This window comes from Ctenocephalides felis, unplaced genomic scaffold (assembly GCF_003426905.1).
Source record: "Ctenocephalides felis isolate EL2017-DRISC unplaced genomic scaffold, ASM342690v1 CF-g0.4_SCAFFOLD_00845, whole genome shotgun sequence".
NCBI lineage: Eukaryota > Metazoa > Arthropoda > Insecta > Siphonaptera > Pulicidae > Ctenocephalides > Ctenocephalides felis.
The window spans coordinates 83,657,459-83,729,547 of record NW_020536999.1 but is presented as its reverse complement, the minus strand read 5'-3'; the positions used below and the strand labels follow the sequence as shown (position 1 = coordinate 83,729,547).

The window sequence follows — 72,089 nt, the reverse complement described above, 5'->3', positions numbered from 1 at the left end:
AGAGAAAGTTGGTCAATCTTTGACAAATCTTGAGTTGTATCTAAAATTATTGTTAAAAATGGGGCCTTTTTAATTTCTGAAATAATATTGTTCCTAACTGCGGTTCCTAACAAACTTATGATTTCATTTTGGATCAAAGGGCTTAAATAATTTATTGCTTCCTTTGGTTTTAAAAGAAGTTCTTTCAAAACAGCATCATAATTCGATAGCAAACGCAAAATTGACATAAAATTTCCAGAATCGGAATCATGGCCTCTTAAAGGCAAATTGCAAGATGCTAATGTTATTATAACATTAATTATACGATGCAATACATCTTTCCAAAATGTGATTTTGCTATTAATTTCACTTAACAATTGAGTATCGATAGTATTTCCTTGCAACCGATTATTATGAGAAAGAAAGGGACGCATTAATATGCTGCTGTGACTTTTCATGTTCAAGTAAAGTTTGTGTAAAATTGCTTCTAATAGAAACACCGTTAAACCATGCAGAGGAGTATGATTTACTTCGACGATCCGCTAATAACCAACAAAAGTGACAGTATGGTTTGTTTAAAATATTAGAATAACATAACCATGGTCATGAAATCTTTATGCCTGCTTTATTAGTATATGAATAATGATAAACGGAAAAAGAACGGTTACTTTCGAGATCTTTGGGAAATGGCCCTTGTGGTTTAAATGAACCTAGTTTATAAATTGTTTTACGTTTAAATTCCGTTAGATTATCACCAAAATTTCCTCTATCTGAAGAAAATATAATACTATCTTCATACATCTCAGAATCATCGATCTGGTTTTCTTCTATTTTCGGTACGAATGATGAACAAGTTTCCGAAATATCTAAAAATATGATAATAATAAGTATCTAAAAATATGATAATAATAAGTATCTAAAAATATGATAAAAAAATAAGAACGAATTTTTGATAAATTCTTGTGGTAAAGAATTTTTTCATAGATTTATATTGGCTCGTAATTTGACTTCCAAATACGTTAAGCAAATTGATTGCAATAATTTATTCGCAGAACATGTCAGTAAAATTCATAATAATGCCACTTGAATAATAAATAATACTTATTATTATGAATTACTTTAATTTATTCATATAAGCCATCTAAGTCCAAAATTTTTCATAATCATGGCAAAAATACACATTTCATTGCATAAATAGATTGAACGCAAAACGTACGAAACAGACACCAAAATTTTTCTGTATGTGCTTCGATATCATTTCCGAATAAAAAATGAATGTTCAGATAAAATTAAAACAATCAAAAATTCGTAACTCACTTACTAATTAAAAATTCGATAAATGTATTTAGTAGTACTTACCATTGGAAATTATATCAATAGCAGAAATTTGAAAAAATAAATTTTTGGCACTTTTTTATGACTTCATCTTTTTTCTGTTTAATTTTTCGTTTCGGGCCGGCGGTGGCGATATCGGTTAGAGCGTGGGCTAGCACCAACTAGTTCCAGGTTTGCTGGATCGATTCCCGGTACCGCCATAGCCCGACATCGGGCAACTTTGATGTCAAATTTCCACTTGAGGTTATAGATCTCAAATATAGCCTCAAGTGAAATCGCCTTTCGTGGGTATAGTTGCATCTATAAATAGTAAACAAATACTTCGAGTATAGAGAATTAATCAAACCTGGACTGGACTACTGGGTTGCCATCCATTCATATAATAATAAAATGTCAAAACAATTACTCAATGTCCCAAGTGTGACAGATTGTAATTAAAAATATAGAAAAAAAAATAAAAAAAAATTCGTTTCATAGTTCCGCTGGCGTAATCTCTTTTCTTTTCACTCATTGTTTTCTTTAAATCACCACTAACACTTTTCCACAAATCACCACTAAACCAAAACACTAGTGGTTTGTAATGTAATACAAAATAATTCACAATCAACTGAAATATGTGAATAACCTTTTAATAAGTAAAATATTACTTATTAAAAGAAATCGATGTAGGTTGTCCTGACAATAAAAATAAATTGATTTTTTGACTTTGTCGTTTGTGAAATAAATAAAAAGTTTTTCTCAATTTCTGTTAACGCTCGTTGGGGGCCCCCTGGGCCCGGAGGCCCCGTATCATTGATACGGCTGATACGGCGGAAGTTACGCCCCTGCTTGTTCTCCATCCACCTCTTTGCTCAGTTATTTTGCTGTTGTTAGAATATTCTTATAATATATTTCGATAATCTTGCAAAAATATTTTTAAATTTTCGATAGATTCTAATGAAATATTGTGTAATATTTATATTTGTGTCTTGAAGAATTTTACTTACGGGATTCATTGTATTGAGCAAAGTCATAGAGCAGAGTCAAGCCAAATTATAAGAGAACAAAGAAATTTATAGTTCTTCATTTTTAAGCATAAAACTTATAAATTCAGAGCTTTGTGTCCATCTGGATGACGGACCTGATAACGTACTTAGTAAAATGCATTTCACTCACCAGTAAGAAACCAATTTCGTTTTAAGAAGAAAAACTACTAGATCTTTTATGCGCTGATTCAGCTATCATCTGCTAATTACGGTACGGAAAGTTCTAGTAATTTGCTTTAAGGCACAATGCAATGCACCACTAGTTTTTCGATAAATTCTAGTGCAGGCAAAAAGTAATTTACTTACTACAAGTGGGGACTACTATGATCGATGTGGAAATATAAAAATATCAAACGCTAAACAATATTTATAAGTTAAATCCGGTGCACACGACGCCAGATTTCTTGACTAGTGCATGCCAGACACTTTGATATCTAGCAACGACAATATATTGAACTGTAATAACAATTCGAATCATTATTTTGTTTAATAATTACAAAACGCGTTGCTAGTTATATGTAGGTTACGCGGACATCGGAAGTGCTTACTGTTGGATTTTGTAAATAGGTTGTAAACAATAAATTAGTATATAAGAGTTAGACAAAAGTTAGACAGTCAGTCAAAACTGGGAATTAGTCAGACATAGTATTCAGTAAAATGTAGTCTTTGCTGATATGATAACCAAAAGGTTATCAACAATTATTAATTGTAAAAATAGTGAATAATAAAAGTATCATTCAAAGGAAGAAGTGTGTTTGCAAATTACTATCAAATCGCTGTTCGTCCTAAAGGCCTTTCACACTACCATTGGACTCTGGAGAGTCCACATCACAAATATAATATTTCAACAACTATTCAACTGTTTACCGCTCGGGTCCAGCCTATCATTACAATTCCTGGTCGTACTGGTGATCCGGAACATACCTCCCAATATACCAACCACCAGCCAGGACAATTCATGGTGGCTTAGCGGTTTTTTCCCTCGTAGCGCTGAAGAATTTTCTGACGGAGACATCGAGTTCAAAGCTGCCACAACTCGACAAACCGAACGATCATTCGCAGCACAAACTAAGGGATGGTGGCGCCTACCGGAGAACTTTAGAACGAACGCGAGACTACGACTAACTTGGACATAACTATCTCATCGGATTCAAGTAAGCAAATCGAAATTTAATCATATCTCAAGATGGAACCCATTTTTGAAGAAGCTAGAAAAGGTAAAGAAAATAGTATAGAAATAAATAAATTTAGAATTCAATTAGCAATTAGCACTATACCCGAATTCAATGGCAATTCAGATGACCTTTATAGATTTTTAAGTACTGTAGACTCAATTTTAGATGATGTAGATTTTAAGACATACAAATTTATATCAAAAATTGTTATTTGTAAATTAAGTGGAACAGCTTTTGATTGCATTAGACGGGCTGATTATCAGTTATGGAATAATATCAAACCTATTCTAATTAAACGTTTTAAAGATAGAAGGTCCATCGCTGAGTTACATCACGAGCTAGCAACAACAACAAGAGAAAATGGGGAATCGATTGAGGAATTTGCAGAGAAACTTGAGAGTTTGCTTACGTTAATAAACAACGAATGCTATTTTACACATAATGAAGAAGCGTATCCATCATATTGTGATTTGGCTTTGGCAGTTTTTGTTAAAGGCCTACCATTGGACTTGAAAATTATAGTTAAAGCAGCCAAACCGGAAAATTTGAAAGATGATATGCACATTGCTGCAAAGGAAGAAAAATATTTAAACATCAGATCTGATAAAAAATACAATCCATTTGTCACTTGCAGATACTGCAAGAAAAGGGGACACCACATTAACCAATGTCGAAAACTTACAAATAGGAAAAGAGATGACAAACTTAGAATCTACAATGGTGGAAATGACGATAGAATGGACTACGAAAGTAATAAGGATCTGAAATATACAACAACATATGATGATACATACAAGGCATTCATAACAACTAAAGAAGAGTCCGAAGAGTCCGGAGAATCCGAAGAATCCGAAGAACAAGAAGAGTCCGAAGAGTCCGAAGAGTCCGAAAAATCCAAAGAACAAGGAGAATACAAAGCAGAAAGTTTGACTCACAACACCAAAATAGAAGAGTTGACGACAATCGCTGCAAATTCATACGAAGAAGAAAAGGATCTATATGTGGACCAAGATATGGAACAAACCATACGAACAAATTCATACGAAGAAGAAAAGGATCTATATGTGGCAAAAGATATGGAGCAAACCATACGAACAAATTCATACGAAGAAGAAAAGAACCTGAACATAGATGTGGCACATGATATGGAACAAACCCAAGATGAGGTATACGACATGAAAGAAATAAATAATGAACAAGAAGAAATAAGAATACTTAATGATGAAGGACCAGAATATATGAAAACTATTCCCATTAAAATAAAGAAGAAAAAGAAAAAGAAAAGAAATATTAAAAGAAGAAAAATTAATGATGAAATTATAGAAGAAAATAATCAAGAAATCAGGGAATATAATATTAATATGATAAGAAAAATACCTTCACAACGGAAATTATCTATAAATGAAAATATAGCCACTATGACAGATATGTTCAACTATAAGAATATGAATTTGAACACAAAGGAGAAATATGCACATTTACAAAGCCAAAGCAGCAGAAAATTGATATCGTCGCAAACACATGTAAAGAAGAAAAACATTCCCGATTTTATTATATTCAGAACAGCACCAAAATTGTTTAATTATAAATACCGGAAGAAACTAAAAACTCGCCAGGTGTAAACACAGTAATAACAACGCAAGTCATTCTGTTTGTTGACATAAGCGAATTCTCATATTTCAAAGCAGCATTTGTCCAATTTTGATTACCTAGCAAAATTCTAATGTATCAAGTATTAACAATACAACGTAAATTTAAATTTTCATTAATTACTATTTATGATTTAAATTATCAAATGCAAGATTCTTTACGCCATTAATATTTTTTTTGCAGATTTTAAAGACATTTTTCATATTATGATTTTTATGCTCTATTGAAGTTTTGAAAAAAAAAAAAAAAAAAAAATATTTTGCATCATTTATGGTAAGTTGTTCGAAGCATATTTTGTTTTACCGGAATAACATTTTAAATTTCAGTGATGCCTTTACATAATCAGCAACCATCTAATTTGCATTCAACTGCTGATTTTTTTTATATGTATGTTACTAAAGATTTATTCATGTAGAGATAAAAATAAAATTATTATTAGATTTTTTTTCAGAGCACATTATTTGTAAACATATTCTAACAGTAATGACACTTTTGAGGACAAAAGTTTTTAAGGGCCGAAGGAAGAAGAGATGGAACTCATTTTTTTTTAATTTTTTCTTAATTTTTATAGTTTTCCGAGGACGAAAAACTTTTGAAGAGGGAGGTTGAACTGTAATAACAATTCGAATCATTATTTTGTTTAATAATTACAAAACGCGTTGCTAGTTATATGTAGGTTACGCGGACATCGGAAGTGCTTACTGTTGGATTTTGTAAATAGGTTGTAAACAATAAATTAGTATATAAGAGTTAGACAAAAGTTAGACAGTCAGTCAAAACTGGGAATTAGTCAGACATAGTATTCAGTAAAATGTAGTCTTTGCTGATATGATAACCAAAAGGTTATCAACAATTATTAATTGTAAAAATAGTGAATAATAAAAGTATCATTCAAAGGAAGAAGTGTGTTTGCAAATTACTATCAAATCGCTGTTCGTCCTAAAGGCCTTTCACACTACCATTGGACTCTGGAGAGTCCACATCACAAATATAATATTTCAACAACTATTCAACTGTTTACCGCTCGGGTCCAGCCTATCATTACAATTCCTGGTCGTACTGGTGATCCGGAACATACCTCCCAATATACCAACCACCAGCCAGGACAATTCAATATACTATAATTTACGATCTTGCCAGCCACATTTCCCATTTATGCCAGCTATTCAAACCGACAGTATCCTTAACAAATTTATTTCTATAATCATTTGCCTAGTAATGTCGGAAACAGATTTCAGAACATCTTCTGTTCTCGTTTTTTTTTTTTTGTAAGTTTTCAAAATTTTCAAAAAATTGCTTTAATTAAAAATGTTCAAACTCGTTTTTTTCTAAAAACTAAATATTTTCAAAAAATCCAAAATTTGCGAAAAAATCTAAATTTTTTTAAATTTAAATTTTTTGAAGTATTTCAAAATTTAAGTATATTAAATTTACATAAAACTTTTACTAGAACAAACTTTACATAATCTTTTTATAATTTTATAACAATATGAATAATCCGATAAAGACAACATATTAATTTCAGTATCTTCCAATGCTTTCACACATAGTTATCAAATCTGTTAAGTTTTTAATAATTATTAAATCTACTTTTATTCTATTTTTTAATTTTGAGTTTTGATGTATTACTTAATTCATGAAGAATTTTTTATCAGGTGGATAATGAGAAGTTTGCCATCTTATTTTTGTTTACCGCTTTGCTGCTATCAATCTTTTAATTTCAAGACTAATAGTGGGAATTTTATTTTTAACTACTATTTTTATATTTGTTGTTAAGGATTTGACCGCATTTTTATGATTTGTTTAAAATTATAAAGTCCAATATCAATGTCACTTGGAGGTTGTAATTTGACTTTTAAGTTAACTTTTTTTTCAATAATACTTCGATAAATTTCCCAACTTGATCTTGATTTATCAATTAAATAAAAATAATTATGAATCTCAAAATATGTCTTATTGATCCCAGAAACTATGAAAGAATCCAAAAGGTCACTAATCGTGATCCCCAATTTGTATGCTTGCTTTTGAAGACTCTTCCAACTACAAATTTATTACCCACAGTTTCGAAAAAAATTTGAAAATGATGATTTTTCAAATTATGCCTCGGCTGAAATTTTAATGTCATGTGGTAATTGTTTTACTTTAACCGAAGTTGATTGTAACTACTCTTTTTTATTCGTTTTATTGGCCTCTGATAAACATTTAGCCACATTACAATATATATGTCACATACTATTATAAAATTATTCACTTATATCTTTACTTTACTTTCATTAATAAACCTAAATATGTGAGGATAACAATTTAAATTCTTTAATAATGATAACAAGCTGAAGGGTTTGATTAGCGTTTTCATGGGGTGCAGTTTCTCTAACAATTTTGTTATGTTTTCTTCAAATAGACTGCATTCAAGTATTATGTGTTCAGTTGATCCAATTGGTTCTCCACAATGACAAGATTCTGATGCTTTTACTCCTAGCCTTTTCAGATGTCTGGGAAAGCTGCCATGGTTAAGTTTCAATCTCATTAATTATACGATTGTACCTCTGTTTTCATTTACAAATTTCCGAAACCACGGTTTCTTCTACAGTAATATCGTCTCCTTGTCGACGACGAACTATTCCATTCTTCTTGCTATTTATCAATTTCATTCACTGTCATTCACCACATTCTGTGGCTGGATGGATCATTGGTCCATGTTCCGAGCCCATTTTGCTATTGTGTACACTTTTTTGTTGCCTCTAATACCAGAGTGGGATCTTATCCATAATAATTTAACGATATAAGCGTTCTCTAATAGATGTATAAGGTTATTCTAGACTTCATATAGTAATGTTTTGCTTAATCTATTTGTGAAAAATAGATTTTTCAGTTTGTCTAAGCAGCTTTCGCTGTCAGTGACAATAACCGCTTTAGTGAATTTGATACTTTCGACAATTGAATTTCTATTTTATGGCTATTAACTCTGCTGGTCAAACTGAAACAATGTCTGGGAGTTAATATCCTATTCTGATATTTATTTTTCAAAAATATTGCACAGCCAGTTTTATTTCTTAAGTTTTGACCCATCTGTAAACGGCTACAGTTTGTAGGTGTGGAGATCATTGCATCTATACATAATCTCAAACATTTATATTGGATTTTGTCTAGCTTCCTGCAATGTGAGGAATTATTGAAAACGAGACTTCTATAATCTAATGGTGGTCTAATTAATGTTTTGTACAAGTTTAGAGCTGTTGTAGGGTGAGCTCCCCACTATGCTCTATTGACAAATCTATTACCCATATTTGCAAAATATTTTTTGTCTAAACTTTTTTGATGACCTGATCTATATGTGCTTTAAAAGATAATCTTCTGTCGAAAGTGACACCCAGGAATTTAAAGGTTTCTTGAAAAAACTCCTATTGAGCTTTTTTCATCTGATAATTCGAGTTCTTTCTTTGAGAGTCATCTATATCAGATACTTTTCTGTTTGTTGTTTACATTTCTATGGGTTGCATACAAATGTATATTCATTGATAGTTTGCGTCGCGGCGCTAACGCGCTTTGATATTTTGTCTATGTAACATCGGCGTAGTACGATTGCTATAAAAAAAGTTGAAGTTTTCAAAAAAACATCAGAATATAAAAAAAATCAAAAACTGATTTTTATGAAATTTTAAGAAAATGAAAAATTAAAAAAAAAAAAATATTTGATACGGAAAGTTCCAGCAATTTGTCTTCAAGCACGATGCCATGCACCACTAGTTAAAATAATTGCTCATTCAAAATTTTTGTGTTACCTGTAAAATTATAATTACACTAGCTGACCCGGCAAACGTTGTTTTGCTAAGTAAGGTATATTCTAAACATTTTCTAGGGAATAAAAAAAATTAATACTATAAGTGTAATGATGTATTGTTTGAATGCTATAAACACCACTAGTTTGTCTACATTTTATCAATACAATCAAACTGGAAGTTTCATTCACTTTCTATAGAAAACATGGTATAATCTAATCCAAGTCATTTTGGTCTTTTGACTTATTGATTACGTTTCAAGTTTTTCAGATTCTTTTTTGATTCAGGATTTTATGTATAATTGTAATTAATACTACTGAGCTTATACAAAATTTTCAAATTTCTGCGAGGAGAGAGGAGAGATGGAAAATGAATTAAGTATTTCTTCTTTGACCTGATTTTTGAAAAGTTTCAAGTAACATTCGATGAATTGAAGTAAATTTAATAAATAGCCTATATGTAGAGCAAGGCGAAGCACAAAGGTTCAATTTGACTTTGAGCAAATATAAACTATTTTATCAAAAATAAACCAATTATGTCAAAACAAATAACACATTTCAAACGAACAATTATCTGACTACGTTCAGTAAAACTACCAGCTATTTCATCATTGTATAAATGTGCTTTTTTGCTGTCTTTCAAAAAGTTGTTATCTAGACCTTTTTACCACATAGACAGGGTAACTTGGAACGGCCAGGTGGCAAGCAGGTTTAATGTCTTATTTTAATTTTAAAGGTCTTTTACAGAATAATTACACTTTTAACTAATGCTAAAAAACTACCAACGGAAGAAAATACTTTTATTATGGATTTTCAAAGATTACAGTTTATTTCCAGATACATCTTTTTCCCTCTACTTTTCAATTTCTTGTTAAACGATGCTTAACTTTATTGGTTTTTGACACATCGCTGGTGGACCTTTTTGACCCCGGACCTTCATATATTACTATCTATTCCTCGATAAATTCTGCGAAATTATAACTGGGAAAATGTGTCCCTTTGATCGATACCAAATTTAGGTTTTGAATTTGAATAACAAATAAAAAATAATATAACCTAGAAAATGTTTTATAAATACCAATGAGTATATAATTATACAAATGAGATCTATCAGAGCACCGTGTTTGAGAAAAATATGCCAAAAATTGCATTTTCATATTAACATTTCAAAAGAGTTGATATTTTGAGTTTCTAGTAACACTTGCGGCTCGTTTACTAACGTTTTTATATATAAATAAAAGTAGAAACAAAACTACTTACTACCAATTTATCATAAATAAATAATATTCGCGTAAAACATCCTATTAAACGTAATTGAACATCATCTGTCAAAAGCGTTTGACATTTCACGGAATTGCCACCGTCCATTGTTTTATTTGAATTACGCTTCTACAAAAAAATTCAAATTAAAAATGTAAAGTTTCTACGCGGATTTGAAATAATTTCTCACCTTTTGGACTTTCTCTGGATTGGCACGAATTTTTCAAGACTAAGACTGGTCAAATCGATTCAGCCGTTTTCGAGTTTTATTCGGTCATTTGAAAGAGAGCTTAATTTTTATATATAAGACTAGCTGACCCGGCAAACGTTGTTTTGCTAATTAAGATATATTCTAAACAATTTCTAGAGAATCAAAAATATTAATACTTCTAGTGTATAAGGATGTGTTGTTTGAATGCTATATACAATGAAGTATTATAAAAACAATAAACCCCATTAGATTGTCTATATTTTGTCAGTACAATCAAACTGGAAGTTTTATTCACTTTCTATAGAAAACATAGTATAATTTATCCAAGTCTTTTTTGGTCTTTTGACTTGTTGATTACGTTTCAAGTTTTTCAGATTTTTTTGGGTTCTGGATTTTGTGTATAATTGTAAATAATACTACTCAGCTTATACAAAATATTCAAATTTTTGCGAGGAGAGATAGAAAATAAATTAAGTATTTCTTCTTTAACCTGCTTTTTAAAATGTTTCAAGTAACATTCGATGAATTGTAGTGAATTAATAAAAAGTATATTTGTAGAGCAGGTCGAGACACAAAGATCCAATTTGACGTTGAGCAAATATAAACTATATTGTGAAAACCATAACAATTATATCACAACAAATAACACATATCAAACAAACAATTATCTGACTACGTTTAGTAAACTGTCTTCTACTTCATCATTGTAAAAATGTGCTTTTTTGATGTCTTTCAAAAATTTGTTATCTAAACCTTTTTACCCTATAGGCGAGGTAACTTGAAACGAGAAGGTGTCAAAAAGGTTTAAAGCCTTTTTATAATTGGAAAGAATTGTATATGGTAACACCATTATTTTTGTTCACACTAGTCAACACTGCTGCTGCAGTATTATCAGTACCAGCAGTAACTAGAATTCAATAGATAGATTTTGGGATTATAACTGTTCAGGTCGATAGTACCTTTTATCAGTAAATCGATATCATTGTGATTTCCGTACTCCGTTACAATTATTCGGCAAATAAATTGAATCAAATTAAAATAGTGTTTAATTTATAAAATAAGTTCTGCAAGACATACAGTATACGAATTTCTTGGAAAATACGTCCATAAAATTTTGGTCCTTCAACCGGATCTTGGCTAGATCTTGAGCTGCAGAATATACATTTTATTCTAAAATTTGTGCACTACGTCAATTTTGTGCAATACGTGCACGTGCAATTAGCTGCAGTTTGCTGAATGCTGACACGTGCAATTTGCTGCCGAATTACTGTGGACATCATCCACGTGGCCTAAGTGAACTTGGGGTTCAGGAAGTGTCGCGAGTCTACCAGTGACATATGCGGAGTTAAGGAGCTGTGGAAAGTCTACCACGTGTCCCAAAGGAATTACTTGGAAGAATTCATGAGGTGACATTGTAGAAGTGATATCTATTGACATTTATTTATTTGACATTACCTACAGTGAATATTATAATTATTTCATTGTATTGTAATTGCTTATTATAGTTATAAATTTGAGTTGTAAAGGTCGTAGGCTTGTAGGTTTCATTGTTGTTTGACGCCATTTTACGCGACCGACATCCATTATAGTTAGCTTAAGGTCTGAAGTTTATACTCGTGTGGCCTTACCTAACAATATTATATTATTTTTTCAAAGTTGTTTTCATATTTTCATTCTTTATACCGATTGTTATTAGTTTATAAATTTAATTTGAAGTAATAATTTAATTTCAATCAAAATGGCCGACTTAAGTACATTGTTGCAACAGAGGTCACAGATAGAAATTACGTTTGACATTATATTTAAATATGTTACTAGCTTTAAAGGCGATAATATTGCCGGTTTAAATATACGCAAACAGAAATTACTAGAAATGTTTCATCGGATCGAGGAAATATATGTTGAATTAGAATTGCTCGAGCCCAAGAAGTACTCAGTGAATTCCGCAAATATTGTGAGAAACATTTAGATTATTGACTAGGATTGACGAATTAGTCCAAGATAACACCGTTGATAACAAACAAGCTATTGATAATATAATAAAACCCAATAATCCGCAGGTTAAATTACCTGACATAGTATTGCCGAGGTTCAATGGCGAATATAATTCATGGGTTGAGTTCAAAGATATTTTCATTTCATTAATACATAACAACAAAAATTTAACAGATGTAGAAAAGTTGTATTATCTAAAAGGTTCATTGTCTTCTGGCCCGTCTAAATTGATAGCGAATTTAACCATGACAAACCAAAACTATGCCATAGCTTGGAATTCATTGACACAGCATTATGATAATAAACTTTTCATTATTAATGCACATTTGTCATCATTATTTAATTTACCAAATTTAACTAGAGATACGTTTGAACATTTAAATTCATTTTTAAATACTGCTCGACAACAGGTGCTATCACTAAAATCAGTCTATGATGACGCTAAGTATTGGGATTTAGTCTTTATATTTTTATTCACAAAAAAGTTGGACGATAAAACCTGCTTGGCATGGAATTTACATAGGAATACAGATTTGCCTACTTTAGAACAATTTTTTGAATTTTTAACATCACGTATTTCAGCCTTGGAGGCGACTTTTAGATCAGAACCTTCTAGTAGTAAATCAAAATTTAATTCAAAACCCGTTAATTTCATTAGTAAACAAAAATCCAAGCGAATTTGTCCATTTTGCAAACGAAATCACCCATTATTTAATTGTGACGCATTCAAAAAATTGTCTGTCCAAGAACGCAAGAAATTTGCAAATAAAAATAATTGTTGTGAGAAATGTTTGGATGGTTTTCATGCCTTAGCAAGTTGCAAGTATACGGGTTCATGTAGGGTATGCAAATCCGAATTGCATAATACTTTGCTACACAGTGCACAAAGTGATCAGATTAGTCACCAAGTAGATAAGCCTTCTGATAAGCCACCGACGATTTTGTTAGCTAATTGTAAAAATAACATTCAAACCTTGTTATCTACTGCCATTGTAAGGGTTTATGATTCATTTGGTAGATCATTCAATGTACGGGCATTATTAGATAGCGGTAGTCAAATAAATATTATTTCGGAGTCACTTGCCGACCGGTTAAATTGCACTCTAAATACAGTATCAAATTCTTTAAGTGTTTTACATGGACATTCGTTATTTAGTAATAAAACAGCTACTATAAAAATATTTCAAATGCTTCTACGTTTTCTAGAACCTTAGATTTTGTTGTTTTAAAATCAATCACTAGTAATTTGCCGTCCGCTGATATTAATATAAACGATTGGAATATTCCCTCACACATTAAATTAGCAGATCCTCATTTTTATTTTCAAGCCCTATAGATATGTTGATAGGAGCTGAACTCTTCTTCGACATTCTACAACAGGGTTCTATTAGGTTAGGAAGTTATCACCCGATTTTACGTAACTCCAAGTTTGGATGGATTGTTTCGGGCAATTACAATAGTGTTGAAAGGTCTGAGGAATATGTAGGTTTGATAACACATTCTAATTTTAAATTAAATGAGAATTTAGTTAAATTCTGGAATTTGGAAGAAATACCTGAGACAAATATGCGCCTTTATGGTTTAAATAAAATTTGTGAAGAGCAGTTTCTATCTAGTGTTTCTAGAATTAATAATAGGTTTGAAGTTGCCTTGCCCTTTACACCAGATTATCAAGGAGAATTAGGTCATTCATATGGTGTTGCACATAAGAGATTTCTTTATTTAGAAAAGCGTTTTTACAAGAATCCCAATTTATATAAACTTTATCGTGAGTTTATTCATGAATATATTTCTATGGGGCACGCCGTTCAAACAGATATTCCAAAATCGGACATTTTAGATACCTTTGATTCTTCCACCAGTCATAATCATTTATTATATGCCACATCATGCTGTTTTTAAAAATTCAGATTCTAATAAAATACGCGTTGTTTTTGACGCATCGACTAAAACTTCGTCGGGAAAGTCTCTTAACGACATCCTTCTAGCTGGTCCAAAATTACAGAAGGATTTATTTTGCATTTTGCTAAGATTCAGATCGAAGCCTTTTGTTTTCATAGCTGATTTAATTAAATGTTTAGACAAATAAATATTAAAAGAGCCGATCAGGAGTATCAAAGGATTCTTTGGAGGGACTCTCCTTCGGAAGAAATAAGATGTTACAGGCTTACAACTGTAACTTACGGAACGGCTTCAGCTCCATATCTTGCGATAAGATGTTTGAATCATTTAGCCTTTGAAGAAAAAGCCACATTCCCGATTGCTTCACATGTACTTTTAGAGGACATTTATGTCGACGACATAATTACTGGTGCTAATAGTATAGAACATTTACAGCGTACTAAAATTGAATTAATTAAGTTATTAGAATTAGGCGGTTTTTGCTTACATAAATGGGCTTCAAATATTCCAAGTTTTTTAAATGATATTTTATTATTGAGAGAATTTAAAACCCTATCTTCACTGACGATAAAAATTCTATTAACACCTTAGGCTTATTATGGAATCCAAAACAGGATCACTTTCTTATTTCAGTTCCCACTTTTAAATTTAATAATTGTACAAAGCGAGTTATTTTATCTGTGATATCACAAATTTTTGATCCTTTAGGACTGATCGCACCTGTCGTTATACAAGGAAAATTGATTTTACAAGAACTTTGGAAAGATAAGAAAGATTGGGATGAAAGTGTTTCTGCAAACGTTGAAAATAAGTGGTTCAAGTTTGCCACAAGTTAGGGACATTATCACACTTAGTTATTGATCGTTGCGTTTTTCATCACAAACGTATTATAAGTATTCAACTTCATGGTTTTGCTGATGCGTCTTCATATGCTTATGGAGCATGCTTTTATGTTAAAACCACATATGAAGATAAAACTACGAGTGTGAAACTACTGTGTGCGAAATCAAAAGTTGCACCTTTAAAACCGATAACTTTAGCGAGGTTGGAATTGTGTGCTGCATTATTATTGGCTAGGTTGTTCAGAAGGGTGATTGATAACATTGATATAAATTTTGAAAAGGTTTTACTTTGGAGTGACTCGAACATTGTCTTGTCATGGATCGCGGCGATCCAAATACAAATGCATATTATGGCAGAATAGTGAGAATAGAGTTAAATACTGACATTACTCCCGCACAATCTGGAGACATGTGCCTTCTGATTTCAACCCAGCAGATCTAATTTCACGAGGCTTATCCGCAGATCAATTAAAAACTTGTGAGCTATGGTGGAATGGCCCAAGTTGGTTGTCTGAGAATACTGATAGGTGGCCAAATGTTGATCCTTCTTTAGACGCTGTTCTACCCGAACAAAGAGTTCTATTAGTTAAAGAAAACAGCAGTTCTTTTCTTGATACTTTCTGTCAGCGATTCTCTTCGCTAAGAAAAATGACTAGAGTACTAGCTTACTGCTTAAGAATGAACCCTTATATTAAAAATTCGATAGTTCGTGGTGATCACAATACGTTATCGGTCCCAGAATTAGATAATGCGTTGAAGGTAATTTTAAAATTGGTTCAGTTAGAAACCTTCACAAAAGTAATAAAAAATCTGCAAGATAGTAAACATACTCCTAGTCTTAAATTGATGTCGGAATTGAAATCGCTTCATCCTTTCTTAGATAAGTCAGGTTTTTTGAGAGTGGGTGGTAGGATAGAAAATGCTGATGTTTCTTATGAACAAAAGCACCCAATAATTCTGCCCAAAAAAATTATGTTACAAGACTCTTATTGAAACAAGAGCATGAAAGGTTGATGCATGCGGGCACGCAAACGGTTTTAGCAAATATTCGTCGAAAATATTGGCCCTTGAACGCGCGAAGAGAGCTAAAAGCGATAATACACTCATGTGTAAAATGTGCAAAAATTAAAGCTGTCACTGCCTCTCAATTAATGGGAAGTTTACCCATTGATAGAGTTAAATTTCAACGCCCTTTTTTTAATGTTGGGGTTGATTACGCAGGACCGCTGACGATAAGATCGAGTCGATTAAGGAAAGCACCAAGAATTAAGGCTTATATTGTTTTGTTTGTTTGCATGGTGACTAAAGCTGTTCATTTAGATATTACAACTAGCCTCACAGCAGAATCATTTATTTGTGTTTTAAAGAGATTCGTTTCTCGTAGAGGTCTATGTTCGGTAATAAATAGCGACAACGGAACGAATTTTATAGGCGCTAATCATGAGTTGCAAGAGCTACGGAATCTTTTTAGTAAACAATCCTTCAAGACAGATATAATTAACCAAGCTGCGACAATGGGCATAACTTGGAAGTTTATTCCTTCTCATTCCCCACATTTTGGTGGATTGGGGAAGGAAGTATTAAAATTATGAAATATCACCTTCGAAGGATAATAGGCTCCTCCTGTTTAACTTATGAGGAATATTTAACAGTACTATTACAGGTGGAAGCAATTCTTAATTCACGTCCTCTTATGGCAATAACAGATGATGTTTCTAGTTTTCAGTACTTATCGCCTAGTCATTTTTTGATTGGAGATTTTTTAACTACAATCCCAGAACCAAACGTAAATTTTGATAAATTAAATTCATTAACGGTATATAAGCAATTAACTGCCATGCGAGATAAATTTTGGACTTTATGGTCAAAGGATTATTATCTTATTTGCAAAACGAAATAAATGGTCAGATAATCAGCCAAATTTGAAATTAAACTCGATAGTTTTGATTAAGGAGGATAACCTTCCCCCATTAAGATGGTGCTTGGCTAGAATTGTTAATTTAAATTATGGTCGTGATGGTAAAGTTCGAGTGGCAGAATTAAAACCTCAAATGGAACCTACACAAGACCTATTCATAAATTAGTGCCTTTGCCAATTAATGATTAATATTGTAAATAACAAATATTTGTATCTTGTGTTATTTCTTGAATGTAAACTATTTAATTGTATTTTGTATTAGAAAAAATGTATGATTTTTTTGAATGTAGCTAAGTTAATTACTTTAAGTTTTGTAGTTGCTATTAAGAACTTATATTTATTTTGTATGTGACTTAAGATATTATCTACTAGATTTAACTTTAAGTTTATTTAATTTTGGATGCAATTGTGCATCGAGTGGGAGTATGGAAAGAATTGTATATGGTAACACCATTATTTTTGTTCACACTAGTCAACACTGCTGCTGCAGTATTATCAGTACCAGCAGTAACTAGCATTCAATAGATAGATTTTGGGATTATAACTGTTCAGGTCGATAGTACCTTTTATCAGTAAATCGATATCATTGTGATTTCCGTACTCCGTTACAATTATTTGGCAAATAAATTGAATCAAATTAAAATAGTGTTTAATTTATAAAATAAGTTCTGCAAACATACAGTATACGAATTTCTTGAAAATACGTCCACGCGTAGTTCACCAAAATGCCGATTATTTCTATAAATAACGTTCTATAAAAAAAACGAAAAAATCTTGTTTTATATAATCTTAAAGGTTAATTAAATAAAATATAACAGATTTAGTTCGTCCACTTTCCTATTTTCTCTAAAATACGTCTTTAAGTCAAACGTCCATAATTTTTTCGCACGGAATAGTATGCCAATATTCCCGTTTACCTAATTGAAATTTACTTTTACCTACTATTTCGTCCTTTCATTAAAAATTTTGGTCACGTTTAACTACGATCAGATGGGTAACTAAATCGAGTTGCATTAAAAATTGGATTAACACATAGAGGGTTTGAGTTACATTGTAAATAAAAGTAGTTTAGGGTTTTAGTTACTTGAACCAGAAATTTTAACCAAGATTCGTTGAAGAATATTTTTAGTTGCATAAGGAGTCAAGGGGCTTCGAATACTAATCCAAGTTGTTACTCTTTTGTGCCTGCCTTTAGAACTTTGCTAGTCAACAATTTATCATCTCGTCATTCACCTTCTGCTAATTGCGAAATCGATGATACAACCGGGTTACTTGCCACATTTTGAGTGTTTTTGCATAATGAAGATGTTTTTGGATACGGACTCTCTGATCAATAATGTCTAAAACAAAACCTCTCTCTGGAAGTTAAAAATAATGAAATATTTTAACATGCAATATTGTTACGAAACCCCTCTCCATATATGTCTAAACTAGTGATGTGCCGACTCGAAAATTCCTGATTCGAGTGATTTTCCTGATCAGAAAAAACCTGATTCGAATTATGATTCGAATCAATTCGAATCAAGTTCATATATGAACAATTATAATTTAAGACAAGAAATAATATCACTTTAATAATTTTAAGTTGAAAATAATAAAATATTTTAACATGCAATATTGTTACGAATGTGTGGGTGACAGCCCATACACACATGAAAATTACATAAAGCCACCCCTCTCCATATATGTGTAAACCATCCCTGATGAAGAGTGTGGAAGAGTCCGCAAGTGGAAGTAGTAGAATATACGCCCTCAGGGGTGACAGTCGGAAGAATCCTTCTTAAGCATTAGTCCCTAACAGTTGTTTTGGTAGTGGTAGTAATAGCCCAAGAGCATGAGTCCGATATGAGTCGAAGGGATGAGCTCGGTGTTGTGCGCGAAGTGTTTTATAATTGATGTTGTGATAATATAAGCTAAAGGAATGTTATGAGGACAGCGCATCGAAAGCTGTCCCCAAACCGAAAGTAAACTATTAATTAAATGTGACTAGTGTGTGATGTGAATCGGGAGCCCGAAGTATGGACACGATAGACAATGGTGGTTACAGATAAGTCTAGATTCAAGTTGTATAGTTCAGATTGAGATTAGTATAAGTATGTAAATATGTGAATATAAAATATTGTTTAGTTAAGTCACGAACAAAAGCTCTAATATTTAGTTTTTCAGCAGTGCGGGATAGAAGATAAAAGTAATATTTAAGTAACAAATGATCAAATAATTAAATAATCCGCAACTAGCAATAAAAATAATTCATAACAAAAGGGTTATAAATAAAAGAATCCGTAACAATAATTTTAACTTCCCGCAGGGTAAGTTATAGTAATTGCAAAAAAAATCGAAAATGAAAAACCGTTTCAAAGGTTTCAGAGAAAATTTGTACACACATACATACATATACATCCATTTATTTTAAGGTATGTTGAAATATTAATTTTTGATTTTTATTTTTTGCATGATTACTATAACCTACTCTATGCGTAGTTAATAAGTGACCAATAATAACAAATATTATTTATAACAAGTTTTAATTTTTATGTTATACATATGTACATAATTAAATAAAAAACAATTTAATTTAAATAATAACACTATATATTCATTTAATAACTTCTGCCAGTATACAATATTTGGTGAGCAATGAAGTAAATATTATATTTTATTAGTCACCACAAATATTTTCAAAGATATTTTATAAACAATATTTACCAAAGCGTCCTGCACGAATGAGAACGTCTGCTATTTATAATTATATGTCTTACTGTGTTTAAAATGATCAGTTCTCATGATTGTTTTGGTTTGAATGGCATTTTAATCGATGTTTAGATTTTAATGTTTTATTACAAATTTCACTTTTATAAGGATGTTCTACAGTATGAACAGTTTTATGTTGGTTTAATTGGTTGGTGTAGTTGCGAATGTTTCATTGCATGTGGCTCATTAATGATTGCTTTCTCTTGTGTGTACAAATTCATGTTGTTTCAAATGTTCTTTTAATCTGAATGCATAATGCATATCTTGCATTTATGCAGTCGTTCTCCAGTATGAATCATTAGATGTCGGATTTTATGCTGATTTAAACTTTGTTTAGTTGCGAAAGTTTTTTTACATACTGCACATTCATGATTACTTTCTTTAGTATGGACAAAATAATGTTGTTTTAATTGGCTTTGTCTTGTAAATGCTTTACTGCATATTAAGCATTTATGTGGTCGTTCTCCAGTATGAATCATTAAATGTTGTATTAATATTTCTTTTCTTGTGAATGATTTATTGCATAATGCACACTTTTGAGGATGTTCTCCAGTGTGGATCATTTCATGCTGACTTACACTATGTTTAGTTGCGAATGTTTTTTTACATACTGCACATTCATGATTACTTTCTTTAGTATGGACAAATTCATGTCGCTTTAAATTGTGTTTTAATCTGAATGCTTTATTGCATATCTTGCATTTATGTGGTTTTTCTCCAGTATGATTAATTAAATGTTGGTTTAATGGTTGTTTTGCTATGAATGCTTTATTACATATTTCACATTTGTAAGGACGTTCTTCCGTATGAATCTTTTTATGTTGGCTTAAATTACTATTTGTTATAAATGCTTTAGTGCATATTTCACATTTGTAATGACGTTCTTCTGTGTGAATCTTTTTATGTTGACTTAAATTACCATTAGTTATAAATGCTTTATTACATATTTCACATTTGTAGTGACGTTCTCTTGCATGAAATTTTTTATGCTGACCTAAACAACTATTTGTTATAAATGCTTTATTACAGGTTTCACATTTGTAAGGACGTTCTCCTGTATGAATCATTTTATGTCGATGTAAGGTGCTAATTCTTGAGAAATTTTTATTGCAAATTTCACATGTCAAGGGTTGTTTCAAGTTTAGGGTAGCTTTACGTTTTTCTAAAACTTTTTTAAATGATTTATTACATTCACTTGTATTATCCACTAAATCACTTAACTCACCAAAATGATCAATATTTTTGTTTTTACTGGTGTCTGCAAGGTGCTCATCAATCGATTCATGCTTAACCTCTTCGTCAATTGTTACTTCAGATTTTAAAAATTGCTGTAGACATATTTCTTCATTTCCGTGTAAGAATTCTCATGGAAACGAGCTTCATCTTGATCATCAATTTCTTTTTTGATTTTTTCGTCTATAGTGACTTCAGATCTAAAAATCGCTGTTGATATATCTCCTCGTTTTCCATGTAAGATTCCACGCCGAAACTTCTTTCATCTTGATCATCAACTGTTTCTTGTTTTATTTTTTCGCTTATTTTTATCTCAAATTCTGAAAATTGCTGTAGATATTTACCTCGTTTTCTAAATATGTTTCTGGAGTAATGTCATAATCATCAAGTTCTTGTTTAACTGGAGATATTCCTTGGTTCAGTTTTAATTATTGGGTTTGAAATGTTTCTTCGGACATTTTCGGCGCTAGTCGTTTTTTATAAACAAACCAACAGTAATTTATAAAAAATTAAGAAAGCTTTCAATTTGTATGCTTTGCATCAATGATAAATATGTTTAATATACACATATCTATTAATTCGTTTTGACTTTGACATTTGATTTGAGTCTCACTTCGCATAGATTGAGATCAGGTGTGACAACACTCAGTACGTTTCATTTATCATGGACCATGGACCATGGACCTACATCCTCAGTACAAAATCCGCGTTCACAACGCTTAGTTCCAGTCACGAACGCAAGGTGCAAATTTGGCCTAGTGAGCCGATGTCATGTTTGACAGGTAAGTAATCCACGAGCAATATATACAAGAAATGTCAAAACATGAAAAACTTTCATATAGGTTATCGTATATGAGACATCCAGGTGTTTTGATTCTTATTGTGAATGTTGTGTTTACAAGTGTTTTATAATTGTTTATAAGGTTTTATTTGTGATTCAATCAGATCTATAACTCTTAAATGAAGAGGATATAAAGCAGTTGCTAAAGCTGTGTATATAATAAAATTTTAATCACAATACATTTTAGGAGCAAGCTACGGCTCTTTTATAAGAAAGGCAAGGCTCCTCTAACTTTTCAGAATTGTATAAAATTTGGAGGCTCTTAAATATATATGGAAAAGCATAAATAGACTAGATTTTACATTGTTTAAGAACGCCACTGAGTTAATGAACGAAATCCAATTTCAGTGCAAGTTGACAAAATAAGTTAATTTAATGCAGCAGTTTTTTGAATATTCAAGATAATGTCAAGAGCCATTTAGCATGACTGGATTTATCGCAAAGAATGTGCTGAAAAGTGGCAAATCTTACTTACTGACACTATAATTTACACACCATGTTTTGTGTTCACGTCATTATTGGTAGTGAATAATGAATGATTATCCACTTGAAGGCAGGAATCCTGTAATTTGTTAAACTTTATATTTTTCTTGATTTATTTAAATAAATATGTTTGTTGCAATATATTGCTATTTACTTTGATATCTATTTTAATATATGTATTATCATGGGGAGTTATCTCCGAACAAATGTATATTACCCTGTTTTGGAAAGGACTACTATTTGTAGCGAAAAAAAGATGTCGCTACTAGTTTCAAAATATGATACACGTCAAAATTACTCGCTTAGATTTGTCATTTGCCATTTTGTATCAAAGTTTGTGGTTCGATGTTGTTTCTGTAATTAATTGTATTCAAGTAAGCGTTTATGTGAAATTTAATATGGCAAAATGTAACGCACCAACTTGTGGTATCTTCAGAAATAATATAAAAATGCACTTCTTTCCGGCTTTATGAAGTGAACAAATTAGAAATGTCCAATTATATTTCACAGAATAGTTCTCATGTCTATAGTTCACAGTGATATAAGAAGAGAAAGACAATCTGATATATGACCAGGAGAATACTCCGGAACTCCAGTGGAAAAGGTAATAATAATTCTGAATAATTTAATACCATTTGCTATTACGACTTGATATTATATTACAACATGTTATGTTTATTAGATGTTCTTGGGAATACAAATTGCAGCAGAATCTAGTGACTGAGGATAGGAGTGTCTTGATGCCGAGGGCATGTAAAATGTATGACACACCCATTATATGTTGAGGGAGTTAAGAAGTGGATAAATATGTTTTTAATTTGAATTTCGCGCTACTATTTGTATGGTTTCTCCCACTACCGGGCAAAGCGTCCATCTTGCGCATAGGTTTCGACTATGCTTTGTACAAAATATATGTTCTCTTCTATACAAACAACCTAACCTACAACATCGTGTATTTTGAGTGATTTTTAATTATATATTAAATAAAGATATTCTACTACTGTTCAACGTGTTTGTTTAACTTTTGTACCAAGAAGGATAGACAAACAATGCAATAATTTAAGGTATAAATTGCAACAGAGTATAAAATGCTCAGAAATATTCTTAACATTCCATCCGAAATGTTAAGAATATTTCTGAGCATTTTATACTCTGTTGCAATTTATACCTTAAATTATTGCATTGTTTGTCTATCCTTCTGCTGCAATTTGTAAAAGACGATTTTCTTTTATTTCTAATCTTGGCGCTTTAATTTGAATGCATTTAGGAGCACGAGGCTGCCGAGCGACATGCGATTAAAGTGCCATCACCCATTGCGTTCGTGACTCTCCCTAGCTCTCTGAACGCAAATACCGCGAGAGAGAAACGTCTATATTAGTATACTCTTCTTTTATCTATGGATAGCATGGTATTATGGATAGTCGCTATATTAATTGAATAAGCATTTCAAAATGGGCACCATTCAAAAACTACAGCGTTTAATTTATTAGAACGTTTTACATACAAACTGCAAACCATGTGTTTACTATCTATGCTGCAAACAAAAATTTTTGCAGTACCCCAAAGATTGTCAAGTGCGGGTTGAAACAGTCACCTATTATGACACCAGTTTCCCGCAAAGATATTTTTTTATAATAATTGCAGCAATAACTAGTGGTGTATGGCATCGTGTCTTAAGGCAAATTGCTGGAACTTCCCGTACTGTAATGAATTATTCGAGAAATTTTAAACGTTTTCAAATTTATTATTACAAATATTGTAACTCCCATTATTTTTGCTATCTTGTTATATCTGAGCAAATCAAATGTAAATCATAAATCAATTTATGTCCAGAACATTAACAATCGTCATTTTTTTCGAATTCAATTTCAAAAAAAATAGTTGCCTAATTTACACAAAATTGAAAAAGTGCTCCCGTATAGTCATAGTCTAAACGCATTTGCAAATAATTCTGTGCGACATTTTACTATACTGTGCTTAGCTTGGCGGCATTTTCACATTTTTTCAATAGTTTTCACAAATTTGGAAAAGTGTTCCAGTTCATAAACAGTCTGAAGTTCTGAACGCACTTGGATAAACATTTGTACTAGAGTGGCGCTTAGCCTGGGTAATTTTTTGAATTTTTAATCCAAAATTACAAAAATATTCAATGGAAAATAAAAAAAAGTAATATTTTTTTATCCTCAAAAGCAATTGTTTTGTCTATACAAGCAGAAAGTTTTTTAGATCATTCAAATCGGACGCTTAGTTCACTCAAAAACTGCCATTTTTTTCACATTTAGCTCTGTATCTTCGATAGGCAGGACCTGTCTTTGCGGAAAACTAATCAGCACATCTCCCTATCAATAGGGATTGAATGTTTTTTAAACCATTCAAATCGGTTGATCCGTGCGCCCGAAAACGTGAACGAAAAAATGCGGACATACAAAACACCACACGCACGCACAACCAAAAGAAACCTTCAAAACGTCGAGAAATGCAAAAATTTTCATTTTCGATTTTCGGCTCATTACTTTAACTACCCCACAGGAAGTTAATAATTAATTCATCAACTATGATATTATACCATTCTATTATGTTAATAATAGAAGACCTCGGGGGTAGCTGCAAATTGCTGCAGAATGCAGTGATTAAGCGTAGGAATGCCTTGACACCCAGAAGATGTAAGATGTATGATACATCAAAAATTTTGTTCCAAGAGGTAAGAAGGATTAATAAACAATGCAACCATTTAAGGGATAAATTGCAACAGAGTATACAATGTTCTGAAATGTTTTCAAATATTCCAGAAATATTTAATATTAGGGCAAGTAATTTTATATTGTCTCCATTAAGAGAGCATACTAAAAATCCGAAAGGAAGAAAATTTACAGACAAAGACAAAATTCTTGCTTTAAATCTGAAAATTTAAATGAAAAGTCTCCAAAGGCTTATCATTTTTGGAGACAAATATTTATTTTGGCATCTCTTCAAACATTGAGGAAGTTGCTTTCAGAGATACCTTTGTATAGCGGTATTAATGAGTGTCTTTTTAATATATAGGTTCAGCTATTTCTCATAAAAAGTATGAGAGTAGCAAATACTGTGTTTTGATGTTTGATGAAATATCACTTCTTCAAAATTGTCATATGATCGTAAAAAGGATTGTTGGTTTGTGGAACTAGCGAATGGCAGAAAAAGTTTTATTTGCAGATCATGCATTTGTTTTCATGATAAAAGGAATAAAGGATAGTTGGAAGCAACCAGTTGATTTCTACTTTTCCGAAGGTGGAGTAAATAGGTCTGATTTAAAATCTCTTATTGTTGATGTGGCAAGTTATTTAGTATTGGTTTAAAGGTTGTTGCCGCAGTTTGCAACCCGGATTATACGGGTTGATCTTAGCTGCCTCAGCATATGCTCTTTCCCACATCATGCTTTTAGCTTCAAGATAAGATATATTATGTAGTGCCGACATTTCTTTTATTTCTTTATTACTTTAAAGAATTTGCATTCTTTGTCATTTGCTTGATGGTTTCATGGCATACTGCACATATAAAAGTCTGATACGATATGGCAATTTTCATGAGAGTTTTTTTCTGAACAGTTTCGGCATCTTATCTTGCTTTTGCATTGGTTTTTATATGCGACCAATATGCGGCAAATTGTAAAGCAGTTAATGTGTTTTTAAATGATACAGAAGAGTATTATAAAACAAAAAACCTTTACTGGAATAAGCTGTTTTTTGAAATATATGGCCATGAGATTGTACCTTTATAGGATCCTCCATACTTAAGTTAAAGTGTATGCGGAATTGTTTTGCTAAGTACAATGTTAAATTGATAGGATTAGATGGGGACGAATATGAAGCATTTTGGAAAGATCATAGATTATTACAATTATGATTTTACTTCAAGTATGTTTCGTCGTTGTCCTAACCGAACACCACCTTGATCAAACAAAAATGAAACGTATGAAGGTCAGTCTTGCTGCGCAAGTATTTTCTCAACGGGTAGCACATGGACTTCAAAACTCTGGTTACCATGTAGTAGCTGGAAGTGTTACCTCATATGGTACCGGAGAATTATTGATGTTCATGGACTACTTATTTGATAGTGTCAATGGTTTATCAAAATTGCCATTTAATGGTAAATAATTTCGATGTGCAATTTCAATTAAATCGGCTCGCACTTCGGCTCACACTTCGGCTTTTGAATTCAATGCAGTTCATAAAAAGCAATAAGGGCTTAGTTACAGTTTTAACTAAATCTCCTTGCATTAAAACGATAGAGGGTCTGAGCTACATTTGGCAGAGAATCAAAGTAGTTCAGGGTTTTTAGTTACTTGAACCAGAAATTTTAACCAAGATTTGTTGGAGAATTTTTTTGGTTGCATAAGAAGTCATGGGGGTTCAAATACTAATCCAAGTAGTCACTCCTTTGTGTCTGCCTTTAGGACTTTGCTAGTCAACAATTTATCATCTCACCATTCACCGTCTTCTAATTGTGAAATCGATGATACAACTGGGTTACTTGCCACATTTCGAGTGGTTTTGAATAATGAAGATGTTTTGGAAACTGACCCTTTGATCAATATGTCTATTGATGCAGAGAGCCGTTTCATTTCCAAGACATGTCATTGTACAGAAAACTGCTAACGCTTATGTTTCAAGATATTGTACTAAGAAACTTCTCGGATATGTTGGTGAATGCCATGTTTGTGCATGTGAACTATTATTAGCAGATCCAATTGGCAGGGATGAAGCTTCTGGGATTGCATCTAGAGATTACACTGCCATTCGCTTTTGGTCCCAAGAAATGTATTTTTTGGTCTATTTATTAATGCAGTCAAGTACTAGATCATTTCATTAAATATTTATGTGTTGATAATAAACTAAAGATCAAGTTTCAAATATTATTAGAAAACCATGTATTTTATAATTTTAATCTCCTTTGCCAAAAGCATAATTTAAAACTATTTTTGATAGATTCATTTATTTTATTTTTTATTAACACTTGGAATGGAAGTTTTTAAAATCTGAGGTAAAGATTGAGAAAGAAATAAAGCAAAAAGCAATTGAAAATCAAGATGAAAAATCTTACAACTCCCTAGCCCATCATTTTTTTATTAACTTCCCGTAGGGTAAGTTATAGTAATAGGCCAAAAATCGAAAATGAAAATTTTTGCATATTTTCACGTTTCAGGGGTTCTGAACATTTTGGCATACCTTAGAAAAATTGATGTGTGAGCGTGCGGATACAAATTTTCGTGGACGATTTCGAGAACACGGATCAACCGATTTCAATGGTTCAAAATGCATTCGATTCCTATTGATAGGGAGATGTGCTAATTAGTTTTTGGCCAAGGCAGTTCCAGCCGTTACGGAGATACGGAGCAAAGAGTGCAGAAAATAGAAATTGAATTTTTGAGATAATGGAATATCTAATATGAAAGATCCAAAAAACATTCATTTTGTTATGACGGGGGAAGCGGTGATTAGTTTTTGGCAAATGCAGGTTGAGCCATTTCGGATATACTGAGCTAAATGTGGAAAAAATGGTAGTTTTTGAGAACTAACATCAGATTTGAATGACTCAAAAAACTTTGCTTGTTTCAACAAACTAATTGCTTTTGGATTTTTTTTGTATATCGAAAATAATTCAGATTTTAATTTTAATTCTGACTAAAGTTTTAAAGCTCACTCATATACTTTAAATAAATGATTTTAACTTTGCAATTCAGTTTATATAATTGTTATAAATAATAGATAATTAATGTTATAGTATTTATATATAATAATCTTTTTGAAAACATTTAATATTTCTGAACATTTCGTTACGCTGCGGGAAGTTCCAGCAATTTGCCTTGAGACACGATGCCATACAGCACTAGTTGTCCTTTGTTTTTTATTTCTGTATCTTATATTGATAATTTTGTATTAAATAGTTGTGAAATTCTTTTAGCTGAATGATGAAACACATGTGGTCTCGAAACGTATAAACTAAAATAAAATTTTATATTTTTTTGTTTTTTTCTGTTTAATTTGATGTTTCTACTACCCCACATCTACTATAATAGTATACCAGAAGCTACATCTACTATAATAGTATACTATTTATTAGTAACCTAATAATATTTATCAACTCTTTTGTATTAAATAGTTGTGAAATTCTTTTAGCTGAATGATGAAACACATGTGGTCTCGAAACGTATAAACTAAAATAAATTTTATATTTTTTTGTTTTTTTTCTGTTTAATTGGATTTTCTACTACCCCAATTTATGTCACTATAAATTTCAGAAGCTACATCTACTATAATAGTATACTATTTATTAGTAACCTAATAATATTTATCAACTTGAATATTCTCTTGATGAAAATATTTGTAATATAAGTCGCATTGAAATTATTAACTTTTTGCATATGAAGTTGGTTTTCGAGAAAAAATCCGATTTGCTAATTGTATGTATTCTCGACGTTGCAAGTCATTCTAAATCGAATGAGACCAAATTTGGAAAAAGTATGTGAACCGATATTTGACTCTTATTCGACGTTTGCTTAAAAACGTCTGGACCGATTTGAAAAATTGAGAAGCCTTTCGATGTAACTTTAAAAGTACTAGAGTCGGTCAGTTTTGTGCCATGATCGGCCAAGTTGTTTCTTTGTAATTAATATTAAAGTTATAAATGATTTTTTGAAAACAAAACCTCTCTCGAGAAATTAATAACCCATACACATACGTAAATTTCATAAAGCCAGCACTCTTCATATATGTGTAAACCATCCCTGATAAAGAGTGTGGCAGAGTCCGCAAGTGGAAGTAGAGATATAGGCCCTAGGGGGGACAGTCGGAAGAATCCTTCTTAAGCATTAGTAGTGGTAGTAATAGCCTAAGAACATGAGTTCGATATGAGTCGAAAGGATTAGCGCGGTGTAGTGCACGAAGTGTATTATAATTGATGTTGTGATAATGTAAGCTAAAGGAATGTTATGAGGGACAGCGCATCGAAAACTGTCCCCAAACTGAAAGTAAACTATTAATTAAAATGTGACTAGTGTGTGATGTGAATTGGGAAACGATAGACAATGGTGGTTACAGATAAGTCTAGATTCAAGTTGTATAGTTCAGATTGAGATTAGTATAAGTATGTAAATATGTGAATATAAAATATTGTTTAGTTAAGTCACGAACAAATGCCTCTCATTCGTAGTAGCTCTAACATTTAGTCTTTCAGCAGTGCGGGATAGAAGATAAAAGTAATATTTAAGTAACAAATGATCAAATAATTGAATGAATTGGAATAATCCGCAACTAGCAATAAAGTGAATCATAACAAAGAGTTATAAATAAAAGAATCCGTAACAATATTTTTAACTTCCCGCAGGGTAAGTTATAGTAATTGCAAGTAAATCGAAAATGAAAAACCGTTTCATATTTATACATCCATTTATTTTAAGGTATTTTAAAATAATAATTTTGATTTTCGTTTTTGGATGATTACCATAACCTACTCTATGCGTAGTTAATAAGTGACCAATAATAACAAATATTATTTATAACAAGTTTTCATTTTTATGTTATTCATATACATATGTACATAATTAAATAAAAGACAATTTGATTTAAATAAAAATAAATAATACAATATTTGAGCAATGAAGTAAATATTATATTTTATTAGTCACCACAAATATTTTCAAAGATATTTTATGAACAATATTTACCAAAGTGTTCTACACTAATGAGAACGTCTGCTATTTATAATTACAATGTCTTACTGTGTTTAAAATTATGAAAATTTAATCCTCTATTATAAATTCATTTGCCAAACTATTTTATCGGTATACTTTTATCAGTTCTCATGATTGTTTTGTTTTGAATGGCATTTTAATCCATGTTTAGATTTTAATGTTTTATTACATATTTCACTTTTATAAGGATGTTCTACAGTATGAACAATTTTATGTTGGTTTAATGATTGCGAAGCTGCGAATGTTTTATTGCATGTGGCTCTTCAATGATTGCTTTCTCTCGTGTGGATAAATTCATGTCGTTTTAAATTTTGTTTTAAACTGAATGCTTTATGGCATATCCTGCATTTATGTGGTCGTTCTCCTGTATGGATCATTAGATGTTGGTTTAATATTACTTTTCTTATGAATGATTTATTGCATAATGAACACTTATGAGGACGCTCAGCAGCGTGGATCATTTCATGCTGACTTAAATTTTGTTTGGTTGCAAATGTTTTTTTACATACTGCACATTTATGTTTACTTTCTTTAGTATGGACAAAATAATGTTGTTTCAATTTGCTTTGTGTTATAAATGCTTTACTGCATATTAAGCATTTATGTGGTCGTTCTTCAGTATGAATAATTGAATGTCGGTTTAATTTTTTTTTTGCTATGAATGCTTTATTACATATTTTGCATTTGTAAGGACGTTCTCCTGTATGAATCCTTTTATGTTGAATTAATTCATGGTTTGTTATAAATGCTTTATTACATATTTCGCATTTGTAATGACGTTCTTCCGTATGAATCTTTTTATGTTGACTTAAATTACCATTTGTTGTATATGCTTTGTTACATATTTCACATTTGTAGGGACGTTCTCCCACATGAAATTTTTTATGTTGACTTAAATAATCATTTGTTCTAAATGCTTTATTACATGTTTCACATTTGTAAGGGCGTTCTCCCGTATGAATCATTTTATGACGACGTAAGGTGCTAATTCTTGAGAAATTTTTATTGCAAATTTTACATTTCAAGGGTTGTTTCAAGTTTAGGGTAGCTTTACATTTTTTGAAAACTTTTTTAAATGACTCATTGCATTCACTTGTATTATCTACTAAATCACTTAACTCACCGACATTGTAAATACTTTTGTTCTTACAAGTGTCTGCAAGGTGCTCATCGATTGGTTCATGCTTAACTTCTTCGTCAATTGTTACTTCAGATTTTAAAAATTGCTGTAGACATATTTCATCGTTTTCCATATAAGAATACTCATCAAAACGAGCTTTATCTGGATCATCAATTGTTTCTTTCTTGATTAATTCACCTATAGTGACTTCTGAATTTAAAATTTCTACGTTTTCCATATAAGATCCCTCGTCGAAACTTGTTTTATCTTGATTATCAATTGTTTCTTGTTTTATTTTTTTGTTTATTTTCATCTCAAATTCTAAAAATTGCTGTAAATATATTACCTCATTCTCTAAAAATGTTTCTGGAGTAATGTCATAATCATCAAGTGCTTGTTTAACTGGAGAATATTCCTTTGGTTCAGTTTTAATTATTGGGTTTGAAATTGTTTCTTCGGACATTTTCGGCGCTAGTAGTTTTTCATAAACAAACCAACAGTAATTTATAAAAAATTAACAAAGCTTTCAATTTATATGCTTTGCATTAATGATAAATATGTTTTAATATACACATATCTGTTAATTCGTTTTGACTTTGACATTTGATTTGAGTCTCACTTCGCATAAGATTGAGATCAGGTGTGACAACACTCAAACGTTTCATTTATCATGGATTTCATGGTCATAGATAAATAAGCATAAATAGATCGCTATCTAGGGCCATTTGACATTACACCCATTTTAATTTACGAATTGATCACAATATGGCAGCACATGTACAGTATGTACATTAACCCCTGGTATTACTTCTACATTTGTACATATAATCAATACAGCCCAAAATCTGAAAAAAATTTAATATTTGAAGTAAGAACAAAACATACGAAATACAAAATATATTTTCAAATATATCACAGACATATTTTTGAAGAATTATAAACTAAACAGAAATGACTGATTACTATTAATTAAAGTATATTACAGACATATTTTTAAAGTACTACAAATTAAAGAGAAATAACTTATTAATATTAATTACTTAATGACTAATAATAATATATTAAAAACTTAAAAACTAAGAAGTGAAAAGCGCAGGAGTATTGGCGATGGAATGACAAATTAGAAGGAATGACAAGTAATGCAAAAATTTAAAAGGATAAAAAGAACAGCAAATTTTTAAAAAAAGAATGAATACTTCTCAAACAAAATAATCCTAAAAACAAAAAATATATTTATCGATATCCAAATTGAGATAAAACTAAATTCCTAGGATTGAAATTCATTTACGAGACATTCTTCTTTATTATCTCTCCATTTAATAGTTATCATTAATAAAGTTACATTTGAATAAATCGTAAGTAACCAAAACCCTGAACTACTTTCAATTTATACCAATTGTATCTCAAACCTACCTATCGTTTTAATCCAGTTTTTATTGCAAGGAGGCTAAGTTAAAACTATAACTAAACCCTAAACTACGTGGTCTTTGAGTATGCTCTCTTAATTGAGACAATATCAAAATTCTTGCCTTTACTTTTTACGTTTTTAGAATATTTGAAAACTTCTCAGACCATTGTATACTCTGTTGGAATTTATCCTTTAAATTATAGCATTGTTTGTTAATCCTTTTTAATCCCGATACAAAATTTGATGTATCATACATTTTCTGGGTGTTAAGGCACTCCTACGCCTTATCACTGCATTCTGCGGCAATTTGCAGCTACCACCAAGGACTTCTATTGAATATATCGTTATATTATATTTGATTAATTAATTATTTTTGCTGCAATTATTATGAAAAAATACCTTTGCGGAAAACTGGTGTCAGTATAGGTGATTTTAACATGCACTTGACAATCTTAGGGGTGCTGCAAAAATCTTTTTTAGGCTTTCATCTCCTAACTAAGAACATAAGATTCGTTTATTAATATTTTTTTGCAAATTGTATTGAAGTATTTAGAGTTATAATTACTTGGCCTTGTCCTTGGAGTTGCAGATTGTTCTTCTGGTTCTGTATCAAAGCATTCTCTAGTGACTTGAAAACTATTCTGTTATTGCCGTAAAGGAGACACTTCTAATTGGTTCCAAATTCAAATTATCTTCGATTTGTGCCACAAATCAGAGAGTTAGGTCATACATTAAATGATTATTCGCCCTCTGCATCCAAATTGAAAGCATCTTTTTACACACAAATATATTGAATTGGATTTGATACCTTGGGTGTTTATATATATAGTTATATATATATATATATATATATATATATATATATAGTATAGACAACACACTTTCCTTCGGATACCTTTGGTTCTTTTCCTTGGTATTGATAATACACTTTCTACTTAATATTTTCTTTATTGAATAATATGTACAATAACTCCAGTTGGCGACTGTACTGAATGACCTCGACTAGGCCCATTGCACCGGTTTTATACTCGGTCCTTAACGGTACATGTCAGGGTTACACAACCTGCTGCAATGGGCAGGGATATGAAACCTTTACATAATTTTAAGTTTTTATAAAATAAGGTTCGTTACATATCAATATATATAATATATATTTACACAAATATATATATATATATATATATATATATATATCTATATAACATTTTAATATTATTTTTATGATACATATTTATTCTATGCATAATACACATAGACCTTATACAATTTCAATTTGTATTGTATAAGGTCTATGATAATACATCATTATATACATACCTGCATAGATAAGTAAACATAAATAGATCGCTATCTCGGGCCATTTGACATTACCTCCATTTTAATATTTTTAGCGATCTGAAGGAGGCAGCACTTGTTCAGTATATAAATCAACCGCTGGTATTATTCCTAGATATGGTTTGCATACGTAATTCAAAGTAAGAAAACCTAAATAATTTCTTATATTGGAAATGAAAAAAAAAACATACGAAGTACAAAATATATTTTCAAATATATCACAAACATTTTAACATAACAATTAAAATTTTTATAAATGTAATAATCAATATATACATAATAATAAGTATTATAATTTTACAATTATAAGTAACTAAAAAATGTATTCACAATGGTATGATAAATTTACAAGGAACGATCACGATAAACTTAAAAGGAACGGTCAATATGAATTACTTAATGATCAATAATATATAACACCTAGACAGAGATTGTGTAGAAGCATCTACAATAAAATGTTAAACTTAAAAAGAACAATCAATATGAATTACTTAATGATCAATAATATATAACAACTAGACAGATTATGTAGAAGCATTTACAATAAAATGTTAAACTTAAAAGGAACGATCAATATGAATTACTGAATGATCAGAATATATAACAACTACACAGAAATATTGTAAAAGTTTTCATAAGTATAATTAATTTACACGAACTGACTAATATTAATATCTCAATGACTAAAAATAATATATTAAAAAGAGCAGAGAAAAGTATAGAGTCTAAGTAGTATAAGTATAGTAGTATATAGAGTATATACTATAGATAATGGAATAGTATAATTAGAAGAAATGACAAATAATGAACAAATTTAAAAAGTTAAATCCTACAGACATAAAATATAAATATTGATATCAAAATTGATAGAAAACTAAATTCCAAGAATTAAAATTAATTTATGAGTCATTTTTCTTTAACATTAACTTTGCATTTAATAGTTATTTTGCTTATTAATCAATCATTAATAAAGTTGCATTCTACAAAATCTTGAATTTCTTATGATTCGATTGTGTCAATAGAACAGTGCAGCAGTCCTTTCGGATGGAATGTTAAGAATATTTCTGAGCATTTTATACTCTGTTGCAATTTATACCTTAAATTATTGTATTGTTTGTCTATCCTTCTTAGCTCCCTCAACATATAATGGATGTGTCATACATTATATGCCCTCGGCATCAAGACACTCCTATCCTCAGTCACTAGATTCTGCTGCAATTTGTATTCCCAAGAACATCTAATAAACATAACATGTTGTAATATAATATCAAGTCATAATAGCAAATGGTATTAAAATATTCAGAATTATTATTACTTTTTCCACTAGAGTTGCAGAGTGTTCTCCTGGTCATATATCAGATTGTCTTTCTCTTCTTATATCACTGTGAACTATAGACATGAGAACTATTCTGTGAAATATAATTGGACATTTCTAAATTGTTCATTTCATAAAGCCGGAGAGAAGTGCATTTTTATATTATTTCTGAAGTTACCACAAGTTGGTGCGTTACATTTTGCCATATTCAATTTCATATAAATGCTTACTTGAATACATATTTAATTACAGAAACAACATCGAACCACAAACTTTGATACAAAATGGCGAATGGCAAATCTAAGCGAGTAATTTTGACGTTTTTTTCATATTTTGAAACTAGTAGCGACATCTTTTTTTCGCTAAAAATAGTAGTCCTTTCCAAAACAGGATAATATACATTTGTTCGGAGATAACTCCCCATGCATACCTGATAATTAGATGCCGGAAAGATATGCATTGTTTTATTATATTTAGAGTTATAACATTTTGGCACATTACACTTTATCATTTTAACTTAATAATAAATGAAAAAAGTATTCACCAAAACATAATCATATATAAACAATCACAGAAAAACAAATATAACACATCTCAACTACAATACGCGATGACAACTTATAGAAAATGGCAATCAAATCAATGTAGATCAAGCTAGATCAATGAAATTGGAAATCGTAGCGCCATCCGTCGATCAATTCGAATACCAATCCATTTCACAACACGGTCATCTACATTTGTTCGGAGATTACTGGCTATGATCATAGTGTCATGGATAGTCGCAATCATTGATAAATAAGCATTTCAAAATGGGCACCATTTAAAAACTACAGCTCTTAATTTATTAGAACATACAAACTGCAAATCATATGTTTACTTATCTATGCTGCAAACAAAAATTTTTGTAGTACCCCAAAGATTGTCAAGTGCGGATTAAAACAGTCACCTATTATGACACCAGTTTCTCGCAAAGGTTTTTTTTTATAATTATCAAGTCAAATTGCTTGAACTTCCCGTACCGTAATAAAATATTCGAGAAATTTTAAACGTTTTCAAATTTTTTATTACAAATATTATAACTTTCATTATTTTTGCTATATTGTTATATCTGAGCAAATCAAATGTAAATCATAAATCAATTTATCTCCAGAACGTTAACAATCGTCATTTCATTTCGAATTCAATTTCAAAAAAATAGTTGCCTAATTGAAAAAGTGCTCCCGTCTAAACGCATTTGCAAATAATTCTGTGCGACATTTTCACTTATACTGTGCTTAGCTTGGCATTTTTCAATAGTTTTTACAAATTTGGAAAAGTGTTCCAGTACATAAACAGTCTGAACGCACTTGGGTAAACATTTGTTCCAGAGTGGCGCTTAGACTGTGCTTATCATGGGTAATTTTTTGAATTTTTAATCCAAAATTACAAAAATATTTTATGGAAAATAAAAAAGATGTAATAATTTTTTATCCTCAAAAGCAATTGTTTTGTCAATACGTTGCCGCCGATAAATTCACCGTTGAAATGTTTCAATGTTGTCCAACCTGATCCCATAAAACTTCGAGGTTAGAATTAAATAGAAATGTCGAAGTGTTTTATGAAATTGTGTTTTATATGCGAAAATAAAATAACAACAAATGTTAGCGTTAGTATTATATTGTATTTGAACAAAACATATTAATATATATATATATATATATATATATATATATATATATATAAAAGAAAGTCGTGATAATACTCCACTTATAACTCAAGAACGGCTGAACTGATTTAGCTGAAAATTGGCAGGAAGGTAGTTTAGAGGCAAGAAAAGGACATTGGATACTTTTCATTCCGTTCGGCTTGGAATAACGCAACGCAAATGACAGCTATGTAATTGATTATAATGACAGCTTTGTAATGATGTATGGATGACAATTTGATATTTGTAAGTTTTGTAAGTAATCAATAATAAAACTATTTCTATTAAATAAAAAATTAACAATTATAATGTAATGATAGAGCCATTATCCATTCGTATTAACAGTGAAGTGAACTATAAAACTGAAAATTTGTGTTTTTAGGTGAAGTGCAGTTGAATTAAAAATGCCGCGACCAAGACGATCGAATCTTTCCCGACAAAGTCGTAATGCAAGAAGAATGCGAAGAATTGCAAATAAAAGGACTGAAGAAGAAAAAGAAATTAAACGTAAACAGAACCGGGATCGTATGGCTCGACTTCGTGCTTCTCAATCACTAGAGCAAAGAGAAGAAGCCCGTGAAGCAGCTCAGTTGACAATGCAGAATCGTCGAACGAACAAGAGACACAGAGGTCAACAAGTTGATAATTTGCAACACAGAACAAGGTATTTATCAAGTGCTGATTTGAATCGAGCAGCCTTTCAATACGATTGCAGAAATGATTGCAGTTTGCATCCTAGCGTTTGCATTGGGGAAATGGACATACTTTGCCATCATTGTGGTGTATTAAGGTGCATATATTTTAAGTAAACGTTATTTAATCGTTTTATAAAATGTAATGTTAATTTTAAATTTTTTTATATCTTCACTTTAAAAGCTTACACCTGGAATGGCGCCTTTATTGTTTTTGTATTATCTTATTTGTTTTTACCGCTCATAAACCACATTCTTACAATGTATTAGTAAGTTTTCGACTTATTCAAAAAAATCTAGCAAAATATTACATGGTAAAACAATGTTTGCCAGGTCAGCTAGTTAATAATAAAACATTGATTGATATATATATATATATATATATATATATATATATACAGTAGAATCCGATTAGTATGACGCCGGATATATTGACAACCGCTTAATATGATGTACTCGCACTAGGAATTTGGTTTCCATTTAAAATTCCTTAAAAAAACAGCTGTCTAGTTGGATATATTGACATCGCTTACATTGACATGTCGCTTATAATGACCCATTTTTGCAAAAAAATATGTCCAATTATAATGACCGACAAGATTTTACATGATGTGGCCAAGTCTACGAAAGCAATTGGTATGTCTTTTGTGCACAATAGCACCAGGGACTGTTTTTACAATAAAATTATGTAAAGAAATCAATCAAAAATTACTGATTACTTACTTTAAAAAATCACATTTGTATGTTTATGGGTAGGGTAGACTAATTATTAATGGCCCACCACGGATATCTCATAAACAAATAAAATTAGATTTTTTTTAACGATTATATTTGATAGTAGAGGGCGAAAAATGTATAAATTCATAACCAGCCATCACCTTTATTCTTATGACTTTGCTATCAGAAGATAAGCAGCACATGACTGCGATAAAAAGGACCAGCTGAACCTTTACTTTGGCAAAGGTTTAAGCGTGTAAGCAATAAAATAGTAAAGTTTAAAAAAAAGCAATTTTACAAGAGATTAATTGAATAAATTGTTATTCCGGCTCTTCTGATGAATATTTCTGACTAATAGCAGATCAATGTAATGTACTGTGTTGTCTTTTTAACAAATGTACCCACAGAATTAATATTTTGCGTTGGTTCAATAATGTAGCGTAAAATGCCTTTTAAATTTAATAGATCTGTTCGCCCCCTGGTTGTTCCACTTTACCCCGTATGTGTAAATGGGTCAGATACCAAATGTTTAAAAAATAATAAAAAATATAATATTTATATAATTAGGAATTATGTACGTATGTATGTAAGTTTTTCTGAACATAGTTCGATAGATGCTTCTTTTATGTATGTTATGTGTTGTTCATTGGGTTTAGACAGTATAATTACCGTAAGTCAAATTGGACCGTTGTGCCCCGCCCTACCCTATGTCAATTTTATTTTATATTAAATTTTAATGTGTCATTTTTATTTTTAATTAAAACGTTTGTATAGGCTTTTCTTTTAAATTACTGAAACATGTAACAAATTGCATATTAAAAAGTTTTTCTTCAGTACGCTTTTAATGACGACCGGTTAGTATGACGAGATTTCGGCGTCCCTTCGACGTCGTACTAAGCGGATTCTACTGTATATATATATATATATATATATATATATATATATATATATATATGTTGACAGTGTTTAAATTTGATGTTGAAATGTATGATTCATTTCTTGAAGGGCGTAACATCAAGTGTAAAGATTTTTTTAAAACATCTTTGTTTTTCCATACGTTTCGACGTAAAATTCTACGTCATCATCAGTGGTTTTGAAGATTATTGTTTGGCTTTGAGCCTCGGATACACGAATATTTATGTATAATATTTTAATTATTAATTACTTTTTATTTCTTATTCCTTATAAAAAGGAAATTACTGACATTTGGTGCTTGTTTTCAATTATTAGTTTTTTACAAGCTGTATTAATATGTGAAAGTGATAATCTAAGAAATTCAAAACCACTGATGATGACGTAGAATTTACGTCGAAACCTATGGAAAAATAAAGATGTTTTAAAAAATTTTTACCTTATTTTTTTTTACTTGATATTACGCCCTCCAAGAAATTAATCATATATATATATATATATATATATATATATATATATATATATATATATATCGAAATTTTAAACCTTCCAGTTTGTGTGCAAGAACCAACAAAATGTCTGAAGGAGCAAACTCAAACCCAACAATTAAAATAGAACCTATTGAATATCCTCAAGTTAAACAAGAATTTGAAGATTATGATATATCAGAAGAATGTCCGGAAAACGAAGAATTACCTCTACAGCAATTTTTAAAATCTGAGGTAAAAATTGAGAAATAAATAATGCAAGAAGCAATTGAAAATCAATATGCAAAATCTTACAACTCCCTAGCCCATCATTTTTTTTATTAACTTCCCGTAGGGTAAGTTATAGTAATGGGCCAAAAATCAAAAATGAAAATTTTTGCATATTTTCACGTTTCAGGGTTTCTGAACATTTTGGCATAACTCAGAAAAAATTGATGTGTGTGTGTGCGGATACAAATTTTCGTCGACGATTTCGAGAACACGGATCAACCGATTTGAACGGTTCAAAATGCATTCGATTCCTATTGATAGGGAGATGTGCTAATTAGTTTTTGGCCAAGGCAGTTCCAGCCGTTACGGAGATACGGAGCAAAGAGTGCAGAAAATAGAAATTGAATTTTTGAGATAATGGAATATCCAATATGAAAGATCTAAAAAACATTCAATTTGTTATGACGGGGGGAAGCGGTGATTAGTTTTTGGCAAATGCAGGTTGAGCCATTTCGGATATACTGAGCTAAATGTGGAAAAAATGGTAGTTTTTAAGAGAACTAACATCAGATTTGAATGACTCAAAAAACTTTGCTTGTTTCAACAAACTAATTGCTTTTGGATTTTTTTTTTGTATATCGAAAATAATTCAGATTTTAATTTTAATTATGACTAAAGTTTTAAAGCTCACTCATATACTTTAAATAAATGATTTTAACTTTGCAATTTAGTTTATATAATTCTTATAAATAATAGATAATGTTATAGTATTTATAATAATCTTTTTGAAAACATTTAATATTTCTCGAACATTTCGTTACGCTGCGGGAAGTTCCAGCAATTTGCCTTGAGGCACAATGTCATACAACACTAGTTGACCTTTGTTTTTGATTTCTGTATCTTATATTGATAATTTTGTATTAAATAGTTGTGAAATTCTTTTAGCTGAATGATGAAACACATGTGGTCTCGAAACGTATAAACTAAAATAAATTTTATATTTTTTCGTTTTTTCTGTTTAATTGGATGTTTCTACTACCCTAATTTATGTCACTATAAATTTCAGAAGCTACATCTACTATAATAGTATACTATTTATTAGTAACCTAATAATATTTATCAACTCGAATATTCTCTTGATGAAAATATTTGTAATATAAGTCGCATTGAAATTATTAACTTTTTGCATAAGAAGTTGGTTTTCGAGAAAAAATCCGATTTGCTAATTGTATGTATTCTCGACGTTGCAAGTCATTCTAAATCGAATGAGACCAAATTTGGAAAAAGTATGTGAGCCGATTTTTTACCCTTAGTCGACGATTGCTTCCTCTCTCGGGAAGTTAAAAATAATGAAATATTTTAACATTAAATATTGTTACGAAACCCCCCCATCTGCAAATATATGTGTAAACTAGTGATGTGCCGACTCGAAAATTTTCTGATTCGAGTGATTCGAATCAGAAAAAAACCTGATTCGAATCAATTGGAATCAAGTTCATATATGAACAATTATAATTTAAGACAAGAAATAATATCACTTTAATAATTTTATAAGTGAACTAATTAATTTAGTAAGCAATTAATTCCAAAAAGTGCAGAGATTAATACATTTATATATATATATATATATATATATATATATATATATAATAATAATAAACTATCTACAAATATAACTAATATTTCAAATGAATTTACAGTAAAATATAACCAAATACTTCTCTATCCCTAAAGCATATAAAACAATATTCTTAATCTTATGCTGAACGAATGCATGTTTACATTATTGATTGTTTAGATCTAATCTAAACAGGGGGCTGAATCTAACGTCTTACGAATGACTTAAAATTCAATCCACTACTGTAAAGATTGATATTATTTCATTTGTGTGAATTTTGTATGTGTATGAAACTCGTTGTGTAGTTTATTTTGATAATATTTAAAATTTAAATCGCGTATTTATTATCTAAATGAGTTTTTGATATTTCATGAACAAATTTGCTCTCAGCGCTTAGTCAAAAACTAGTGAGGTGTATGGCATTGTGCCTTAAGGCAAATTGCTGGAACTTCCCGTACCGTAACAAAATTTTCGAGAAATATTGAATGTTTTCAAATAGATCATTATAAATATTGTAACATTGCCTAATATTTATAAGAATTATATAAACTGAATTGCAAAGTTAAACATATTTGTTTCAAGTACATTAGAACTTTTGCCAGAATTACGATTAAAATCTGAATTATTTTCGATATACAAAAAAAAAAAAAAGAAAAAAAAAATTTGGAACAAAATTTTTTTTAAAAAAATCAATCGTTTTGTTAAAACAAGCAGAAACTTCTTTGAATCATACAAATCAGACGCTTAGTTCTCACAAAAACTGCCATTTTTTGTCTATTTAGCTCTGTATCTCCGAAATGGCTAGGCCTGCCTACTCCAAAAACTAATAACCACTTTTTCCAATCATTACTAATTGAATGTTTTTTAGATCATTCAAATCGAATGCTCCGTTCTCTCAAAAACTCGATTTCTATTTTCTGCACTCCTTGCTCTTTATCTTCGCAACTGCTGGACCTGCCTTTGCCAAAAACTAATCAGCACATCTCCCTATCAATAGGAATCGTGTTTTTTGAACCATTCAAATCGGTTGATCCGTGCGCCCGAAAACGTGAACGAAAAATTGTATCCATACATACATACACACACACGCATACACACACACATACACACACACACACATACACACACATCCATTTTTTCTGAGGTATGCCAAAATGTTCAGAAACCTCCAAAACGTCGAGAAATGTAAAAATTTTCAATTTCGATTTCGGTCCATTACAATAACTTACTCTACGGGAAGTTAATAAACAAACACTCAAAACCCATACGCACTGCATCTCGATAAGTCGATACACTAAAACACAGACACATGTTTCGAACTCATATCGTTCAGGCCGCTTGAAATCGGAATGATTCAGTTTGAGTCATATGAACTCGGATGAATTCATATCGATTTGAAATCGGAATGATTCGCTTTGTGTCATATGAAGTCGGATGATATTGTTAGACAATGAATGCGGTTAAAGTCATATAAATTGGAGTCGGGTGATACATTTGAGCGTATTAAAGCCGTGTGACTCGCATGATTTAATTCAAGATTCATTTTTTATATTTATTATTATTATTTTTTATATTATCTTCTATATATATATATATATATATATATATAAATAAGTCGGGTTTTTCTTCCTGACGAAATAACTCCAGAACGCACGAACCGATTTCCACAATTTTGCATTCGTTGGAAAGGTCTCGGAAATGCAAATTGCTGGAACTTCACGCATCGTAATTAAAAATTCGAGTAAGGACATTAGTGAGAATTATCAGAATTATGCTTGGTTAAGTCAACAAGCAATTCTTGATATACACGCACTAAATTTCACCATTCAATCAAAAATTGCTGGCGATTTGGTGACATACCAATGATTCTGACTGGTCTTGCGTTTGATTTCAAACGATTGCAATTTTCAGTTCGCCTTGCGTTCGCAATAACAAGTCGCAAGGCCAATCGCTTAGTGTTTGCGGGATAAATTTCAAATAGATTATTTAGAAAATCATTGTTTTTCACATGGGCAGTTATACGTTGCCTGTTTACAAGTTGGAAAACCATTCGCTTTGTTTGTGTTAACGTCAGACCAAAAAACAAAAAATGTGGTTTACCAAAGAGCACTTCAATGAAACGGATAATTTACGGATTCACTTTAATTTACTTAGAGAAGTTCAACTAAAAAACACCTCATTTTTGTAATCGAAATAAATTCATTGCTGTTGTATAATAAAATCAAATTTTTCCTTTTCAAATATAAAACAAACAAAGAATTTTTTAATCTTTTTCACGAAACCATCTGGTGGTGAAACGGAGTTCGTCGGGTTTGCTAGTTATTTATATTATTATAATATTGAATTAAATTAAAACATTTTTTTTATATTTATGAAAATTTGTGTTCATACATGTTTTATCACAGTAAATATTTCGCGGCTTGATGCGAGTCGATTCGAATCAAGTAGAATCTGATTCGAATCAAGTCGTTAAATGCTTGATTCGAATGATTCGAATCACTTGATTCGACTTGGCACATCACTAGTGTAAACCATCCCTGATGAAGAGTGTGGAAGAGTCGGCAAGTGGAAGTAGTCGGATATAGGCCCTCAGGGGTGACAGTCGGAAGAATCCTTCTTAAGCGTTAGTCTCTAACAGTTGTTTTGGTAGTGATAGTAATAGCCCAAGAGTTCGATACAAGTCGAAGGGATGAGCACGGTGTTGTGCGCGAAGTGTTTTATAATTGATGTTGTGATAATGTAAGCAAGGAATGCTGTGGGGGACAGCGCATCGGAAGCTGTCCCCAAACCGAAAGTAAACTATTAGTTAAAATGTGACTAGTGTGTGATGTGAATCGGGAGCCCGAGTATGGACACGATAGACAATGGTACTTACAGAAAAGTCTAGATTCAAGATGTATAGTTCAGATTAAGATTAGGATAAGTATGTAAAAATGTGAGTATAAAATATTGTTTAGTTAAGTCATGAACAAAAGCCTCTCATTCGTAGTAGCTCTAATATTTAGTCTTTCAGCAGTACGGGATAAAAGATAGAAGCAATATTTTAGTAATAAATGATCGATAATTGAATGAATTGGAATAATCGGCAACTAGCAATAAAGTGAATCATAACAAAAGGGTTATAAATAAAAGAATCCTTAACAATATTTTTAACTTCTCGCAGAGTAAGTTATAGTAATTGCAAATAAATCGAAAATGAAAAACCGTTTCATAGGTTTCATAGAAAATTTGTACACACATGCATACATATACATTCATTTATTTTAAGGTATGTTAAAATGTTAATTTTGATTTTCATTTTTTGAACGATTACTATAACCTATTCTATGCATAGTTAATAAGTGAACAATAATAACAAATATTATTTATAACAAGTTTTAATTTTTATGTTATTTATATACATATGTACATAGTTAAATAAAAAACAATTTGATTTAAATAATAACACTCTATATTCATTTAATAACTTCTGACAGTAAACAATATTTGGTGAATAATATATAGTTAAATATTATATTTTATTAGTCAACACAAATATTTTCAAAGATATTTCATAAGCAATATTTACCAAACTGTTCTATACTGATGAGAACGTCTGCTAATTGTAACTTTAATGTCTTACTGTGTCTAAAATTATGAAAATTTAACCCTCTATTATAAATTGTTCTACAGTGCTACATTATAAACTGTTTTATATCGCTTTATTGATTGCGAAGCTGCAAATGTTTCATTGCATGCGGCTCATTAATGATTGCTTTCTTTAGAATGGACTAATTCATGTTGTTTTAAAATTTGTTTTAATCTGAATGCTTTATTGCATATCTTACATTTATGTGATCGTTCTCCAGTATGAATTGTTAGATGTAGGTTCAATGGTTGTTTTGCTATGAATGCTTTATTACATATTTCGCATTTGTAAGGACGTTCTTCGGTATGAATCTTTTTATGTTGACTCAAATTACCATTTGTTATAAATGTTTTAGTACATATTTCGCATTTGTAAGGACGTTCTTCCGTATGAATCTTTTTATGTTGACTTAAATTACCATTTGTTATAAATGCTTTATTACATATTTCACATTTGTAATGACGTTCTCTTGCATGAAATTTTTTATGCTGACCTAAACAATTATTTGTTGTAAATGCTTTATTACAGATTTTACATTTGTAAGAACGTTCTCCTGTATGAATCATTTTATGTCGATATAAAGTGCTAATTGTTGAGAAATTTTTATTGCAAATTTTACATTTCAAGGATTGTTTCAAGTTTAGGGTAGTTTTACGTTTTCCTAAAACTTTTTTAAATGATTTATTGCATTCATTTCTATTATCCACTAAATCACTTGACTCACCGACATTATCAATATTTTTGTTTTTACTGGTGTCTGCAACATGCTCATCAATCGGTTCATGCTTAACTTCTTCGTCAATTGTTACTTCAGATTTTAAAAATTGCTGTAGACATATTTCTTCATTATCTGCGTAAGAATTCTCATCGAAACGAGCTTCATCTTGATCATTAATTGTTTCTTTCTTGATTTCTTTGTCTATAGTGACTTCAGAATCTAAAAATCGCTGTTGACATATTTGTTCGTTTTCCATGTGAGATCCCTCGTCGAAACTTGTTTCATCTTGATCATCAACTTTTTCTTGTTTTATTTTTTTGTTTATTTTCATCTCAAATTCTGAAAATTGCTGTAAATATTTTACCTCGTTTTCTGAATATGTTTCTGGAGTAATGTCGTAATCATCAAGTTCTTGTTTAACTGGAGAATACTGCCTTGGTTCAATTTTAATTATTGGGTTTGAAATTGTTTCTTCGGACATTTTCGGCGCTAGTCGTTTTTCATAAACAAACTAACAGTAATTCATAAAAAATTAAGAAAGCTTTGAATTTGTATGATTTTCATCAGTGATAAATATATTCTATTAATTCTATATATATCTATATATTCAATTTATATGTTTTGCATCAATGATAAATATGTTTTAATATATCTATTAATGACTTTGACATTTCGATTTGAGTCTCACTTCGCATACGTTAGAGATCAGGTGTGACAACACTCGGTACGTTTCATTTATCATGGATATCATGGTATCATGGATAGTCGCAATCACAGATAAATAAGCATTTCAAAATTGGCACCATTCAAAAACTACAGCGTTTAATTTATTAGAACTTTTTACATACAAACCCTATAATACCTTAAAATATAAGATTTCAAATCAATTATAGGGTTTAAGCGCGATGTTGGGTTGAAATAAAATCAATTAAATTCTCTGTGGTAAATATGTAATTATGTAATCTATGACTTAAATGTTGCCGCCGATAAATTCGCCGTTGAAATGTTTTCAACGTTGTCCAACCTGATCCCATGAAACTTCGAGGTTAGAATTAAATAGAAATGTCAAAGTGTTTAATGAAATTGTGTTTTATATGCGAAAATAAATAACAACAAATGTTAGCCTTAGTATTGTATTGTATTTGAACAAAACATATTAATTAATAATAAAATATTTTAAAATTTCCAGTTTATGTGCGAGAACCAACAAAAGGCGAAGATGTCTGAAAGAACAAACTCAAACCCAACAATTAAAATTGAACCAATCGAATATCCTCAAGTTAAACAAGAATTTGATTATTGTCCACAAGTCAAACAAGAATTGGATTATTATGATATATCAGAAGAATGTCTGGAAAACGAAGAAATATCTCTTCAGCGATTTTTAAAATCAGAGGTAACTATTGATGAAGAAATAAAACAAGAAGCAATTGAAAACCACGATGAAAAACCTTATATATGTAATGAAGAAATCGGTTTTACAAGTAATTTAGTAAATAATATGAGCGAATCATCTGAAACAGTTTCAGGAAAACTTGAAACAACCGATATCTTGAAACCCCATAATGTATACATAAGAGAAAAATTTTTAAACCAAGATAAAATGATTCACTTTCTAGAAAGTCCTCATAAGTGCGAAATATGCAATAAGAGATTTACAAAGTTATGGAGATTAGAAAAACATATATCAACTCACACTGAACCAGGTTCTTATAGTTGTGAAATATGTAATAGAACATTTAAAACAACACAAAAATTAAACCGGCATACAAAGGCTCACACCGGAGAACGTCCTTATGAGTGCGAAATATGCAATAAGAGATTTACACAGTCATCAAATTTAAACAAACATTTATCAACTCATACTGGAGAACTTCCTTACAAATGTGAGACATGCAATAAAACATTCAAATTAAAACAAGGATTAATCCGTCATAAGATATTCCATTCCAGAGAACGCCCTCATAATTGTGAGACATGCAACAAAACATTTAAAACAGAACAAGCATTGAATCAGCATGCAACAATTCATGGCGGAGAATGCAATAAAAGATTTTCAAGGTTAGGTAATTTAGAATATCATTTATTACTGCATACTAAAGAATGCCCTTTTAGATGTGAGGCATGCGGCAAGATATTGGCATCAAATTATAGATTAAAACAACATAGAAGAATTCATACCGGAGAACGTCCTTACAGTTGTAAAATATGCAATAAAACATTTATTACAATAGAAGCTTTGAACTACCATGAAATAATCCGTACTGGAGAAGGTCCTTATAATTGTAAGACATGCAACAAAATATTTAAAAGCAAACAATGCTTAAAATATCACGAAATGCTACATATTGGAAAATGTACTTATATGTGCGATACATGCAATAAAATATTTGTAACAAAACATCAATTAAACCAACATAAAGTGATTCACACTGGAGAACGTCCATATAAATGTGGAATATGCAATAAAACATTTAATGGAAAGGATTCATTAAAGTGGCATGAAAGAAATCATACTAAAGAACGTTCTTATAATTGTGAAATATGCAATGAAACATTTAGAACAATGCAAGAATTAAGTCAACATGAAGTGATTCATTCTGGAGAAAGTTATTATAATTGTGAGATATGCAACGAAACATTTATAACAAAACTAGCATTAGACCTGCATAAAAAATTTTACCCTGAAGAACGCCTTATGAAGGTGAAAGATTTAATAAATATTTTGCACAACTACTGTTCATGAGAATAGCTTATAAAAACAAAAAGAAGTTCACTCCCTTATAAATGTGGAATATATAATGAAGGATTTATAGAATCAAATGATTTAAAACATTTGTTTGTGAGAATTGGCCAGGTAAATTTATTACAAATACATTTGTTATTAATTAAGTTATTAGTTTTTGTTAATTTAATTTACTTTATATATATTATTAGGGCAATTTATTATCCTTTATTTCAAGGACAATCATGTTTGTTCCTCGGTGTAAAATATGTAGTTGTTTAATATTAAAAATATAAATGTTTATTTCTACAGGATGCATTATTATCAATTTCCCATAGGGTAAGTTATTGTAACCGCAAAAAAATCTAAAATGAACATTTTTGTATATCTTTATGTTTCAAGGATTTCTGAACATTTTAGCATACCTTTGAAAAAAATGATGAATGTGTGGCGTGTGTTTGTACGTATGCTTGGAAACAATTTTTCAAGTTTTGAGAGTACGGATCAACCGATTAGAATAATTTAAAGAACTTTCGATTCGCATTGGTTGAGTAAATATTGGTTGAGAGAACGGCAGATCCGATTAGAATGATTCAAAGAACATTTAATTTGTATTGATTGAGTGAATAATTGATTACATTTTTGCAAAAAAAGGTCTAGCGGTTTCGGAGATACGAAGCAAAATGTGCAAAGAATAGCAGAATGTGCGAGGACAGCTCATCTGACTAGAGTGATTCAAAAAGTGTTCGTTTATGTAGTTTTTGTTCTTGTAAAAAAACTTGTAATAATTATTTTTAAATATTGATTATTTTTGTTTCCGAATGTTTAATTACGGTACGGGAAGTTCCAGCAATTTGCCTTAAGAAACAAAACCATGCAGAACTAGTTTAAAACTAATTTTAATGTCTCAAGTTTTCGTTTTTGTCTTGATTGATTTGCTGATTAATGACGCATGAAAATCGACGATGAACCGATTTCAAAAATTCAAAAGTCATTCGATGTATCTCGATAAGGACTAGCGTTTCTGAGTTTCGAGCGATAATCGGCCGAGCCGTTTCTTTGTAAATCTCAGAAAAGTGAAAAAAAAATTGTCTACGTTTTAGCTCGCAATTCTGAATCGATTTTGAAAGTTCAAAAACTGTTCGAAAGGTATTGGTTGGGAATCGACCTGATTAGTTTTTTGTAAAGATCGGCCGGGCCGTTTTCTTGTAATAAATTGTTTTCAAAAAAAAATTTCGACGATTTTTATGAATTTTTGTTTTGACGGTAGATACCATAGTCTTCATAGATCATACTAAAATTTTACGGTCCTACGACAAGTAGTTTAATTTTAAAAATTCGTCAAAGTTTTCAAAAATTAGTATCGTTTTTTGGCATTTGTCAGAATAAGACTTCTGATCGACGTTTTCTCAAAAACGTCTGAACTGATTTCAGAAATTTAAAAGCCATTTGATGTATCTCAATGAGAACAATCGTTCTTCAGTTTTGTGCGACAATCTGTCAAGCCGTTACTTTGAAATTTGGAAAAAAGTGTTCACTTTTCGTCCACATTTAAGCTCATATTACCGAATCGATTCTAAACTAGTTGGTATTAGTATTTTGCCTTGAGGCAAGTTACATGGACTTTTTGATATGTGTAATTAATCGACTTAATCAATAAATGAGTGATTAAAAGTATTCCGAGTGGATTTATTACACTTAATTGAAAACGAACACTTGACGTGTTCGTTCGGGGTATTTTTTAAAAATAAATATTCAAAAATCAATAAATTTTATAATTGAACCAGTTTCCGTAAGACTTTAATGGTTTAGTATGCTCATTAAGACCAAGTACTCTATCGTTATACCAAGTAAATCGTCTAATTTTAATTTTAACAAATGTCAAAAGAACTACTCATTTTCTCAAACTTATATGAATTTTTAAAATTTAACTACTTGTCGTAAGGCCGTAATATTACAGTAAGTTCTATAAAACCATGATATATATCGCTAAAAAAAATTCCATAAAAATCGGCTTAATTTTTTCTTACAACAGTTAATTACAAGAAAACAGCTCGGTAGATTTTCACCTAAAACTAATCCGTATCATTCCAAACTAATATCTTTCGAACAGTTTTTGATTTTTTTAAATCGATCCGGTACTATGAGTTTAAATGTGGACGAAAAGCTTAACACTTTTTTCCAAATTTCAAAGGAAAGGCTCAGTCGATCGTCGCACAAAACTGACAAGCGATAGTCCTCATTGAGACACATCAAATGGCTTTTAAATATTTGAAATCAGTTCAGGCGTTTTTATAGTAATCGCAAAAAAATCGAAAATGAAATTTTTTATATATCTTTACGTTTCAGAGGTTTCTGAATATTTTGGCATACCTAAGAAAAAATGGATGTATGTGTGTGTGTGTGTATGTGTGTGTGTGTGTGTATGTGTGTGCGGATACAAATTTTCGTCAACGATTTCGGGAACACGGATGAAGCGATTTGAATAATTCAAGAAACATTCGATTCGTATTGATAATGAGACGTGCTGATTAGTTATTGACAAAGGCAGCCGAAGATATGATATGAAGATATGGGGCAAAAAGTGCCAAAAACGGTAACTCAGTTTTTAAGAGAATGGAGCGTCCGATTTGAATAATTTATAAAACATTTTACTTGTATTAACAAAATGAAGAACTGATCAAAGTTTAATGAAGGCAGGTCTAGCGGTTTCGGAAATCTAGTGAAAAAAGAAAAAAAATGCCATCTGGCGGTCAAAAATGATCATTAGACATATGCACATCAAATTATCAGATATTTTATAGAGATTTTAACAATTAGTATAAATTTTGTTTGCATTCCTATGGGTTCCGTACCAATGCTTATCCGTTAGACGGCGGCGAGGCGCTTACGCTCTTCGATATTTCGTCTCTATGCAGTTAAAGCAGTGCGAATGTTCTGAAAAAAAGTTCAGGATTTCCAAAGTATTTCTTCAAAATTTTCTTCAAAAAGTCTTTTTTTTAAAAAAAAAAATTTTTGTCAAAAATTTATAGTTTCTCAAAAATCTAATTTTTCAGAGTAATTTTTTTTAAAAATGTTTCAAAAATAATTTTTGGTACGGGAAGTTTCAGCAATTTGCCTTAAGGCGCGATGCCATACACTACTAGTTTATTGATTAAGTCGATTATTTACACATATCGGGAAGTTCATGTAACTTGCCTCAAGGCAAAATACCAATACCAACTAGTTTAAATATCTTCTTAGTCCATCTCTCAAATCATCAAATCAAAACAATAATCTAAAACATCAATATCGTAAAATCCTTTTTCGGGCATGCGCCGTGACGCTTATGCAACTACTATAACACAGTAACATGGCGGACGGCGTGGACAAAAGGGGGCCCATGCCGCCGGGCTGGGAAGCCCGATACGATAATAGGACAGGCAGGCAGTAATTATTTAAACAAATCATTATTAATTGTTTATAACGATATAGGGGATTGTTTTGGAAATAAATTTGTGGTGTACTTGCACGTTTCGGGAGTTGATTGTCTAAGACGTCATCAGTGTTATTTCGTTTTGGATTAAATATTAATATAAATTAAAGTTTAAAATAAATATTTAAAAACTTAACTAATCCTAATATTTATAAGAATATTGGGAATTTTTATTTGTTTTCAATGTCATCAGTGTTTTAGATTAAATATTAAGTTTAACTAGTGGTAATGGCATCGTGCCTTAAGGCAAATTGCTGGAACTTTCCGTACCGTAACGGAATATTCGAGAAATATTAAATGTTTTCAAATAAATTATTATTTACAGAAAAGTAAATAAACATAACTCAATCAATCAAATATAATATGAAGGACTCTTTCTAATATAAGAATTAAACTAGTTGGTATTGGTAGTTTAGCCTTGAGGCAAGTTACATGAACTTCCCGATATGTATAAATAATCAATAAAAATAAATTAATTTATGAGTGATTAAAAGTATTCCGAGTGGATTCATCACACGTAATTGAAAACGAACGTACACTCTATCGTTATACCAAGTAAATCGTCTAATTTTAATTTTAACAAACGTCAAAAAAACTACTCATTTTCCCAAATTTTGATGAATTTTTAAAATTAAACTACTTGTCGTAAGGACGTAATATTTCAGTAAGACCATTATATATATCGCCAAAAAAAAGTTCCATAAAAATCGGCTTAATTTTTTTTTTTCAACAGTGAATTACAAGAAAACGGCTCGATAGATTTTCAACTAAAACAAATCAGTATCATTCCCAAATGATATCTTTCGAACAGTATTTCATTTTTGATAATCGATTCGGTAGTATGAGCTTAAATGTGGACGAAAAGTTTAACACCTTTTTCCAATTTACAAAGAAATGTCTAGGCCGATCGCTGGACAAAACTGACAAAAATAATCTACATCAAAATACATCGATTGGATTTTAGATTTTTGAAATCGGTTCAGGCGTTTTTGAGCAAACGTCGATGAAAGTTGTAATTTTGACAAACGCCAAAAAAACGACTCTAACTTTTGCAAACTTTGACGATTATTAAATTAAACGACATGTTGTAGGACCGTAATATTTTAGTATGATCTATAAGACTATGGTATCTACCGTCAAAAAAAATTGTGGAAATCGTCGAAAAAAAATTTTTTAACACGTTTTTACAAGAAAACGGCGCGGACGATCTTTACCAAAAACTAATCAGGTCGATTCCCAACCAATATGTTTCGAACAGTTTTTGAATTTACGAATTCAAGAAAATCGATTCAGAATTGCGGGTTAAAACGTAGACGAAATTTTTTTACTTTTCTGCGATTTACAAAGAAACGGCTCGGCAGATCGTCGCACAAAACATAGAAACGCTAGTCCTCATCGAGATACATCTAATGGCTTTTAAATTTTTGAAATCGGTCCAACCGTTTTTGAGAAAACGTCGATTTACGGCAAAAAAATGTGTTCACACACACACACACTTTTTTCAAATTTGTAAATTAGTTCTCTCAAAAACTGTCATTTTTTGCAAATTAACCTCGGTATCTCTGAAGCAGTTAGACCTGCCTTTGCCAAAAACTAATCACCACTTATCCCCGTCATTACGAATTGAATGTTTTTCTGACCATTCAAATCGGATGCTTCGTTTTCTCAGAAACTTGATTTCTAATTTCTGCACTTTTTGCTCCGTATCTCCGAAACGGCTAGATCTGACTTTGCGAAAAGCCAATCAGCACATCTCCCTATCAAAAAGAATCGAATGTTTTTTTAACCATTCAAATCGTTTGATCCGTGCGCCCGAAAATCTGGACGCAAAAATTGTATCCATATATACACACACATCCACTTTTTGTGAGGTATTCCTCTTGGTTCAGAAATATTTGAAACATAAAAATATGCAAAAATTTTCAATTTTAATTTTGGAACGATTACAATAACTCACCTTACGCAAAGTTTTAAAAAAATAGCTATAGTTATGTGTTTAATATATGTTGTTTTTTTTTAATTAATAAGTAGCATTATTATATAACTTAAGTTCTTATAAATATTATTAATAGTGTACACTTTTTTGAAAAAACTATCTATTCACAGTAATTTTACCTTTGCAGTTCAGTTTATATAATTTTTAAAAATATGAGATAAGATCTTTCATTCTAACTCCGCTTGATTAAGTTTTGTTTATTCTCTTTTTGTGTAAACATATATAAATGTCATCGTCCAATTGATAAGCTCTTATATTTTATCTGTAAAATATGAATAATGAAAATTACAGCATTTATAATAATATATTTGAAATCATTTAATATTCTTCGAATATTTCATTTATTACGGGACGGGAAGTTCCAGCAATTTGTCTTAAGGCACGATGCCATACGCCACTAGTTTATTTCTATGTGTTTTAATCAAATTTAAAAAAGTGTGTTTATTTAATTATTAAGTCATTTAATACAGTATAGAAATTAAAAAAGTGTCTAAAATTTGTGAAATAAAAATTAATTGTAAAGATATAATAATATTTAAAAAATATTGTTATAGTGATAATAAAATATAATAGTTATTAAAAATGATAAGTGAATTTAAACAGATTTGTTTGAAAATTGTGTAATTAAACTTATTAATGTTTATTAATGAATAATATTAAAAATAATAATAATAATAAAATGAAGCTATAATATATATATATATATATATATATATATATATAGAAATAACTAATTAATGCAAGAATATTTTTAAAATAAATTCATAATAATAAAAAATATATAATTTAATAAAATTAATAATTATTTCAATCTTCAGAGAGAAATTAATATTTTTAATGTCACTATATAGTTATATTATGAATATATTTATAGTTTATGACAGTATTATATTCTTAAATAATTATTAATAGTTAGGACATCTGAAAATTTTGTAATAAACAAATAAATAAAATAATAAATTAATATAAAATTGAAATATATTATTAATATTAAAAAATATACTTGTAATTATAATAATAAAAGTGATAGCTATTTTACACTAAATAAAGATTAGAAAGGCATCTGCAAGTTATGAATTTACAAAATTATAAAAAATAATATTTAGTATTGGAATCCAAAAAGTAGTTCGAGTTCATAAATAAAAATAATAATGAAATTTTAATTAATAGTTTAACTAATAAAAATAAATTTAAAATTAGTAATATTTATTAGACTATTATACTATTATTATTTTAATATAGAAATATAAATATCACTTCCTTATATATGCATAATACTATTTGCCAGACATTATATTTTGGTTCAAATATTTGACAAATATATTTTATTCAAATTCAATAACAATAAAATATAGATGTATATATATATTTAAATTTATATTTTGTATATATATATTAAATTATTTATATTTTCATGTTTCAGTTATTATCTGAACCACTATACAAAGACTACATCATGGGAGGACCCGAGACTGAAATTGAAACAAATAAATGGAATTATGAACGAATGCGGCCCTGTTCAGGTCAGTATTTATAATAATTAAAAAAATTACCATCTAATAATTAGATAGTAACACCAAAATTCGTATTTATAATATCAATTAATAACATGAATTTTTGTTCAGTTTCCGCCACGTGAGTGCGCAACAATCGCTTTAGCAAGGTTACGAACCCAAATTGAAAATAATAACTTAACACCATGTATAAACAAATTTAAATTTAATACTTGTGAAAATTGTAAAGTTGATTGATGAAGGTATATGACTACAAAGTCAAAAAATAAACACAAAAAAACTTAATGTTTGCAATTTGGGTTTGTTATATAGTTAAAGAAATGATATTATTAAATAAATTTATGAAGGTTTTTGAATAGAAATTCTCTTAACATTTTGATTGAATTATGATATTATTGAACTCTGAATATGAATTATATATGAAGATAGATATGTATTTATTAAAATATTATTATTATATTGGTATATACGATAGAACCCCGTTAAGACACAATCATGCTTATTACGACCTCTCGCTTACCAGAACTTTTTCTGCCGATCTTTGCACTTGGCAACTTGTTGTCTCTAGCCCGCCTAATAAGCTTCCCCGCTCAATACGCGCTTTTTGTCAGTTTCAAAAAAATTGTCTTAACGGGGTTTTACTGTATATAAGTGTATGATGTGTGCCAAGGCAGAATATCTCACAATGCAAATATTAATTATGAATATTATTATTAATAGTTAAGAATTATAAATATTTATACCAAGTTTTCATTTAGGCCAATTCATCACCATATCATGTCTATCCTGCACAATTTCCGGTCCAGGCCGCTTTTCACACGCCGACAGATGGCAGCCCGATCGCACAAAACCGATTGTTGTTAAATGTAAGTAGTTATGTATAAATAATAATAAATAGTAGTTATAATTGGTTAAGGAAAGCAGATTCATGACGCGAGAACACCACATATCAATGATTAGCTTTTCCTTTCCCTGTTTATTATACCAATTATCATTTTATTACCTTTATACACTTATTTTCCTTTCCAAACTTTTGCTTCCATGCTTCCTGGTTCTGTTCTACGACTACCAGTTTCTTGTATTTTCTCTTATTGCGTAAGTCATCAATCATCTGCATTCTTTTTGTTTCCATTTCTTTCAGCTCTTCCATTTTACCTTCGACGACGTCGTGTAGGAGGCACTCTTTTCGCAGACTGGGTCCAATTTAGTTTTCTTTACTTTTAATGACCGTGTTCTACTCACCAGATATTCTTTTTTGCTCACTCTTTTTAATTATTCTTTATTTGATACTTTATCTTCTTAATTCATCTCCAGCATCACATTTTAAAACTCTCCAGTCCTGTCTCCAGTTTGCATAAAGCTATAATCCAGATATAACACTTCATAGGCCTCTTCTGCAAATCGAGACTTAGTTTGCTTCTCAGAAGCTTTCTCTTTTTCGTGAATACCGCATTGGCGCTCGCAATTCTTGCCCTAATCTCTCTCGTGCAGTATCCATTTCTGGTCAGGGTGTTTACCAAGTACTTGAAGTGATACAGATCTTCCAATTTTCTAGAGTCTTTTCTTTGACTACTCTTTTTAACACCTTATTTGATACTTTATCTTCTCCATTCATCTTCAGCATCATATTTTAAACTCTCCAGACAGTTTTTGCCCGTATTTCTGATTCGTACAGAGCTATGCTCCAGAAATAATACTTTATTAGCCTCTTCTGCAAATCGAAACCCTATTCGCTTGACAAAAGCTTTTTCTTTTTCGTGAATACATTGGCATTCAGCGCATTGACATGGCGCTGACGCTTGCAATCTTTGCCTTGATCTATCTCAGACAGTGTCCATCTCTCAGGATGCTTCTCAAGTACTTGAAGTGATCCACATCTTCCAATTCTTGATTTCTTACCTTTATCTTCAGAGGCTCATCTTGCTTCGACATTCTTATCACTTCGAGATTTGTCGATATTGGTGTCTATTCCATATCTTTTACCCACTTCAACGATTCTGCTCATCATATTTGGATTTGATTTTTATATCGCCACGAGATCATCTGCGTATTTTATGGTGATGATTCTTCTTGTTTCAATGGAAAAGTGTCCAGTATCCATAGATAAATAAGTATAAAGATATTCTGCACTCTTTTACCTATTTCAACGCTATTTCTATCTTCTTGGTTTACTCCATAGATAAAAGAAGAGTATGTGGTTTACTCATATTTGGATTTGATTTTCTATATCGCCACGAGATCATCTGCGTATTTTATGGTGATGATTCTTCTTGTTTCAATGGAAAAGTGTCCAGTATCCATAGATAAATAAGTATAAAGATATTCTGCACTCCTTTACCTATTTCAACGCTATTTCTATCTTCTTGGTTTACTCCATAGATAAAAGAAGAGTATATGGTTTACTCCATACTCCACTTTCCTTATCTATGGTTTACTCTAACCTTCACTTTCTGTTCTATGTACACTTTCTGGATCAGCCTTCAATCGATGCTAACAGATTTCAAAGTACTCCCTATAAGCGTACTCTATTTGACTCTATTGAAATCCATTATATAAAACAGAAGCAAATGTCCTCGTTAACCTTGAAACATCTGACAGACATTAGCCTCAATATTCCATTGGCATCCCCATTGGCACACAGAACCTTTCCTTGTTTTCAATGCCAAACAATGTCTCAAATATTTTCAATGACAAACAATAACATGTCGTTGTTTGCAATATTTTCTATTTATTTCTACAATATTACTATATTTTTATAATCACATACATCAAAAAAAATTCCCTTAACAAACTTCAGAAAGATTTATCAAAATCCAAATAATTATTTGGAGGAGTATATTTACATACATCATTAATGAAGAATGTTATATATAGAATATATATATATATATATATATATATATGCAGGGCCGGTCCTGCCTTGCATGCAATGCATGCAAAAAATGCGGGCGCAAGCCTTAGGGGGCGCCAAAACGAGTTTCGGAAATTAAATTTATAATATAATATTTATATTTTTTATATAAAATCCAGAATTATTTGTATAAAATCTAGTATACATAATAAATTATAATAAACAATCTAACTTAATCAGGGATACGAAGATACTAACAATTAACCAATTGCTTAATCTACCTATTCAATTATTCTGGTGTTCAATCCCATAAGCTCAAACCTGCGAAAGATTAAATTAACTATTGGGCTTTATTGACGAAAAATTGCGAGCTGATTTAATTAAAACAGAACTTGTTAAAAAATATAGACAAATTATAATCGGGAAAATAAAAAATGGGTTTCGCTTCTGATGAATTTTGAATGTTGAAGACATGCGTGGTTAGGGTTATCGAAATAGATCAAATATGAAAAACGAAAGCCAATTTTAAGAAATAATAAAGCTACTTTAATTACCAAGTTATAATTATCATCGTTTTCTGTAGATTTAACAAATGTTGTAATAAATGCATCGCAAATATACTTCGTCTTATAGGTCGTAAATTGACCAAGAAAATCTTTAATAATCAAGTTATAATTGTCATCGTTTTCTGCAAATTTAACAAATAATAAAGCTACTGTCTCGAAAATATACTTTGTCTCATAGGTCGTGAATTGAACAATTTGTTAATAATCAAATTATAAATATCATCTTTATCTTCAATTTTAACAAATAATAAAACTACTGCCTCGAAAATATACTTTGTCTCATGGGTCATGAATTGATCAAGAAAATTTTTAATAATCAAGTACTTAGGAACAAAAATCTTTAAGATATTTTTATACATAATTTAATTATTTACTATGCAGAAATAATACAGATACAAATATAATTTGTTTGTTTCAGTACAGTTAAGGGAATATGTAATTTCGTTGCATCTTTTACTAATTTTGGACAATTCTTTAAAAATACGTTAAAAGTTTAACTTTAAAACAACAATCTGATACTTTGAATCTGATGGGAAAGTAAAGCTGAATACAATTCGGCTCTTACGATACCAATAAGGAGAAGTTTACGATGCAATTTTGGATATTGTAAATAATGAAATAATAAATTAAAATAAAATTTAATTTGAAACATAAAATATGAATGTTATGTTTATGAAATAAATATTTTTTGCTCTTTTGGCTTGATTTGCTATAGAATAAATCGCATAATAAGTAAGTTAAATGTTTCAAAACCCAAATATTAATATTGCACATACGTTAAAAATAATTGAAAATTTAAAAACATAATCATAAATATAATCAACTCGCGAATCGCCTCGATTATCTAAATAAATTTGAAATCAATGTATTTTATACACATATATTTTAGATTACATCTAAATTGTGTATTAAATCCAGAATGATTAAAAATTAATTTTAAAAAATAAAGTAAATGTTTATATAATTTTAATGAACAACTGATAAAACAGTTAAAATTATTGGGGGGGGGGCGCTAGAACAAATCTTGCATGCGGGCGCTGAGGACCCCAGGGCCGGCCCTGTATATATGTACAATTTAATATTTATAACTATTTATTTGTTTATAATTGCAGCCAGATCCAATGGAAATAGAACAAGCCGTAAACCGTATCCATGCAATGTTTCCAACAGCCACTGATACACATATAAGGATTTTACTTAAGAAGTAAGTTTCGATATTTTAAGCTTGCTCTCTTATCTTACCGTAAAAAAAGAAATAACAGAAAAATAACAAAGACAAAAAAAGAATGATCTTTTATGAAAGAATAAGGTTAATTAATTATCAAAAATACTTTAGACAGTAAATAATTAAATAGTAAATAATAAATAATCTTCATTCCATTTATGGTTTAAAATTAGATCACTTATTTTATTTTTTTTATCAGGTATTACAACCGTGAAGCGGTTGTTATCTCGGCTTTGCAAGTAGAAAAGCATCCTATATCCGAACCGGGACCGTTGGTGTTTCGTACGCCTCCCGCAAGGTGGAGACATTTATCCGGTGCCAATATTGCTGTTAATGCTTTGCAGATGACACCAATTATGGGTAATTAATTAAATTAATGGCCGGATTCTGCTTCATAACAGACCAATGTTATGGCAAGGCTATGTTATGAAGAACTTTCCATACTAAATATTGACAAAACATTGACATTGCTGTGCAGTCAGGCGTTTTTCTCAGGTTGTCAGATAGAAAACCTAACCTAGAAACCGCACAAATGTAAAAAACGATGTTAGATAACAGAGTGTTTCTGACCCAGCTTCATAACATACGAGTGACGTTGCAGTTTATGTGTAAAACACCAGAATGCACAGCAAATACATGACATTTTGACAGTATGATTCAGTAGCATTATGTATGCAAGTTAGAGCGTAACATGATCTTGCCATAACATTGGGTTGTTGTGAGGCAGAATCGGTTTCAGGACTATAATATTTTAGGATGTTCGTTTAGTTAGACCATGAACTATATTAAAATTTATTAAAAACGACTTCAACAATTAATTGCAAAGAAACGATCCGGAAACCAGAAATTATTCAGCACCATTTTCAACTGAAATCTTTGAATTTTTCGAAATCTACGAAATGTCAAAAATGGTTTCTTATACACACATATACTTTTCTCAAATTAGATGTTGAAACGATTTAGTATAACTTCGAGAAACATCGAGAAAACAAAATTACCACTTCAGATTTTCTGGTGAAATCAGAACTATGACAAATTCAATAAAAACTATAAAAGTTTAGTAAAATTATATTTGTATAATTACAGTAAGAAAATTATAATGTATATACTATAATATATATTATATACTATAATGGAATCACTCCAAAAATTCGCTCAAATATTTATTTGTCCTATCGTACAAATCTGGCAAAGTGTAGTCGCTTACTAGCATTTGGGGCTCCATTGCACATATTGTTAATACGTAGATTGTGCTATTTTCTGTTGTTGGCGTTTCCATAATCTCATAATCTAGATTTAAAGCATTCATAACTAAATTCAATTTTTCTTCTGCTCCTAAAGAATTATCGTTCAAAATCGATACAGCTTTTTTACAATTTTCCTCACCACATTTGACGAAAGGGTGATATTCCGCTATATTATTTACCACAATCGGTAGATGAAATTTAGATCTTGCTTTTATAATTTTAGGAACCATCGTTTCATTGATTGGTTCTACATGCTCATCAATATCTAATTCATCTAACATATTTATCATTTTCTGAGGCGATAACTGTTTGGCATCATTTTTGGTACATGCACTTGCAGTTTCTTCAAAAGTAGATACAGAACATTGCGTAGTAAATTTTTCGCCATGAGCCGGCCCTGTATCTTCGTCTAAACTAGACAAAGGTGTCGGTAGATGTTTTTTATCACAAAACTCAGCTAACAGTCCCACTGGTGCGGAATTAGCACTGGTGGATGTACTAGCCTCAACGGTGTCCTTAACCTCCAATTTTTTGGGTGAAATAAATTCATTTCCGATAACTTCTCAAGTGCCAATCTTGCGGACTCCTGTTTAGCTTGTGTCTTCGTGGTTCTTGCTCCCACTACTGTTATTTTAGTATCCTTCAATGTTAGACGCATTTCAAATTTGAAAATGGGGTTCCTGGTGCCCGCTCCGTCATGAATCAAGGTGAATTCAGGCAATGGCAGTTTGCTGGCCGCGCAAAAGTTTGTTAAAATCGTTACTGGAGTCTCCTCAGCCATTATATTTATCAAATAGCTATTTTGTTGTAGGGAAATTTTATCACTCACTTTTATGGACGAATTTTTGGATAACAATATTATTTATTGATACTGGTTTCCTTGGTAACGCATATCTCAGAAGATTAGCTATTATTGATGCACCTATTTTTTTTTATAAATTATGTTTTTTTGATGTTGGCTTCTTGTGTTGGTAGACTTCAAATTCTAAAGCTATATTTATGGTGTTTCATCACTTTCACTCTTTGCAAAGGGACTTGTCCTGCAGTAAGACTTAATGACGAAATTATAGATCAAACAGACACAGTAAAATATCTAGGTTTACACCTGGATAAGAGACTAACCTGGAAAGAACACATTAAGAAAAAGAGAAAGCAGCTAGAAGAAACCAGAAAAAGATATCATTGGCTCCTTGGACGAAAATCAAAACTTGACACTCATAATAAAATTTACCTCTATAAAGCCATCATTAAACCAATTTGGACATACGGCATACAGCTATGGGGATCAACTTCCAACTCAAACGCCTTAATAATTCAAAGATTTCAAAACAAGTTATTAAAAGAAATTTTGAAAGCACCAAAATATGTTCCAAATTGGTTAATACACAAAGACACAGGCACTAGCACAGTTAAGGATGAAATAATCGCTTACTCACACAAATATAGAAATCGCCTAGCTGAACATCCAAACTTGCTCGCGAGAAAACTTCAGAACAACCCTACCAGGGCCCGATTAAAAAGAAAATTTCTTCTGCATTAATCAACAATAGATAAGACCTTCGACAATTCACTGGCAATGGTCAGATGATTTGTATTTTGCCAACGCCTTCAGTTTCATGTCAAAAATTTTACTTGTTGTCCGTTTCAGGACAGTTGTAAAAATTATTAAAATAATAAAAAAAATATTTATGGTGTTTATTAACTTCTCGCAGGAGAAGGAGAATTTAATGCTTAGGCTGGCCTAAACAATATAATAATATGAGTATATGTTTTCCCCAGAAAATACTATTCGCTAATTTTGTGTTTTTTCGATGTTTCAAGTTATTCTGAACCGCTTAACCCCAAATTAGGAAAAAGTATGTATACAAAAATTTGACTTTTGCCGATATTGCAGCGATAAAAACGGTTGCAGCGGTTTTAAAAATTTAAAGCCATTCAAAGAAACTCTATAACCGCGTTGATAAGTTTTGCAAGGCCATGTTCCGATCTATTTATTAGAATTTGCAGAAAAATTCAATATTTTTGTCAACGTTTTCAGAAAAAAATTTCAACCAAATTATAAAATTCAAAAACCCTTTGAAAGGTATCAGTTGGGAAACTTTTAAATTAATTTTTTAATTTTTTTGTTAGTTTTGATGAAATTTTGTACGATAATCAAGTTTTTAGTTTAAACTAACTACTAAAGTATTACAGCCCTGCAAAAAGTGGTTGAATTATAAAAATTCATCAAAATTTGAAATCAGAATAGGTCCAAGGGGTCCAAGGGTCCTCAGCGCCTGCATGCAATTTTTTTCTTGGCGCCTCCTTTTCTCTATTTTTTAAACTGTTTTTGCTGTTTATTTTTTGTTTGTATGAAATTTTTTTGTTCATGGAAATTATATTTTTTATTGTAAGAAAAACTACGTACGATGGCATCCCTCGAAGTTGCGCCCGCATTTTTCGCATGCATTGCATTCAGGGTAGAACCGGTCCTGATTGGAATGATGAGCCTCGTGGTTTGTACTGATGATTACCGTTAACGTCTATATGAATTATGCATTCTTAGACGGCAAAGTTTAAAAGATATCAATTAAAAATCTCATTGATTAGTTTTTAGTGAAAGAGAAAACTTTTGGAGCAATTCTGCCGTAACAGAGCTCCTAAAATAGCGCTGACATGGCAACGCTTTCTTATGCTTGTTCTTGGTAGTGAAAATTATGAAAATGTTTATCTATTTGCCGTGCAATCAGGCGTGTTTTACATATAAACAAGCACGGAATAATGTTATGATAACAGAATTCTAGATGGTGCAGTTATCATAACATTCTCCCTTGCTTTGTTTATATGTAAAATACGCCTGCTCGCACGGCAAATAGATAGACATTTTCTTAATTTTCACTACCAAGAACAAGCATAAGATAGCGTTACCAAGAAAGCTATTTCATGAGCTCTGTTACAGCAGAATTGCCCTATTTATTTTTGAAATAAATAGTTTAAATTTGATGTAAATAGTTAAGTCTTAATTCTAATTGAGCTTGCTATTTACACATATCGTCAACTTTTACTTTTCAAGCTTAACGAAAAATGCCACTTACAGCTATTTTTGTTGCTTTTTCAGGGCGAGATAATTCTTCAAAATCTGGCAGCCCAATGATGAGCGGAAGGATTAGTACACCCATAACCAGGGCATCTTCAGGTAATCATCAAATAAAATTACTCTGTCTCAAGAATAACATTTTTTTCTTTTTTCTTGTTCTAGTTCTATGTTAATGATCAGTGCATAGTATGCTCAATTGCTAATTGACCTCTTTTTTATCACAAATCTATTTTTACGACCTAAAGTACATAGAACTAGTTTGGTTCTAGCTAGATATCAAATACAAAATTGTCAATATGTTTCTTGTGTTCTAGGAAATAGCACAACTCTGTATGGATCTCCTTTGGGTTTCAGGAGTTCTCCGAGGCCACATTCTTCGCCAAAGATGAAACTCAGGTATGTTGACGCAGGAGTAACTCTCCACCGTATTTTGTAACTTCCTTCAATATCGATCATTTTTCCCTAGGTATCTCAAATCAATTTTCCCGAAAGCAGACGAGACGTTGCTCCTGGATATTCTAGCAGGATCGGACAACAATGTTCAAGGGGCTTCCTTGAAACTTCTAGGCCTTGGTTACGAAAAACAAGTCACTTTTTCACCCCTCACCACTGTGGAAGACAGAAAGAAGTGCAACAGCAAAGACGCCAAGAAGAAAGAAGCATCAAAATTGACTTCTAAATCCACCAATAAACACCAGGATGCGGATGGCGACCAAAAAAGCCAGAAGTCTGGAGCTGGTGAGGATGATGGGAAGGACTTGGATAAGATTGCTAAGAGCAGGGAAGAGAAAACCAGAAGTGAGTAGATAAATTTGATTAATAAGTATCCATAAGTTAAATCTTTTTTTTTTCTCTTTTAGTGCAACAGTTGATGCAAACCCAATATGCACAAGTGTCCAACGAACTTGTTCGTTTAGCTTTAGACAGTGCCAACTACAGTGAACAAAAAGCCAAAAGGTTTCTGGATAGTGTAGTAGTCGACAAAAAGAAACCAACACCTGGAGACGTTAAACCAGAAGTTTCTGCCGATCAGGTTGTCTTGACATCAAGTACTGCCCAAGAAATTACTAGTAGTGAAGTCAAAGAGGATATAGTAGAGATTAAGACTGATGATGGTGAAAAAAGAAACGTTGTTTGTACAGATGAAACCGACAAGGTGGAAAGTGTGAAGAGCAAAAGTAGCAAAAGTAGTGGTGGAGGTGCTGGTGGTGCTGACAAGAGGAATAAAAACAATGTCAATGGTGGAGATTCTATTACTGGGTAAGATAATATAATTAGAATATTGCCATTGACAAGTTACTAAATTTCTCTTTCATAAATATTTTTTAGATTGCATTGGAAAACGAACAAAAGTGGTAATTCTTCTCCAAAACAGGACGATGGTTCTTCCAGCACACCTGAAGATGGATCTTCCAAAGAGAACTCCTGGGACAAGATCACTGCAGCTCTTAATATGAAAGACAGGTGGATGCTCCTAAAAAATCATACCAGGTAAATAGAAATTTATTATTGCAGAATTCAGAGTAAAACGTGTTGGATAGATGAAAGCAGCTACTGAACACAACTAGTTTGTTTGTGAATTCTAGACGTTTTTATTTATTTTCAGTCAACTATCAAAGCAGCAGCAACGAACACAGGCTAAAGGACCAGATTCGACACTCTGCAAGGGGCCGGACAATGATCTATTATTGTAAGTTAACCAAGTGTTTTATTAATAGTACTACAACGTTTATCCCACAGATTTCTACCTGACTTTCTAATTTCAAGTTTTCTTATCCATCATCTTACATCTAGTTTCCTTTTCCTCCAGACTCGATTACCAGGCCTGGTGCGGCCCGGATCCGGCAATGTGCAAAGGGCCCTCCAAAGCTCTACTGTCTTCGTATCAGAATACCAAGAATGTTCTGTTGAATTCCGTCAACAAATCTGTCAACCAGACGTCAATCAGCACGAGTACTATTGCTTCCAATTTGATGAATAAAACGAAAAGTGGGACTACATTGAATGCCAAAGGGCCGAATCCGCTCCTGAGGAAGGGCCCGGATAAAAGTATACTTCTATTATCAGGTAAATAATTAGCTACATCTATGGAAGGAGATAATTGATATACGTGAATATACGGGGGCGGGGTTAAAAGTTAGTGCAACTTGTTTTGGGGTAAAATGCCACTTACATCTAGTTTAATGTTCAATATAACATACATTCCTTCAGGTACTTCCAATGGTAGCAAAAAATCCTTTGGACTATAAATGATGATTCCACAACTTCCAGAACTTGAAAAAAAAAATGATGTCGTCCATATGTAAGATTTGTGCTTTTGTTTTCTAATTAATAAAGCGTTAGGCTGCATCACATTAACAATTTAAAATGATAACACGATAGCCAAGATTTGAACCATCGGTGTTGAGCTAAACTAAACACGTTAGTTCATTCAAACCATGGTTGATGATGAACAACGGGTGAAAATTATTCAGCCATTGTATCAAACACGTGAGCATATATTTGAAACAATATTCCACAGCCACTAGTGTTGATTTTTTAAACTTATGGACCGATTCCGCCACATAACAGACCAATGTTATGACAAGGCTATGTTATGAAGGGCCTTCCATACTAATTTGTTCGAAATATTGAAAAAAGACATGTGGTTGCTGTGCAGTCAGGCGTATTTTTCAGGTTGTCAGATAGAAAACCTGGCCTAGAAACCGCACATATGTCAATAAACGATTTTGACAGTTTTCAGTATGATTTAGTAGCATTATGTATGGAAGTTGGAGCGTAACATGGCTTTGCCATAACATTTTTCTGTTATGCCGCAGAATCAGTCATTTAATGTGTTATTGTGTTCTTTTGTAAATTGTAAATGTGAGGATAGCCCTAAATTTTTCTTTTAGTTGCAAACAGTGTTACGTAATACCAAAACAATTTTTTAATATTTTTAGTAATATTCTCAGATAAACTTACTTTCTTATCTTATTAAGATATTATCTGAATTTAAAACTATTTCTGAATCATAGTTGAACCGGTTTTGAAATATGTTTTTGATAAACACTCACTTTGCGAATATATAATTTAAATAAATAAGATTACATTTATAAGCCAAACAATTATAATTAATTAATTAATAGCTATTATTACTATAACTATTATTATTTCCTTTTTACTGTTTGTGACTAATTAAAATGTATTTTAAATTAATTATAAAGATTAATTACTAGATAAGCAGAGTTTGAAGAAATATTTTTGGACAGAAATTTTTCAAACATTACGTGTTATCTGTAGAGATAATATTAAGAGAATGTTAGTATTAATAGATTTAAGATGAATTCGTCCTAGAATGTGAGAACTTAGATTAATTAAAGAATTTTTTGCGAGACTGTAGCGATTGCAGCGCCTTTAGCGTTTGGTTTAGTAAACTTGTTGGGCAAAGAGCGGGAGGAACAAATAGATGTGACGGAGATTTAAACATTTTTTTTTATTCAATATAGCATTATTATTTATTTATTCAATATTGTATTCATTTATTAGTTCATTTACTTCAAAAATAATTTGTTAAATTAAATTTTTATTCTCTCATTACCCGGTTTATCTGGTTATAACTTAGGTTAATAGTTATACTAGTGGTTTAAGACCTTGCTTAATAATATAATCAAAGTAGCATTGCTCTACTATAGTAGTACTAGTACTTTCTATGATTGTACTTCAATATTAGCATTTTATTTAATATTTAAATTATTTTACTTGCTTTTTTAGCAAATATGAACAAAAAATAAATTTGAGTCAATTTAATATTTATTACATATCGGTCGAATGTTTTTGAAATAAATAGTTTTTAACAAATATGAACTAAAAATAAATTTAAGTCAACTTATTGCATACATATTGGGCGAATGTTTTTGAAAAAAAAAATGGTTTGAAAATATGATAAGTAAGTGATAAGCAACAAGTTTGTTATTTACTACTGATAGAGGCGCTGCATGTACAGTCGATAATGTAATAAATGTAAAAAATATGTATCTAATCAACACATCAATGCATTCCAAGAAAAACGGGTTGGTTGTAATTTTGACTCAAGTTATAAATTATTACATTTTTGTCCGCAGTTTATTTAATTAAAATTAATAAGATTTTATAGGATTTGAAAACAGATTATTCCATAAGCTTATGATAAGCTACAATTGTTGTTTGCTTCATCATTTTTATAATTTAATTTTGCGCTTTTAAGATTTTTATAGGCCTATGAAAATTTGAATTGTTCATTTATTATTTTATTTTAAATTTAATTTATTATTTATAAATGAACCAATGATTTTTTTTACCATTTATTGTATTTCATAGGTCTCTAATATTTTACAATACTTATTTTAAAACTTTTTTATTTATAATACTCTTCAAATCGCATCATAAATACAAAGTTATAAATACGAAGTTCCACTAACATAGTGTTGCCAACAACGATAACAAATTACAAGAAATTATTAACCTAAGTCAAAATTTAATCGTTCTCGTTTCACACACTCACAATTAGGTAAATAAAAAGCTATTAAGTGTAGTCTTACAACACTTAGGTGGCAAGTTCATTTTATGTGCCAAAAACATCACAACCAGTTTTCCAATTGATTTTCTAAATGTGCAATTAATTAATATAATTATGTAAACACACTTCCCTATTAGCATTTAATTAATTTTGCTGACAATCTTTAATTTAAAGAATCTAACCTCAAAAATAGAATCTAACCTCAAATTTATTTATGTCGATGTGGATTTGAAGTACTTGGAAATTCGGAAGTCACGATCATAAATGTGTCACGGACACAAAAATATTTAAAACAGAACAAATATTCAGTAGAGGACAAAAATAGAACAAATGTTTAGTACTGACCAACAATAACTCTACTAAGATTGGGAGAAATGGACTCTAAACAGAAAACTTTACTAACAAACTACCTGAATCTCGACATGATAAAAAAAATTGAGTTAACTCCACGGACGAGCAGACTCAATCTAGAAAAATAAAATAAAACTCTACTTGTGAACCAACTGATTATCAATTTGTGTAAGAATCTTTCAAAGCGTAACTCTGTACAGATCGAGAGATCTGGACCAGAGACGCCTGAAACTCTACTAACGTGCAAATGAGTTTAGGAGCTTATCCACGGACGAACAGACTCCATCTAGAAATATAAAACAGAACTCTACTGGCTAGCAAACTGATTGTCATCTTGTGTAAAAATCTTTTAAAGCTTAACTCTGTAGGGATCAAGAGATCTGGACCCGAGACGCGTGTAACTGTACTAACGTGCGAAGGAGTTTAAGGGCTTGTCCACGGACGAACAGACTCAATCTAGAAAAATAAAACAGAACTCTACTGACGAACAAACTTAATTTCAAACTCGACGAATAGAAATATAAATCTATTGACGATTTTGATCTGTTGTCAGAGATATCTGTTTGACAAACAAAATACTGTTTATTTCAGTAATCAAGTGAGTAGTTACTAAAGGTTTTTAACCATTCCCCTCGTAAAATTTTTGAATTTTTTAAAAAAATTTAAATTTTTTAAACATTTAGGTAAATAATAAATACCTTACCTGGGATCTTGCTAGACAATCCGCTCCCTGAGTGATATTTTGTGATTTTTTGACAAACCCCCCATCCCAAGGCTCACGTGATTAATAGACGTTGGTATTGGCCAATGCTGTGAACTTTGCTTTTAACATCTGCCAACCTTAAAAATATTTCTTCCCCGTATATTCTTCTATCAGATTTTGAAGTGTAACATCACAACCAATCATATGTTATCAGTTCATGACTATTATTAAAGTCCAAGTAATTTAAATCCACCCCAGCATCCTTTTCTCCATATCTACAAAGTACCTAAGACAGTATTAAGCTTAACTTAAGTTAAAATTTAGCTTCTTAAGATTACTCTTAACATAAGATTAAGTTAAATTTAAGCGTGTATTCATTTCGTGCATATCGGGGTCGTTTCATAGGTTGCACATGAAAGTTAAACTTCACAGATTATTTACATAACCTTAATTAATTTCAATTTCAGAGGTAGATTGTTCATTGCCATATCACATCGCAGTGGATAATGGTATAATTTTAATTGACAACACATTTTTCATTCGTGAACAAATTTCTCAACTATTAAAATTTATGTCATTGCATTGACGTATTTTTTATTGCCGTCTTGCATCACAGTGCACAATTGGTTATTTAATTTAGCAAATTTGTTTTATTTTGTACTAGTTTTCTCATCCTTGGGCTCAATATCACGTTCTGATTTGGATATTTAGGTAATAAATTTTAATAAACCTACGTCTATAATAATTGTCGCCTATAATAAACTCTTGTCCTCATTTTGTGACTAACCTAAATTTTTTTTTCTTTCTTTTTCTGACGTTGGTAATCATATGTGAGGTTTAACTTTTTCATGTTGATATCACTAGATCGACCCACAAGCAATAATTTATTTTGAAATAAATAATCAAGAGATTATATGAATATGTGTTTTAATAATTATTAGGGTTTATTTCAGTTTTGATATTTGACCCCTAAGTTTATGATTTTGCCAATTTTCTAATTTTGTGTTTTGAAGATCCGATTTTCTAATTGTATGTTTTCTCGATGTTTCAAGTGATTCTGAATCATTTGACCTGAAATTTGAAAAATGTATGGATGTGCATGTATATGTCAATTTTTGACCTTTCGTCGACATTTTTCTCCAAAACTGTTGAACGAATTTCGAAAACCATTAGCTAGCGTTTATTTGTTTAGCAAGACGATTGTCTAAACCCGTTCTTTAGAATTTTGAAAAATTGCGAAATCTTTCGTCAATATTTCAAATAATCCTCAACTGATTTTGAAAATTTAAAAACTTTCGAACGGTATCATTTGAGAATCGTGCTGATTAGTTTTCAAAAAAAAATCTTTTTTAATGTTTACTAATCAAAAATGTTAGAAATATTTTAAAATGTTACAGAAATTTTAAAATTCTCATGCAAACCTATTTTTGTAAATCTTAAAAAAAAATTAATCCTTTTAAGAATTCAAAATTAGGGTATGAAAAGCTCCTGCAAATTGCCTTAAGGCACAAAGCCATGCACGACTTGTTTAACTTTCCGTAGTATTCGCAAAAAATAGAAATTGAAAATGTTTATATTTTTTTACGTTTCAGAGGTTTCTGAGCATTTTGGCATACTTTTTTTTAAATGGATGTGTGTGTGCGTGTGTATGTGCGGATACAAATTTTCGTCGACGATTTTGCAAACACGGATCAACCGATTTAAATTATTTAAAAAGCAATCGAATCCTGCTGATAAGGAGACGCGCTGATTAGTTTTGGCAAAGGCAGGTTTAGTCGTTTCGGAGATACGGGGCAAAAAGTGCCGAAAATAGTATTTTAGTTTTTGAGATAACGGAGCGTCTGATTTAAATAATTCAAAAAACATTGTAC

At 30.8% G+C, this 72,089-nt stretch overlaps 3 protein-coding genes across 5 annotated transcripts; 2 read left to right on the top strand and 1 right to left on the bottom strand.

Annotated features, from left to right (window-relative positions):
• Window positions 1-20,060: 20,060 nt before the first annotated feature.
• On the bottom strand, window positions 20,061-31,690 carry LOC113391112 (zinc finger protein 708-like). Its single transcript, XM_026627078.1, has 3 exons — window positions 30,865-31,690; window positions 21,399-21,454; window positions 20,061-21,149 (listed from the first exon to the last, which is right to left on the bottom strand). Exons 1-3 carry the CDS (start codon window positions 31,688-31,690, stop codon window positions 20,061-20,063), a joined length of 1,971 nt encoding a protein of 656 aa, XP_026482863.1.
• A 5,361-nt stretch (window positions 31,691-37,051) lies between these two features.
• LOC113376563 (zinc finger protein 345-like) lies at window positions 37,052-48,803 on the top strand. Of its 3 annotated transcripts, XM_026616544.1 has the most exons (5): window positions 37,052-37,224; window positions 37,352-37,759; window positions 39,844-40,012; window positions 47,142-48,013; window positions 48,068-48,803. In XM_026616544.1, the coding sequence occupies exons 2-5, from the start codon at window positions 37,374-37,376 to the stop codon at window positions 48,696-48,698; spliced, it is 2,058 nt and encodes a 685-aa protein (XP_026472329.1). In that variant the 5' UTR covers window positions 37,052-37,224; window positions 37,352-37,373; the 3' UTR covers window positions 48,699-48,803. The 3 variants fall into 3 exon arrangements, with proteins under 3 accessions (XP_026472329.1, XP_026472321.1, XP_026472312.1); XM_026616536.1 differs by having other exon boundaries at window positions 37,052-37,215; window positions 47,142-48,803; XM_026616527.1 differs by having other exon boundaries at window positions 47,142-48,803.
• Window positions 48,804-52,029: 3,226 nt separating this feature from the next.
• Window positions 52,030-66,876, top strand: LOC113391111. The gene is made up of 13 exons (XM_026627077.1): window positions 52,030-52,106; window positions 55,572-55,671; window positions 56,421-56,528; window positions 60,192-60,283; window positions 60,504-60,664; window positions 64,649-64,726; window positions 64,942-65,023; window positions 65,094-65,425; window positions 65,488-65,887; window positions 65,957-66,118; window positions 66,234-66,317; window positions 66,438-66,694; window positions 66,839-66,876. The coding sequence occupies exons 1-13, from the start codon at window positions 52,030-52,032 to the stop codon at window positions 66,874-66,876; spliced, it is 1,971 nt and encodes a 656-aa protein (XP_026482862.1).
• Window positions 66,877-72,089: the final 5,213 nt, after the last annotated feature.

What these genes read in the sequence shown, in the direction of transcription:
- LOC113376563 (XM_026616536.1), top strand. Translation starts at nt 37,374, where the DNA reads ATGCCGCGACCAAGACGATCGAATCTTTCCCGACAAAGTCGTAATGCA. An exon ending in CATCATTGTGGTGTATTAAG is followed by an intron (nt 37,760 to 39,843) that starts GTGCATATATTT and finishes TAAACCTTCCAG; the next exon opens with TTTGTGTGCAAGAACCAACA. An exon ending in AGCAATTTTTAAAATCTGAG is followed by an intron (nt 40,013 to 47,141) that starts GTAAAAATTGAG and finishes TAAAATTTCCAG; the next exon opens with TTTATGTGCGAGAACCAACA.
- LOC113391111 (XM_026627077.1), top strand. Translation starts at nt 52,030, where the DNA reads ATGGCGGACGGCGTGGACAAAAGGGGGCCCATGCCGCCGGGCTGGGAA. An exon ending in GATAATAGGACAGGCAGGCA is followed by an intron (nt 52,107 to 55,571) that starts GTAATTATTTAA and finishes TTCATGTTTCAG; the next exon opens with TTATTATCTGAACCACTATA. An exon ending in CATAACCAGGGCATCTTCAG is followed by an intron (nt 64,727 to 64,941) that starts GTAATCATCAAA and finishes CTTGTGTTCTAG; the next exon opens with GAAATAGCACAACTCTGTAT.
- LOC113391112 (XM_026627078.1), bottom strand. Translation starts at nt 31,690, where the DNA reads ATGTCCGAAGAAACAATTTCAAACCCAATAATTAAAACTGAACCAAAG. An exon ending in TCATTACAAATGCGAAATAT is followed by an intron (nt 21,455 to 30,864) that starts GTAATAAAGCAT and finishes GAATATCTCCAG; the next exon opens with TTAAACAAGAACTTGATGAT. An exon ending in AAACATATTTAGAAAACGAG is followed by an intron (nt 21,150 to 21,398) that starts GTAAATATCTAC and finishes ATATGTCTACAG; the next exon opens with CAATTTTTAAAATCTGAAGT.